The following is a 72,089-nucleotide window of genomic DNA, read 5'->3' as shown; positions in this document are numbered from 1 at the left end:
CGTGTGCAGCAGCGAGAACTGCTTTGCTCCGCCCACTTGCCTCCTCCCGTTCTCTACCGTTACGTGCATCTTTGCTCCACAGATTCCCGAAGCGGAGTGTAACTGCAGACATGGGCGTAACTTGGGACTAACTTTGGTGGGAGGGGGCTTGTATCGAACTTGGGGCTTACCTTTGGAGGGGGAATCAATTTTGCTCAATAACTTACATTGGTGAAATCATAAAAATTACTTAGCCTTCTTTGCTCCTCAAGAGGGTAAGAAAGTACCATCAACTTGTAAATTTTAATAAATCTGAGAATTTGTGCCCCTCTTGCCCCTACCAAATTACGCCTATGGCTGCAGAAATGTGAACATTTGTGGGTAATACGTATGTAAGATTTCAGCAGATATACGAATTTGACAGTGAAATGTACTCGGCATATCAGTTTCTGCTTTCGTGACGTAAGATACGGACTTTTCGCCCCTTTTCTTGAAAGACTCCGCTGCCTGAAGATGTCCCAGCCAGGCGGCTACCTTCTGTTCAGCCGGCTGGAGGAAATAACCGGAAGTCCGATCCCGGCAGCGACCTGAAGACGACAGACGAAGGTCGGAAGCGAGCGAGGAAGGTCTTCAAAGAAAAAGGAAAGATCCATCCAAGAAGGAGGTTAAAGCCCCCCCTTCCCCCCTCCCATTATTTTGCAAAAGATAGGAAGATCATATTCAGGGAGGGCACCATGTCAGCGAAACCTGGGAATGGAGGAGAGGCGGTAAGTGGAACCTCTCTCAATTTTCAAATTCTGTTCCCTTTATGATGGATGGGGTTTCCATATTCAGGAAGGAGCTTCAGTAGTCCTTGGGAATCTCTGCATAGGTCTAATTATGATCAGCACAAGGAGTATGCTGAGGGTCAAGGGGATCCGGGCCCCCAGAAAGAGTAGTCAAGTTCAAAAATTAAGTATGCAAAATGCTTGATGTATAATGCTTACTTCCACCATATGTATCTCCATTTGAAGATATGGATTCAATTAGAGTGAATCAGTTTTCTTCGGCCAATGTTTGAAAAAATTAATGATTAAAGATAATAATATAATGTGCATGAAATAAAAATTAGGAACTTCGTTTTACACCAAACTGGTACAAACTTTGCTGCCAGCTGATACGTGCAACAGCCTTAACACGTGAACCTTTCTTGCGACTAGCGGAATATACAAAGAACAGTTGTCCGAATTATTTAGTCTTTCCTGCACTAAATCGCGCTAAGCAATTGGAATGGGTAAAAGCAGTGTTCGACAGATACCTATTAAGATTTTACTGCAAGCGATTCGAGTGGCCGAAAGCAGTGCTCGACAGAAGTCTACTTATTAAGTGTTCGACAGATGTCTACTTGTTAAGTCTTTCATGCAAGCAATTTGAATGAACAAAAAAGCAGTGTTCGACAGATGTCTATTTATTAAGTCTTTCCTGCAAGCAATTTGAATGAGCAAAAAAGCAGTGTTCGACAGATGTCTACTTATTAAGTCTTTCCTGCAAGCAATTTGAATGAGCAAAAAAGCAGTGTTCGACAGATGTCTACTTATTAAGTCTTTCCTGCAAGCAATTTGAATGAGCAAAAAAGCAGTGTTCGACAGATGTCTACTTATTAAGTCTTTCCTGCAAGCAATTTGAATGAGCAAAAAAGCAGTGTTCGACAGATGTCTACTTAAGTCTTTCCTGCAAGCAATTTGAATGAGCAAAAAAGCAGTGTTCGACAGATGTCTACTTATTAAGTCTTTCATGCAAGCAATTTGAATGAGCAAAAAGTAGTGTTCGACAGATGTCTACTTATTAAGTCTTTCCTGCAAGCAATTTGAATGAGCAAAAAAGCAGTGTTCGACAGATGTCTACTTAAGTCTTTCCTGCAAGCAATTTGAATGAGCAAAAAAGCAGTGTTCGACAGATGTCTACTTATTAAGTATTTCCTGCAAGCAATTTGAATGAGCAAAAAAGCAGTGTTCGACAGATGTCTACTTATTAAGTCTTTCATGCAAGCAATTTGAATGAGCAAAAAGTAGTGTTCGACAGATGTCTACTTAAGTCTTTCCTGCAAGCAATTTGAATGAGCAAAAAAGCAGTGTTCGACAGATGTCTACTTATTAAGTCTTTCATGCAAGCAATTTGAATGAGCAAAAAAGCAGTGTTCGACAGATGTCTACTTATTAAGTCTTTCCTGCAAGCAATTTGAATGAGCAAAAAAGCAGTGTTCGACAGATGTCTACTTATTAAGTCTTTCCTGCAAGCAATTTGAATGAGCAAAAAAGCAGTGTTCGACAGATGTCTACTTAAGTCTTTCCTGCAAGCAATTTGAATGAGCAAAAAAGCAGTGTTCGACAGATGTCTACTTATTAAGTCTTTCCTGCAAGCAATTTGAATGAGCAAAAAAGCAGTGTTCGACAGATGTCTACTTATTAAGTATTTCCTGCAAGCAATTTGAATGAGCAAAAAAGCAGTGTTCGACAGATGTCTACTTATTAAGTCTTTCATGCAAGCAATTTGAATGAGCAAAAAGTAGTGTTCGACAGATGTCTACTTAAGTCTTTCCTGCAAGCAATTTGAATGAGCAAAAAAGCAGTGTTCGACAGATGTCTACTTATTAAGTCTTTCATGCAAGCAATTTGAATGAGCAAAAAAGCAGTGTTCGACAGATGTCTACTTATTAAGTCTTTCCTGCAAGCAATTTGAATGAGCAAAAAAGCAGTGTTCGACAGATGTCTACTTATTAAGTCTTTCCTGCAAGCAATTTGAATGAGGAAAAAAGCAGTGTTCGACAGATGTCTACTTATTAAGTATTTCCTGCAAGCAATTTGAATGAGCAAAAAAGCAGTGTTCGACAGATGTCTACTTATTAAGTCTTTCATGCAAGCAATTTGAATGAGCAAAAAGTAGTGTTCGACAGATGTCTACTTAAGTCTTTCCTGCAAGCAATTTGAATGAGCAAAAAAGCAGTGTTCGACAGATGTCTACTTATTAAGTCTTTCATGCAAGCAATTTGAATGAGCAAAAAAGCAGTGTTCGACAGATGTCTACTTATTAAGTCTTTCCTGCAAGCAATTTGAATGAGCAAAAAAGCAGTGTTCGACAGATGTCTACTTATTAAGTCTTTCCTGCAAGCAATTTGAATGAGCAAAAAAGCAGTGTTCGACAGATGTCTACTTAAGTCTTTCCTGCAAGCAATTTGAATGAGCAAAAAAGCAGTGTTCGACAGATGTCTACTTATTAAGTCTTTCCTGCAAGCAATTTGAATGAGCAAAAAAGCAGTGTTCGACAGATGTCTACTTAAGTCTTTCCTGCAAGCAATTTGAATGAGCAAAAAAGCAGTGTTCGACAGATGTCTACTTATTAAGTATTTCCTGCAAGCAATTTGAATGAGCAAAAAATCAGTGTTCGACAGATGTCTACTTATTAAGTCTTTCATGCAAGCAATTTGAATGAGCAAAAAGTAGTGTTCGACAGATGTCTACTTATTAAGTCTTTCCTGCAAGCAATTTGAATGAGCAAAAAAGCAGTGTTCGACAGATGTCTACTTAAGTCTTTCCTGCAAGCAATTTGAATGAGCAAAAAAGCAGTGTTCGACAGATGTCTACTTATTAAGTATTTCCTGCAAGCAATTTGAATGGGCAAAAGCAGTATCCGACACAACATAAAGCACCAAAGTGAGAAATGTATGCATAGTTATCAGACAAGCGGGACGATGAAAGAGTTAAACCGCCCGAAGATCCTCGCGACTTCAGAACGAAAGGAATGTCAAAGTACAAGAAAACAAACAAGAAAGAGAAAGGAAATAATCACATATACAACCCAATTTCAGCTCCAAATGGGTCTCTTTTTCTGTATCTGGCTTCCCGACAGAGGGAAGGAGCGGAGTTCCTTTTTTGCCGACAGAGAGAGACAATTCGCCAAATTGACTTTACACAGTGCGGGGTCGGCCAGACTCCCTTTTTTCTGCATCTTCTCCTCCCCCTTGTCTCCGCTTTGGAGATAGTGGACAGGAAGGGAGAGAGTGAAGGATATTTGGACAGAGAGGAAGAGTCGAGACTGAGAGGAGATTTGTGAGAGAAAGGAAGGACGTTGAAAGAAGAGAAAGGAATGAATTAAAACCCAAGGATGGAAACGGTTTTCTCTATCGTGCAATACATAAATCTCACAGCTACTGCATACATTATACGTACTTGCATTCCCAAAACAATTTAATAATAAATTATGGATGTAGTACAATACTAACAAATCAAAATGGTATTAAAGAAGACTTAATTCAGAAAATGCTGTTACTTTTCTATTCATAAACTTTTATCGTATCGTACAATATCTAATAAATTACAAGTTAAAATATACAAAACAGTAATTTTGCCTGTAGTATTATATGGATGTAAAACTTAGCTCATTACAGGAACATAAATTGAGAGTATTTGAAAATAAAATCCTGAGAGAAACATTTTGATCTAAAAGGGATGAGGAGACAGGTGAGTGAAGAAGGTTACATAATTTAGAACTACATAATTTGTATTCATATCAAGACATTATTAGAATAATTATATCAAGAAGACTTAGATGGGTAAGCCATGTGGCACGAATGGGAGAGGAAAGAAGAGTTTACAGGATTCTTGTCGGGAAACCTGATGGTAACATACCTGTAGGAAGGCCAAGACAAAGATGGCGGGATAACATTGAGACGGACCTAAAGCAAATCGGTAAGGATGGAAAAGATTGGAAAGTAAACTGTCCTTGCCCCCCCCCCCCCAGTTTTGGAACCCAATCGCCGTCACTGAACATAAGATTGATTTGCATCAGACTTTCGTCGCTCTGCGCGCTGGTATGAAGAAGCCGATGGCCAAACATAAATATTTATGACAAAACAGTTTCTATATTAAAATATGTACGTTCTGTCGTCCCGTTTTGTAATTTTTTCTTCATGAAAATATTAATAACGTCCTATTTTGTTGTTTTAACAATCTGGTCAATGCTAAATACTGATTCTGCTCTATAACAGGGGATTTGAGGTGAAGCGAGAACCATTGAAAGCATATGTGGCAATCCATACTGGACATACTTAATCAACCGACAACATTACTACACTGGTGTACAGAAGGAGATACCAGGACTTCACACAGAAAACGCAAGATGTCACCGCCAACTCACCTTAGACATGTATGCAGAATAGCCGCAGGGTAGTGTACAATGCATGGTTCCTTGCTTGAGTTTTATGTTGCATAATTGTTGTTGGATACTGTATTTATGTATTTTGTTAGTTCACCAGATCATTGTCGTCTTTGATGATCTGTGGATGTGCACTGCGCCAGGTAAGTTGTCGCCAAACCGACAATATCAATTAGTTCGCGCAGTTCCGTACAGCCAGGAATGGGTAACCTTCGATGCCTGGTCTGGTTTACCTAATGGTCAGGCAGGGTTGCCAGCGCAGGGACTGAGGAGCCGGCCTTAATGTAGTCGACAAGGGTGGAATGGATTGTGGTGCTTAGAAGGACCAGTGACTTTAGTGGCAGTGCCCGGACATTAGTGGTAATATCGATGCAGACAAGGACATACCAGAGACATTCATGAAGATGTTATGACTTCATCGTTCATCAACATGGATCCAGGAAGCTTGTAAGGACCTCAGTTTCTTTAGAATTAAAACTTGTATCTAACGGAAATATATTTTCTTCCATGACGCCCTTCTACCCGCTAACAAATTTGCTAGATAGTTAAGATAGTTGAGTGGAGGAACACCCTTCTTCCCACAGAAATATTCACATTTCTGCAGCTAGCATTATTGACAGATGTTGGCTGACAAGACCGCCTCCTAGTCTTGTTCGTGTTTCCTATAGTGACAAATTAGTTTGCTCTCCCTTGTGACCGTCAGTAGCTCAATTCGCTGTACTTGTTTCTTAATCTTCATTTTGGAGTCAAACAGCCTCGTTGAACTCTTTTGAGTCAGTACTTTGGATTTGGCAAACCTAAGTACAGACCAACTGGCTACAATCATGATTTGAAATACTTGATGCATAAGTATAATTGGAGCTAGAGTTCAAGTATTTCTAAACCAGAAGGTTTATTGCTGCAGGACAATAAGCCTTCCATCAACCAGAATGTTCTCTTACCCATTAAATGGACATTGGATTTGGACTCTGCTATGACAAGGTGGTGACCCTTGCATTAATACCAGGAAAATAAGCCAGCAAAGATAATGGTAGGCAAACTGATCTTCGCCATTTTCATTATTTTGCAATTCTACATCTTGTGTGTAGTGTTAAGGAATGGAACTTTGCTGATGCGAATCAGATGTTGTACTCTGCTGACTTGTGTTTATATTTTTATTTCAAATCACGATCATCTTGTGGAAAAAAGATTTAAAATAGTGATGTACCATAATCTGTTCAATGGACCATCCAATCTCTTATTTTCATCACAACAAAGCGGTTTTCTTATTGATGATTCTTCTACAGTCCTCAAACCTACATTCTTCATATTAGGTTACAGTGCAAATGCAAAATCTTCACACTGATACTGAATCTTTAATATTTTGTGGGAAGTATTGGTGGAAAGACATAATTGTGAAAGTCTCGAGCAGCATAAGCCGATTTTCAGCAACTATTACAAATTACGAGGAAAGGCGAGTTTACCAATCAAATAGTTATTTGAGCAATACAGTAAGGTGTATTTGATTTCAAAAAAATTAGTGTATTAACTTGTAAATTATGAGTGCCACTGTAAGAATTGGGTATCAAAGGACACCGTATTTGATGTTAGACTCCTCAAGTCTTGATGTAACAGAACATCTCTTACAACGGGATTGGTGTTGTGCAACACTATCTTTGGTGTCTTGGACACAATTGCTTTTCGAGCAACATCAAGGCATATTCCACTGGAATTAGGTGTTGTGGTAGACCACACGTGGTGACGACATGGTTGCAATTTTTTCAGCATGCGCCCACGCGTTAATCTAGCAACGGACAGTGGCGCCAACTAATATGGGTTCGTGGTGCCTGAGCCCACCCAATAATTTATCGTATTATTATTATTATATTGTTATCGTTGTTGGTGGTAGATTACTTATTGAAATAAGTAAATAACAGATTAAAAAAATAAGTAAGGGTGCATTGTTGATGTGCATGAATATCATGATATATGGATAGATGTTTCTTTTGGTAAATTTCTAACTCAAGTGATAGAGCCTATCAGTTTCTATGAGTTGGAACCACTGGAAACGGATATCATCCACCTAAAGCAAATGAAAGAAGTTTACTACACTGTTTAATATATGTATTCAGGGGAGGACACTGATGCTTTCAGACTCCTTTCAAACAGAAATATGCAATTTAAACGGATCGTAAGAAATAGTAGTCAGTTTACAGGAATCGGGTGGGTGTTCAAGGATGATTGCTCTTGTTCTTCATTAAATTAAGCAAGGTCCATTGTCTAATGAAGCCGTTGTCACGCAGGCAATTTCTGGGCGCAAAAATCGGGAAATGAAGGAGAAAAAAATAGGGAGCAGAGACCCCCTGGACTCGGTCCTGATCGGATGATTTCGGTCAACCTCGCACCCAATCAAACCCTCGCTTGGTCAATAATCTGGTTCTCATCGATCCAATGGGGTCCGGCCGCGGGTGAGAGTCTACCTCATGGGGGGGTTGTCCGCATTCCTAATTCCTATTGGCCATCCTGGCGGCCACTGTAAGCCTTGTCCCTTCCGTCCACTGGCACGAGCCTCGACATGAATTATGCATGGGCTCCCTTCCCCCCTTCCCCCTCTGACCGTGCCCCTGGAAACCATCGCCACGAGAGAAAAGAGAGAGAAAGAAAATAATCGATGTCCGCTCGGAAGGGTCCGTGGAGGGAATTCTTATGAGTGCTATCGAAAAACGGATATATGTGAATTGGAAGTCGATGCGTTTGGTAGGTGGAGGTTGGGCGGGAGGGGGGTGGTGGTGGAAGGCATGGGCAATATGGTCTTTGGAATTTATGGAAAACGAAGATGGGACTGGAATTCAGATGCGGCTCCAGAGGTTGAGGGGGGGCTGAAGAAGCTTGACGGTCCAGGGCGATATAGGAGGAGAAATCTCTGCGGAGAACAATCCATGCGTTATGTCCCGGCTTATTTATCCTCCAGCAGTTGGGAATCAAACTGACATCAAGAACAAAAAGCCCATAAAACGGGAAATCATGCTGGGCGGGAGATTTTAAGGGGGGGGGATGAGGGGATAAGTCTTGTGAGTCCTCCCTGGTTCCGTCGAGTATCGATCTTTGAATAAAAATGCAGATCTTCGTCGAGGTGTACGCTCCTGGTCAGCTGACGTGCAGGGCCCAGTTGCTGCGGTTGGTATTGGGCGCGTGCTAGGTTTGTAAGACCTCCAGAAAGGGGGAAGCTTCTGAGGGGAGAGGGACGGAGTGGACATCTGCTGCCCTTAGGAGACTGCCGCAGTGGGACAGTAACTTCAAGTTAGAGCGCCATACGTTTCGCAGGAAACTTTATGGTGTTATGCATACGTCGATATGTAAACGAGGGGACCACATTTGCATGTGGTATTGCCCGGAGACCACTGTTTCGGAATCGAGATCCAAATGATACGAGAATGAAACCGAGACCCGTCTCGTTTGAGGCTTTAATAAATTAGAGGTTACCTTTATCAACAGATTTTACATAAGAACGAGTGTGAGAAGCATGTGCATATACACTGAATCCTTGTGTATATGAGCAGCACTTTTATCCTAAATTGGCCGAGAAATATGGGATGCCGGTTGTGTTCGAATCTACTTAAAGTTTTGTTTATTTTAAAACATTGTCATACTTACATCATTAACGCTACATAACTTGTAAAAACTGTGTAAGAACAAGGCAGCCTGCCTTATATTCGAGCCGATATTATAGGCTGAGATATAGCATATGTAAAGGGTGTTTTTTTTAGAGTGATAGAACTTTCGATAGGGATAGCTGTCATTTGTTTTGTTTTGATGACATGTTGTTTTGTCATTTCATATCAGTGAGCATTGGCAAATGATCATGGAAAGACTGACGCCGCAACAACGTTTACAAATTGTGGAAATATATTTCCAAAATCAATGTTCTGTTCGCCAAACGTATAGACCACTTCGGAAATATCGGTGCTGTCAGTGAATTGGCCTCACAAGATCATGGGACCTAACGCCACTGGATTATTTTCTTTGGGATATCTAAAGTCTCTGGTTTATGCTGATAAACTAGCAACAATTGACGCTTTGGAAGCCAACGTAACTCGTGTTATTAACGACATACGTCCCCAATTACTTGAAAAAGTGGATCAAAATTGGACTGATCGAATCCGGTTCATCACAGCTAGTCGTGGTGGACATATGCCGGAAATTATTTTCAAAAAGTAAATGTCAGAAAGTTATCTTTCAAATGAAAACACAATTGGCTTCAAACTTATTTTTTTATGTGTTTTATTTCAATCCAAAGTTCTATCACTCTAAAAAGAACACCCTATATATACACCTTATTTAAGCGTATAAGCCGAGCGTTTACCCTAAATTGTCCGAAGAAAATGTGGTGCGGCTTACATTCGAATTTACTAAAAACCATATTTATTTTTAGAACATTATCATATTTAACGCATTAACACTATATAACTCGTAAAAACTACATAGATACCTGCATAATCAATGTCTTTATTTGTATACTAACACCACTTACTCTTCACCACTTGTTACGTCGCTATCCTTGTGATTTTCGATCGAGTATTCGCTGCTAGATCAAGCACATGTTGCACTCAACAGTCAACGGAAGTAATAATGAAAGAAATATTAACAATTGCAGTGCTTTAAAGCTCCTTATAAGACAAAATTTTTTTTTGTCATTTCAAAGTTTTCTCTAAACTCTAAGGAATCCACACAATTTAAAAGATGAAAATGTATTTTGATATTAACCATCACATGTTGAGGAATCTTTACATTAAAAGCTTCTGAAATTCTCTTTTTCCTTAATTTGGACCTGAAAGTGATATTGTGTACTATAAAAACTTATTAAATGGAGAAATCCTCTTTCAGCACTGTATTTTTTTAAAAAATTGAGTGGAAAATTTACGGTTTAGTGACAAATTTGCATTGAGGAAAGTTTTGTCTTGAGAAGAGCCTTAAAACATAGAAAGAAAAACTAAAATCGGATTGTTCATTCAAAAGTTACAGGCTAAAAATGGTTTGGGACAGCCAATTTTCAATATGGCGGCTCGAAGTGCATTTTGCTGATGCCTCGCTATTAATCAGTAACAAACTACAAATAACACATACACACACGTACAACCAAGTTTCATGCTTCAAATATGAAATGTACAATTTTTGTTAAAATTTAGACTTTATCCTCCGTATTATAAGATAACGGCTCTTGTTTCAAGACCTTGATTAATATACCGTGATTTCAAGACTGAGATGGCTATTCTCGTTAGGAGTATACTTTCATCACTCATGTTCAGATAACTACCCTTGCTTCAAAATACAGACAACAATTCTTTCAAGATTCTGATACCTACATTTCAAGACTCGATGATTTTGGTTTGACAATCTGATTTCAATTCCTTCATTTCAAGATTCAGATAACCAAACTTGTTTCGAGATTCTGATTCTGATACCTGCATTTTAAAGACTCTACTAGCAATTTTGATTTGACAATCTGATTTTGATACCTTTATTCTAAGACTCTGTAACCAATCTTGTTTCGAGATTCCGATTCTGCATGTCACGATTCGAATGGCGATTGTGGTTTTGACAATCTGACTGATACCATCATTTCAAGACTCGAATAACGGATTTTGTTTGCAGATTCTGTTAACCTGCATTCCAACGAAAGGCAAAATAAAGTTTTGTGATTTTAGTTGCAACTTTTTTCGAGATTTGTCGCGCACACACACACAATGATACAGAGGCATTTATGGGCTACTACATAACTATTAAGTGAAGAACCGGAAGAAACAGAATTTCAATAAGGGCTCAAGTGTGAAGCCTGGGAGGAAGCACTAACACAGTTCCACACACACACACACATCCTTTAGACTCGCACGACAATACCTCCGACTGTAATGGCTTACAAGTTCCTAGATTCTGTTTGTCGCGCGTCTCTATTTGCCACCGAAGTTTTACAACGCGGATTCTTTTTCTTCACGAGTCGGCATTGAAACCGTCACTGTTACCCCTCCCGTGCAGCCTCCCCGGTGACTCAACAAAACAAAGGTTGGGGAGGAAGCAGCGTCTTGAACCGCTGATTAAAACTGGAGTCTAATTTCTCCTGTGTCCTCCGTGTCGCCGGGAGCCATTCAGCGAGACAGAAGGGGGAACCGTCTCCACGGAGGGAAGATGCGGTCAGATGGAAAAGCATAAAGGCTGGATCCTCGGACGACGCACAATATACTATCTGCCAGGATCTTGTTTGTTCTCTCCTGCAGACAAAAGCCGCCGCCACAATGCAGAGACCATGGCTCAGCTTCGTCCTAAGGACGTTCGCACCTTCACAAATCCTCCTTGCTTGCGAGTTCTCGTGCCCTGTGAAGCATTGCATAATAACACTCTTTAGTTCTAATCTCATAGGTTTTCTTATGCTAGTTTCTTTGAATTGTTGTTTTATGTCCACTTTAAGCACATATAGGCTAATCGGGACCGGATTCAAACCACTGCACAACGTGCCTCCATCGGGTACCGAACCTCTAACCCCTTGATTAATAGACAACGACGCTATCAGGGGGAGGAGTGCTGTTTCGCTCTTTCTATCTATTCATTTAGTTTATAGTTTAAAATGTAGGTATCAGAATCAGAATGTCGAATCAAGAATGGTTATCTATCCGTGTCTTGAAATGGAGCTTTCATATTCGGATTATAGATACCAAAATCGTTATTCGAATCTTGAAATGCAGGTTTCAGATTAGGTTATAGTCTTGAAATACACGTATCATAATCATAATTTTGAAACAATTATGGTTATCCGAGTCGTAAACTTAAGCTATCAAAATCAGATTGTTATTCGGTCTTGAAATGCATGTATCAGAATCAGAATCTCGAAACAAGAATGGTTATTCGAGTCTTGTAATTAAACTATCAATATCAGATTGTTATATACACAGCGTATTTATAGGTTAGTTGGTTTTACGTTATATATTAGGTGATTTCATTTCGCTTTTCTAACCCTTGAGTTAATCGCAACGATGAATAGAGATGATACCTAGATCGACAAAGGAAAAATCGAACCGAGGACGAGATAAGTCTCTTACAATTGGTTCGAACCTGTGACTTTTAGTTTCGTAGCGCGCTACAACTACCCAGTCAAGGGGACTCATTTTGTAATGTTATGATACTCTAGTGTCAGTACTAAGGATTTCCATAGTTTGTATAGACACAAGGCTTGCCCTTGTAAAAATGTGACGAGTGCAAAAGTGGTGACGTACAAATATTTTGAATTTCAATCAATCCGTAGCAAATTTCCTAATGAATTGTCAGTGGATTTCTTTTCTTTTTTTTCTTTTTCGAAAATGTCTGCAATACTAAAAAAACATAAAAAAACACTTTGTATTTGATGTAGGATGATATTGAAACAGTTCCCATTACGTAAACACCTTAAAACAAAGCCAGCATTAAATATTTCCCACGACAACCCGATAAAGTTGCCGTAAGGTGTTAGGGGTGGGATAGGGCGTTCCTGAGGGGAGGAGAGGGAGGCTTCCGGCCCCCTGTCGAGACCCTCTGCCGGAGGACTTCCCACCGCAGACCCATCAGCTTCTCGGAATAATCCCGCCGCGATCCAACAGCTCCACTCGAAGTCAGGTATTGTGCAAAGAAACATCCGCATCATGTGCCCTGCGGGAAGGGAAGGAAATCCCACACTGTTTTTTAAATCTTCTCGTAGGCTTTTTTTTTTCATCCGCAGACCCTGCCGTGTGGGTCTCTTTTTTTTCCGGGTCAATTCAGGTGAACGCGTTGAATAGAGCCTGGGTTCAACCCTTTCTTCTTTTTTCAACCCCCGTACCTTTCCGTTACAGGGATGGAACTTGTCAACGTGACGAACGTTGGGAAACTGCTAGTCGATGTGAATATGCCAACAGGAGATTTTTGCATGCAACATAAAAAAAAAAAGTATGCCTCCAAAAATGTGCCAGCCATTACATGACAGAGCACCACCACTGGTACCAAATTGGTCTCCAAACTAGTTTATCACCACGGTGATAATATACAGGGTGACAATTAATGAACTATATGAAATAAAATGGAAATTAGTGACAAACCACGTAGTGAACAAATTGTATTGCACATGTAAACGTCACTACACACATTCGGATTTATGTTATGACATGTTCGATATGTCTGCCATCTCTGGCGATGACGTGGGGCAGACGAACAGCAAAATTCTGCATGACCCGCTGAAGTGTCGAATCATCGATGCTGTCGATGACCTCCTGAATGGCAGTTTTCAGCTCGGCAATGGTTTTGGGGTTATTTCTGTACACCTTGTCCTTAACATAGCCCCCTTCCAGTGGTCTCTGGGTACCCCAGAGCCAGAATGCGGTCCCCAAAATACTCCTCCAGGACATTTTCACTTGCAAATGGCCGACATCAACACGTTGCGTGCGCATACGCATACGAATTCCCATCATGCCCTGTGGCCAGACACGCAGTTTGGACGTCATCACGCGAACCGTTCAGAAATTATGACGGTTTTATTTCATATAGTTCATTAATTGTCACCCTGTAAGTACTATACTGTGTCCCGGTTTTCTCTGGAGCAAGCGAACGAAAACAAGTCTTTCCGCAAGTAGTGACGCGAGACTGTTCCACCAATGGACACGTGAGAAGGAACGGATTTGCGTGGACTGTTTCGCTCTGCCCACTCGATTTCCACCCCTTCTCTGCCGTTATGCGCGGCCTTGCTTCGCAGATTCCGGGGACAGAGTATAGTACCAGCCTTATACAGGGTGTTTAATAAATAATTGATGGGTTACAAGAAATTATTGCAAGTAAACTAATGAACTTACGTTAATGAAACCAGACCAGAACGAACGAAGGAATCAAACAGTTTTTCTTTATTTAAACCCATAAATGTTTAATGTGTGACACGGCACACATCTACATGATAGTCTAGTTCTTCCCACACTCGCATGAACATGGGCCTTTGATAGTGTCTATCGCTATGCTGATACACACAGAAAACGAAATGCATCATACCGATTGATGCAATAAAATGTCTTTTATGACATCTTCAAAGAATCAGATTCACATTTGATGCATTTGGGTTCATTTTTGTATGTCGTGAAAGAAACACTAAAGTGCATAATTTGATTCAACTGAGGATTACTTCCAATCGAGATGCACTTCAATGCATCAGTTGATGTTCCTTGATGCACCTTACTGCATCTTTTTGGATGATGCACTTAAACGTTTGTTCTGAGCTACAGAGTTTATGTAGCTCAGACGGAACGTTTAAGTGCATCATCAAAAAAGATGCATTCTGGTGCAACAAAATGCATCAAGTTGCATCGAAACGCATCAACTGATGCATTGAAGTGCATCTCGACTGAAAGGAATCCTCACTTTTGGTGTTTCTTTCACGACATACAAAAATGCACCCAAACGCATCAAATGTGAATCTGATTCTTCGAAGAAGCTACAAAACACACTTTAGGGCATCAATCGATATGATGCATTTAGTTCTCTGTGTGTAGACTCTATACCAAGTTCAGGACGCATTGTACAGGGTGGCCCATAAGTAGTAGACCATACTTTGAAGCGCCGTAACTTCTAGCAGAGTCGGCATGAAAAGAAAAGAAATGGCTTATTTTGTAACACAAACACTCTTTAATATCGGTTTTTCATTGTGTGATCAACTTGCATGCCATCAGCGTCAATACAGGCCTGTAATCGCAAAGACACATTTTCACACGCTCTTGCACACAGTTCATGAGGAACAGCAGTAAATTCCTCAGTAATCACATCCTTCAGGTCCTGTAGGGTGTTGATGTTGCGGGAATAAATTTTATCATTTAAATACCCCCACAGGAAAAAGTCTGGTGGGGTGAGGCCAGGAGAACGGGCATTCAATTGACCCGCGACGTCCGATCCAACGTCCGGGAAATGCCTGGTCCAACCAATTCCATACAATTGTGGCATAATGAGGGGGAGTTCCATCCTGCTGCCACCACAACTGATCAAAATTGTGTCTCTGTTGGAGTAAAGGGTAAGTGTCCCTAATGAGCTTCAGGCAATTATCACCATTGACGCCATGTTCAAAGAAGAAAGGGCCAATGACACCTTGGTACGTAACACCCCCCAGACCATGACGCCGAGTCCTTTATCATCGTACTCGACTACCACATTTGGATTCGAATCACGCCAGTAAACACAATTATGTCTGTTTACACTAACGGACAGGTAACATTTGGCTTCATCAGTCCACACCACACTCTGCTCCAACTGTGGGTTCTCTTCCAACTTGGTGAGCCACTCTTCAGCAAACTAGGCGGCAATCAGGATCATCTTTAGAACAATGCAATATGACACTTCTGCTACATGTTACAAGTTAAACCTGTCAGAAAATACGCTTCCGCTAGAAGTTATGGCGATTCAAAGTGTGGCCTACTACTTATGGGCCACCCGGTATATTCAGAGACGTGTCTTCCGAGAACAAAACGAGAACATGATCGGTGTTTATAAGTCAATGCGAGGCCGAAAACGAGACAGGTATTTGTAGCCCGAGACAATACTTCGCCAAGTCTAGTCTCGTGTCTCTAAACGCACTGAAATCACGCAGTCCCGGGTTCGAATCCAGATGGTTAGTTTCCCATTGCTAGGGAGACAAATTTATGGTAAATAAAAACTGAGGAGAGCGGTAAATAAAATGATAGATCAGCGGTATATACCTGCGGTAAAAAAAAAATGGCACACACTTTTTCATCATGAGAGGAAACAACATACAAAAGAGCTATAAATTGATAAACTACTTCATTTTTATATACTGTACACATACACAAGTACTTAGCTGTCCAACCAAAAAGAAAACATCAACACAAAATCACTTCATTTCTAAATTGCATATCTCAAGTGATTTATCATTGTATGTATTTAAAGGATATCCTTGCTGTCCAACAAATAAAATAATCACTACTGCACATACACAAACACATGTTGAAAATCGCATGATGATAAACAAAATTCATTCATGACTGTACACAAATGACACCATTGTTTCCCTTGATGTGCGGGAACAGACTAATCTTATCGCTGCTACAGCTAGCAAGTTCAATGAAACTGGAAGTTGAGTAGACATTCGGGGGAAGAAAGGAATGCAGCTTAACAGGGAGCAAAGTTTTCGAACTGAGATTATGTGCATGGGAAATCCTAATTTGAAGCGTTTCCTGATGTGATCCAAGATAAAACGTTCTTCAGATGCAAGTGATAGGAAACTTTAGGCAAACGTTTCGTTACAAATCGACAGTTTGCGCGCACAACCTCGATTGCCGGTTTTTGCGTGTTTTCTACTTAATTTGATGATATTTCACGGTTATTTCGCGAAAAAGCGTTCATTTCGTGGAAAAGGACACATTTCGCAATGCTTCGCGAATAAAACTTATGCATATTTCATCATTGGGGGTGTAGTTACGTGCAGAATGTTGAAAATTGCATCTTTTTTTTTCACATTTCGCGATTTCGCGCATCGCAAAAATTCAATGTCCCTACCCATTGCCGATTAGTCTTAACTGTGCATAATGTGACCGAAAACAAACTTTCTAGTATTGCAGTTTTTGGCCAAAAAAAAAAAAAAAAAAAAAGACGCCGCGCGAGGCAGTGGAGACCAACCCGGCGAGAAGAGATTTCCAATTAGGAAAGGTGATAAATGCCTAAGAGGAGGAAGCCGCATAAAAATCTCACCCAGGCCATAAAAGGACGCAAGACCCATCCGACCGGGCAATAGATTACAACACTCTAGCCGTTGGCTTACGCAGGTCAGCCAAGGAGCAATCCATCTTAAGGCAGTGTCGTTGATGAATAGTTGGGGTGGCTATCAGGCAACTGCATTACGCATTGCTGACTTCCACTGAAGCGTCGCTTGCAGTAGCCTGTATACACCTTATCACACGCCGCCAGTCGTCTGGCCATTCAGCCCAAAATCCTCCTCTTCCTTCCTCCACCCCCGCCACCTTCTTAGCGCCTTTTTTTCTTGCCCTCGCTAACTCCTGGCCCTGTTCTTGTTGTGCGTTTTCTCTCGGTCCGAACCCTTTTTTTGTGGTTCTTTTTTTTGGACACGCGTGGAATTCGGAACTGATTAATGGCGACGAAATGAACGATAATCTATCAAGCTTGAGCCCCCGAGTCTATCCACACCATTCTCTTTTCTTTCAAGAACTTTTCCACGCTTTATTTTCCCCTCCCACCCTCGAAATCATCCCTCACCCCTTTTCCTTAAACCCCGAAATTATCAACCGCCGCCGAAGACTCATGTATCGACATGCTTCCCCTGTTTCAATCCCCATTTGACGCTCACAAATGGTTCCCGCCACTTTCCGCAAGAGACAAAGAAGCGGGGGAAATAAGGCGCGAAAAGAAAAGAAACGCCTATTTCGCATTACAAGCATTTTGTGCTGGGCACCTGGTTCCACAACCACTGGTGAATTCGAGGGATTAGTTCTTGACGAGCCAAACCAACCACACTCAGTTCCGGTGATCTCTGGAGCAAGCGAACGAAAACAAGTCTGTGCTCAAGTAGAGACTCAAGACGGCACGAACAATGAAAGCGTGAGAGGGAACGTAGGTGCAGTGGCGTATATTGAGTCAAAGTTATGGACTATCTCACTATGTCACAAGGTCCTAGGCTATGAATAGAAATAAGTTCACCAACTCCTACGAAATCAGGTTGCCAACTCATAGGAAATCAGGTTGCCAACTCATAGGAAATCAGGTAGCCAACACATAGGAAATCAGGTTGCCAACTCATAGGAAATCAGGTTGCCTACTCCAGAATCAGCATCATCTCACTGATATGAACAATATTACTGTATTTACAATTTCTGATCGATTTTTCTCCTGTATTTTATTCTCTAGACTTCAGGCTTCGCAGATAGCCTAGCTAGCCTAGAATATAGGCTCCTGGTGCAGGGTGTAACCTTAGCTTCCACTCCATTCTTAATCACGTTTTTGTATTTTTGTTGTTTTACGTCGCTTTCCTGCCACTTTTGGCTTATCGTGACGATGAGGATAAGATAGAATTGATGATGGAACGGTCCAAAGATTATCCATGCCCAGTCCGGGATTCAAACCCGGTGGCGCAATCGAACAATTAACTTTCTCGGTCATCGACTAAGCACTGTATCCTATTCACCAGTGTTTTTCGACCCGCCGGGCTGCGGTTCGTGAGGTTCTATCGAAATTTTATCATGTTTGCGCAGCAGATCGCTAAATAGAAGATTCAGGGTACATATTAATTCATGCATAAAGTTTAAAAAAATATATTAAAAATGCATTAAAATTGTTTTGGATCGAACCGGGTCTCGCCAAGATTAAGGAGCAAGCATTGCTATACACCAATACAAGATATTCCCAAGACAATTCCAGAGTTTCGACAGGTATCGAACCTGGTACGCCTTGCTTGAAAGACGATGACGTTACCACAACACCATTGGGAGGTTTGTAAAGGTAGAACCTCAAAAGAACGTGCTGAATTTGGGTATTGGGGCTGACCAAACCTCGCTACCAGAACCACTAGTAATTATACTATCACCTTGGCGGAAAGCTGGTTTCTCAGACAATACCGGGTGTTTCATAAATAATTGACGTGTTACAAAAAACTCAATTCAATGAAACCAGTCCAGAACGACCGAGGAACGCAACAGTTTGTGCGTGTATGTTTTGTTAAGCTTAGAGTTCATATTCCTACCGCTAGGCGACACTCAAATCCCTCACATCACTCACAGTGTTTTGTGCAATGTTTTGGTCCTCACGATCACCGGATCTTACACCGTGTGACTTCTTTTTGTAGATTTGAGTTGCTGTTTTAAGTCCACTTTATGCACAGTAAGGCTAATTGGGACTGGACCTACAGTTTAAAGTTGGATCCGAACCACATGTGCCTCCACCAGGTATCGAACCCGGGACCCCTTGATTACAAGGCAATGACGCCATGGGGAAGGCCCTTCTTTTTTTAGGGTTTCATGAAAGACAGGGTATTCGTCTCACCGATGCCGCGTATTACCGCAGCCCTTATGCAGCGATGGAGACAACGGGGAAGCGAATGCTCACGAAAAAAAAATAGTTCAAATGTACACCACCAGGTTGAAATATGGCGCTGAAGTAGCAACAATCAATAATTTGACTTTATGTAGATACATTAATGTCAATATGCACCTTGTCAACGTGAATGATTATTTGGAACCGCAAGACAGTGTTATCACTGATTCAGCAGCAGTATATTGTTCACATTATCATAGCGGTTTTTCAAAACGGGATGGTATTTCGAAACCGGCTTCGCTGACGTCAGCCCAAGGTCCAACCGAACCCGCGCATGTGCTGTATAGAGCTGCATGACACGAATCCAACCATGAGTTAAATAGGACAATGTGACCCAAGAAGACGAAGCTTCTTCGCTTGTAGAAGAGGAAGAAGATAGAAGAAAAACAGAAACCAAAGACTTGAGAATCACGAAAGAACTAAATATAATTCCGCCATGAGGGAATATGACTATCATCCAGTACTGCGAAAGTTGTGGGAAGAACATAATAAACCAGATCTATATCGTCCTGCTAAAACTTTCAACTTCACAGTGAGTCAGAGTCTCCAAAGAAGACTGGCACTCATGTATCTGAAAACCCGCTAAGACATCAGATTCTCGTACACTCAGAGAACTAAATGCATCATATCGATTGATGCACCAGAATGCATCGATTCATGCACTAAAGTGTGTTTTATGGCTTGTTCAAAGAATCAAATTCGCATTTGATGCATTTGGGTGCATTTTGTATGTCGTGAAAGAAATACCAAAGTGCATCATTTGATTGATTCAAGTGAGGATTCATTTCAGTCGAGATGCATCAGTTGATGTTCCTTGATGCACCTTCCTGCATCTTTTTGGATGATGCACTTAAACGTTTCGCCTGAGCTACGTACATAAACTCTGTAGCTCAGACCAAACATTTAAGTGCACGATAAAAAAAGATGCAGGAAGGTGCATTAAGGAACATCAACTGATGCATTGAAGTGCATCTCGACTGAAAGTAATCCTCACTTGAATCAATCAAATGATGCACTTTGGTGTTTCTTTCACGACATACAAAATGCACCCAAATGCATCAAATGCGAAGCCATAACACACACTTTAGTGCATCAATCGATGCATTCTGGTGCATCAATCGATATGATGCATTTACCTTTCTGTGTGACGAAACCGTGGAGCAAGAACAAACTTTTTGCAGTGGTAGAGACCATTTGTTCCATTGGGAACCAACAGAATTAAGTAATGCCTGAATCACACGCGACTACATTTCCTGCTGGATTTTCAAGTTGGACTTGGATTAGTTGCGTGTTACTGCTTCCTTTGCTAGTTTTCGTCTCACACCACACTTGTTACGGTACTTGTCGGTGTACTTTTGTTCCCATGAGACATTGCGCAGAGAAGAAGCTAAAAAGAAAAGTATGGACAAGAATTTGGCTCGATAAAAAATATGGAAATGAATCCATACTGAACTCAGGTATGCATATTCCTACACGAGATTCGCAGGATTCATTTATGAAAAAAATATTTTTTCAACTAAATCTGTCAAACATTGTAATAATAAGTTTTTCATTATCGGCTAATCAGAATTGTCGCGTACAAATCTCATCGCTTTGCATAAATACAGGGTGGCTCAATAAGTCACTTAACACCCTCAGTACAAGGCCACTGCAGCGCGCAACATGGAAATGGTGATGACCAATCGTTATCAAGCCAAGGGGGAACCACATTGACGCCACCCACAAGGTCGGCGGCCATCTTGATGTCCGCCATCTTGAATTCAACTTCAGAATTTTAAATGGGAAGGGGGTCGTGCGACATATCAAAATTTGCTAGAATTTCACGAGAAATGCAATGGTGAAGGTTTTTTCGACGTATCTTTAACCAGTAAAAAGTTATGACTGAATTCTTGTACCAATTTGCTCCTTTTCGAGGTGTTAGAAAAATGCCTTAAAATTTGTTTAGCGCATCGGTAATGCATCGAGATCAAAGTGACGTCTATGGAGAGACGTTCGCATGCCATTGCACATTATTTTAATCGGATACATCCATGAAGAGCTGTGCATTATGAATGGTTGTCGCGAACAATTTACAGTGTGACGCTTCCATTGAATTAAAAGTCCTTCACAGTAACAAGGCTAATGTTTATGTTCATAAGGAAGTTCATAAACAGAATATTCGATGATTTTTATCTGATAACCCATTTTCGACAGATCAAAGCTGAATGGTTAGTGTTGGTAAGTTAATGGTGTGGTGTGCTGTGTGGAACACGATTGGTTAGTCAATTTTCCATCAACGGAACCTTAAATGCTTAGGGCTACTTGGATTTGTTAAATTAACATGTTTTTTTCATCCTTGCTTATGGAAAAAGGTACTTTTTACAGAGTTTTTTCAATAGGGATGTTGGAGTTGCGTTGATTCTTGTAAGAAAACACAATCACAAATGCACACGCTGATTCTTTTGAGACATCTATTTTCTACCTGTAATGCACTAACTACCATGAAGTATCACTGAAATTCAATTCTAATCACTTTAGACGACGTATGTGCTTAGTAATGTCCAGCTGTGGTTATCGCGATTCGCGCCATGTTGCTTCTTCTCTCACTAACCGTTTTCTTTGCTTGGCGCCCACGCAAACAGCTGATACATGGACTCCATACGCCATCTCTTGAGAACAAAAGTAATTTAACCCACATCATCAAAACCAAATAATGAAAACAAGAACACATTCCTATACATATTCCCCCCTCTTGATTGGATAAATTCCAATCAACAGATTTGCTAATTCAATTGTCATTAGGTAAGGGAATCAATTTGTTCACTGGTCTTTTAGTAAAACCAGTTGTTGATCTAATTTTTGCCACACGCACTACACCGTCTTTACAAGGAAACGTCTCTTCCACTACTGCTATTTTCCATGTAAGTGGAGGTGCGTTGTCTTCTTTGACCAGAACCACCATGCCTGGTTGAAGATTTTCTGTTGAAGCCGTCCATTTACGACGCTGTTATAGTTCGTGGAGATAATCCTTCGACCATCTCTTCCAAAAATGTTGTTGTAATTGCTGAATGTGTTGCCATCTAGAAAGACTGTTTTGGGGCAAGTTAGTTAAATCAGGCTCAGGTATGGACATGAGAGGTGACCCTATAAGAAAGTGACCAGGTGTTAAGTAAAAGGTGTCACTGGGATTATCAGATATTGAGGTCAGGGGTCGGGAATTGAGGCATGCTTCAATTTGCGTTAACAATGTTGCAAGCTCTTCGTATGTCAAAGTAGCATTTCCCACTATCCTCTTAAAGTGATATTTCATAGACTTTACAGCGGCTTCGCACAATCCTGCAAAGTGGGGCGCGTTAGCTGGAATGAAGTGCCAGTTGATTCCATCTTTTATTGCAAAATCTTCAATTCCACCTTTTAGCTGTTCTGCTTTGAAGAGTTGACTGAGTTCTCTCAGTTCTCTATTAGCTCCAACAAAATTAGTCCCGTTGTCACTGTATATGTTTTGACATTTTCCTCTTCTAGAAACAAATCTGCGTAGAGCAGCGATAAATGCGTCTGACGTTAAGGAAATAACTGCTTCAATATGCACTGCTTTAGTAGCCATGTACACAAATATAGCTACATATCCCTTGGTAGTGATTCTGCTTCTTCTGTTTGTTCTTATGATGCAAGGACCAGCATAATCTACTGCTGTATTTAAAAATGGACGTGATGGTGTGACTCTTGGGCTTGGTAATTGTCCCATGAGTTGATGTGACGCCTTGGCTTGCAACTTAAAACATATTAAGCATTTATGCAAGACAGATCTTACTGTTTGTCTGATATGTGGAATCCAGTATTCCTGTCTTAAGAGCTTATCAACAATTGAGGCCCTGCATGTAATAAACGACGATGTTCTGATTCAATTATGAGTTGCGTCAGATGATGTTTGGTAGGCAAAATTAATTGATATTTGCTCTCATATGGCAATTCTGAATTTTCGAGTCTTCGACCAACTCGTAACAGCTGTCTGTCATCAATAAATGGATGAAGATCCTTGATAGGACTATTTTTTGATACTTGTTGTCCTTCTTCTAAGTCATGAATTTCTTGTGGAAATGAAATGCGTTGCACAATTAAGATACATTTCATCAGTACTGCACGTAATTCAACATAAGAAAAGTTTCCTGTTCTCTTCGAAACAGGATTCTTAACATTGTAAATGAATCTGTAGCATGTTGCTACTACACGAAGCAATCTCTGTAATGTGGAAAATCTCAGCATGAAATCTGCTTCTGTTCCATGTATCTTGCTAAACATTGATGTAACTATCTTCCTTTGTTCTGTTATGCATTCTTCAAGTTCGCTATTTTCCATAACATGTAATGGCCATGTATCTTCTTTTAACCACGTAGGTCCATTCCACCAAATTTCCGAATCCTTGAGGGCTCTTGGTTCTACTCCCCTTGTTATCAAATCTGCTGGATTACACTTAGATGTGACATGATGCCATTGGTTAATAACAGAAAGTTCCTGGATCTGTGCAACACGGTTTCCTACGAAGGTTTTCCATCGAGTGGGGGACGCTGCTAGCCACCCAAGTACGATTTTTGAATCTGTCCAAAAATATGTACTGTCAATTGGAATTCTCAAAATTGGTGTTGTTTTCTTAACTAGTTTAGCTAATAGAAGAGCACCGCACAATTCTAGTCGTGGCAAAGTAACTTTTTTTATTGGCGCTACTCTTGACTTTGCGCACAGTAATTTAACATTGATTCTTCCTAACTCATCTCTTGATCTAATATAAATGCAACAACCATAAGCTCCTTCTGCTGCGTCGCAGAATCCATGTATCTGAATGTCATTTGTCTTTTCTGTTGTCAGTACAAATCTCTCTATTTGTATGTGAACTATATCTGGTAGTTGTTGATACAAATTCGTCCATTGGTTTCTTAAATCTGAATCTAATTGTTCATCCCACTCCAATTTACAACTCCAAAGTTTCTGCAAAAACATCTTGTATAAAATGACAGTTGGACTGATAAGTCCCAGTGGATCAAATATGGAGCTAACAATTGACACAACTTGTCGTTTGGTTATGTTCGTTAATGGTGAACAAAAGTCTCCATCTTTCGCTACTTTGCACGAAATTAAAAATGTGTCTGTTGATGGTTGCCAGATGAGGCCTAATGTGTTTATTTCTGCTTCATTATTGAACTGAAATGGTAAATGAACTTCTCTGTGTTCTTCTGGTACTGCTTGCACCAATTCCTCACAATTGGAGCACCATTTGCGTAAAATAAATCCACCTCGTTTCAAGAGTTCATTCAGTTCAGACTGTAATTTGAGCATAGTTTCAATGTTATCACCTCCTGATGCTACATTGTCACAATAAAAATCCCTTAATAATATGCTGGATGCATTGGGAAAGTTTTCGTTTTCCTGTCTTGCAAGCATTTGTAATGCTGCAACAGCTTGGTACGGCGATGAGGTTAAGCCATAAGTTACAGTTAATAATTCATAAGTTTGTATTTCTTCGTTTGGTGATTTTCTCCACAATATTCTTTGATATTTAGTGTCATAAGGATGGACTCTAATGTTGCGAAACATCTGGGCTATATCTGCTGTAAAAACTATCTTGTGCGTTCTGAACCTCAGTACAATAGAGTATAGATCTTCTTGGACTGTAGGCCCTGTCATTAGAACATTGTTAAGGGATAGTCCACTGTCTGTTTTCGATGATCCATCAAATACAACTCTCACAGGTGTTGTAGTACTTTCTCTAATAATAGCATGATGCGGTAGGTAATATGACTCCTTGTTCTCTTCATCAGTAGTTTTAATTTGCTTCATGTGGCCTAATGATTCATAATTGTCCATGAATTCACAATAGTTCTGCCTGAGTGTTGGCTGTGTTGTTAATCTTCTTTCCAACTGATGAAATCTTTTGTCTGCTTGTTGAAACGAATTCCCTAATTCAGTATGATTTGGTTTGAATGGTAGCCTAACCATAAATCTACCATCCTTCTGCCTGATGGTTGTTTCTTGAAAATGCCTTTCACAATCCATTTCTTCTTTGCTCTTGGTCTTTGTGAATACTTCCTCTAACTCAAAAAACCTCTGTAATTGTAATTGAAGGCTATCTTCAGTACGTACAAAACATGAAGTAACTGTTGTAGGTGCTTCACATTGTTGAGGCCTAGCTCCTGCTAAAATGTATCCTAACTCTGTATCTTGAAGTACAGGATAATTTCCTATTCTTGTTCTTCTGTCTGAACGTAGTAGCAAGAAAAATAGTTCAGATCCAATCAACAAATCTATGCTGCCTGGCTGATGAAATGAAGGATCAGCAAACTGAATATCCTTTGGGAGATTCCAAGTACTGCAATCGATTACCTGTGTGGGCAAGTCGCCTGTGATTTTTGGTAACACAAGACACTTCACTGTTGTTGTATAATTAGATGTTCTAGACTGGATTACAACATCTACACAATGTTTAGTTTCAAGACACGAATTGTTTATTCCCTGGACTGGAACAACATAGTTTTCTTTCGTCAGTCGTAGTTTTTGCACTAATGATGTGGTTACAAAATTAGACTGACTCCCACTGTCTAAGAGAACTCTGCAATAATGAAATTGTCCATTGTTGCTCTTTACCTTCACTAAGGCAGTTGACAATAAAACTTGTGAAGTGTGTCTTTCTTTGACTGTACAATATGAAGATTGGGGTGTTTCATCTCTTGCCACATTGTTGCTTTCTTGAGGAGACACCCTGGAATTCAATAGTTGTCTATTGCTTGTATTGTTACTGACACTCGCCGATCTTGGTCTTTCAGGTGTATCCCTGTGCAAGAGAGTATTATGTTTCAAATTACAAATTTTACAATTTCCAGATTTACAAAATTTCACTGAATGTTTTGAAGATAAACAATTAAAACAAAGACCTTTCTTCTTCACAAATTCTTGTTTCTGTTTATAACTTGCCTGTAAGAAAGTCTCACATTGGTACAAAGTATGATTTGCGGAACAGTACATGCACTGAATGTTAGTGGATGTTGCTAAATACGTGTTGCTTTGTTTCATGAATTTACCTTGTTTATCATGTGATTGATACTGCTTAGCATTGGTGTCACTATGTGTCGGTTTCATGTTTTCTAAAGCTTGACACCTGCGCTCTACAAATGCAAATAATTCTGACAAGGTAGGAAAGTAATCATGCTCTTGTGATAATTCAAATTCCTTACGAGTATTGTGATCCAAATGAGATACAAAATGTTGTGATAAAATGACTTCATCCAAAGGCACCTCAAGTTTAAGAGCCTTTAAAGCATTCAGATTTGAGGTTGCTGTATTTACAAACTGTCTCAATTCATTTGCATCTTCTTTACGCACCGACTTTATGTGTAATAGTTCACTAACGTAATGTGATGCAATAAGCCTGCTATTATCATATCTTTCAGTGAGCAAGTTCCATGCTACTGTATAATTTGCCTCACTGACTTGCAAGTTTGAAATGAGCTTACTGGCTTGTCCCTTTAAAGAGGACCGCAAATAATGAAATTTTTGTATTGCTGGTAATGTATTGTTATCATGGACCAACACTTTAAAATTGTCCTTGAATGGAAGCCAGTTTTCATAATTTCCATCAAAAGAGGGTATGGAAATCTTTGGAAGTCTAAGTTGAGACTGAACTGACGTAACAGAACTAGTACTAACACTGGGCTGATGCATTTGATCATGCCGCATCACTATTGTCTCCATTTGAGACCTAATGCTGTAGTACTTTTCTTCAAATTCTATTCTGTGAACTTCCTCTTCGGATGCTTCCGATTGAAGTTCCAAACTGGTTTGAACGTCATTGAATTTGTCCCACATCTCAGTCAAATGACTTAATCTCAGTTTAATTTCCTGAACACTCTGTATATTAATGTCAAATGCATCGACGAATGCTTTCATACGGGTCAATTGCCCTTTGTAGCTTCCTCGCACAACTTTTAAACGTTTAATCTCTGCCTCTGTCATGGTGAAAGGATAACTGATAAGGTGTCACAATAATGCAATTAATGAACGTAATGTAATGTAAAGAAAGGAAAAGGAAATGGTACTAAAATGAGCCTGATTACCTGCAAACTTCAGCGCTGCCGATGTTGGACACACAATCGTCTCGCCGGTTGGAAACACTGCTGCACTGCTCGCACGAAGAATCAGCTGATTTCCTTCCCCGCCTTCTGAATATGCTTGCTACGCAATAAATTTAGTATCGAGATTCCGGAATGTCCCTTCTGCCACCCGCACGAAACGTTCAGTTCTTGAGACACGAATCCACACAACTGGACCACGCTATGTCAATGCAAAACTAGAACACACCGTTCACCACAAAGTTTACAGTTCACAAAGTCAGGTAGATGTAAGACATCCAAGGCTTGGAGGACCATATAAATGTTGGAGTTGCGTTGATTCTTGTAAGAAAACACAATCACAAATGCACACGCTGATTCTTTTGAGACATCTATTTTCTACCTGTAATGCACTAACTACCATGAAGTATCACTGAAATTCAATTTTAATCACTTTAGACGACGTATGTGCTTAGTAATGTCCAGCTGTGGTTATCGCGATTCGCGCCATGTTGCTTCTTCTCTCACTAACCGTTTTCTTTGCTTGGCGCCCACGCAAACAGCTGATACATGGACTCCATACGCCATCTCTTGAGAACAAAAGTAATTTAACCCACATCATCAAAACCAAATAATGAAAACAAGAACACATTCCTATACAGGGAAGAACACCAGAACACTTATGGGAACGTTATGAACCTGTTTTTGTCCAAATTCAGTCATAACTTTTTACTGGTTAAAGATACGTCGAAGAAACCTTCACCATTGCATTTCTCGTGAAATTCTAGCTCATTTTGATATGTCGCACGACCCCCTTCCCATTTAAAATTCTGAAGTTGAATTCAAGATGGCGGACATCAAGATGGCCGCCGACCGTGTGGGTGGCGTCAATGTGGTTCCCCCTTGGCCAGGCAATGATTGGTCATCGCCAATTTCAAATTCCATGCCGCAGTGGCCTTGTACTGAGGGTGTTAAGTGACTTATTGAGCCACCCTGTACTTAATATTAACTGAACATGAATATACAGGGTGACCGAAAAGTCAGTTTCCCTAGGAGAGAACAAAATTATGATACTTGTAGTAAGGAAATGTGTACTTATTGCTGGAGAAACGTAAGAGAACACAATTTACCATACATGCTCAACGGTGTTAAGCATTAGCGTTATCTTTGTGTGGCCAATGAGTAAGTTTCCTTGTTGTGAAGCATTTGCTGTGAAGGAAAGTTTTGGTAAAGTTTCTCTCAGGGGAACTGACTTTTGGGCCACCCTGTACATCCACTCTGTAACCTTTTTTTATCGAGAAGCGAACAGAAACAACCAACACTCGGAAACCACTCTGCCAAACTCACAGATTATCTTCACATGGCCGAACTCCGCTCCGATTGGCTGTTCCACAGAATCCAGCAGAGACGGTCAGTTGTAATTTGAACATGACCTAGTCGTCAAAACCAGTTCGGCGGCCAGGTAGCCAGTTCAGTGCCAACTAGGGCATTCCTACTGGAAATCCAGTTCCGTGTGATACGGTCTTAACTAAGTATTCTCCCACGACACCAGCCAGAATGCATTTTCACAGAAGTGCTCCCGAATACACCAATATTTCAAGCGGTCTTCAATGACAAGAACCTTTAAGCAACACCGTATGGGAACGGCACAAAGACGCTTCTTCCTCTGAGTACTCCAGAGGCCCCAGCGTCGCCCTCATTGTCTCCATCGCGTTCGCCGCCCCGTGTTGATACAGCTTCACCGAAGATGAACCATGGGGAGCGGAAGGAAGGGAAAAACCAATACAAAAGTAGGGACCGAATCCTTTGCACCCTTCCCTCCATAACGTGAAATATGAGACTCGTAGCAGTCCTATTTTCTTCCGCGATTTGCTCGATAAATTTCTGATCTTTGATTTATGGCTCCATACGGCCTGCGAGAGAAAGGAGGCCGGGAGAGCCGTTTTTGACCTGCTAAACGCCGGGAGAGTTGAAAAAAGGAATTGTTACTGATGGTTGTGTCAGGAGAGGGAAAAAAGAAACTTTGTTCTTGAGATCGAATCCGGGCTGCAAGTTGCTCCGTGATTGTTAAGCTGAAGTGTTAGAATCTGGGGGGTTGTTTGCAGAAACTCTCGGTTCTGTTTAGCTAAATTTGGGTAGTTGTTTCGCCATTATGCTGTTCATCTGGAATTTGAACAAATATTGTTCTGCTATTCTTCCTTGGTAATCTAGAAATGGGCAATTTTCCTTAACCCTCCCGTTGCCTAACTTTTCGACACTTTTTTTTTATTTTTTGACTACCTCAATACAATTTTGCGATTTAGTGTAATATTTTTTTTTAGATTCTGTTATTTTCAATAAATAGCTTTATTTAGTATTGAAATACAGTTTTTCAAATTATTAAAAGTATTTAAACTGAACATAAACACCGTATGGTGACACTAGTGCAGCGTTGCCATGTATGCGCGCTCTAATTCAACTCAACAATAGTAACCTGAAACAATAGAGAACAATATATGTTATTTGAGCTAAACAATGGATGTATGGTAAAACTCAACAATGGAAAAGTTAAATAACGAAGATAAATGAGAGTCATATTTCGTAAATTTCATTTTTGACAAATAAGAAGATAAGACATTTCATACCAAGAGGGTTAGTCTCACAACCCCACCAATATATCCCGTCAATGATAACTATAAAAACAAAAAAATTGGGTCAGTCAGGAGTGTAAATACAATTTCCATCATTTTAGGACAAAGTCATGAAACCACAAGTATGTAGCTCTTCAGATAAAATTATTATAGGGAAAAAACAACCTGGGGTAGTCAGAATACCCCGCTTGGTAATGCGAGGGTTAACGGTTGACCCTGTACGTATTGTCTTTCTTCTTGTCCAACTTACCTGTCTGAAGGTCTTTGCGATGGCGCAGTCGTAACGTTGTCGCATTGTAATCAAGGGATCCCGGGTTCGTCACTCAATGGAGGCACATATTAGTTCGAATTGAACTTTAAACTGTAGGTCTACACTCTGTGCATAAAGTGGATTGGAAAACAAAATTAATGAGTTGCATTGTTGTAAGTAGGGAAGTTGAGGAAAAATCCTTTCTTTTTCCTAGTGTCCGAAGACGAGGCCCAACATGTTCATTTTGGGTCATTGTAGGCCAGAAAAGGATGGGTTTTATTTGTCCTTTTTTGCCTTTTTCGGCGTTATTTTGGCTTATGGGTCCTTTTTTAGCCTTTTTTAGATCTTAACGGCGTTTTTTTTGCAACTTCACCTTCTTTCGACTACGTTTTTACTGCCCATTCTCAATTCGAATCATCATCAGTTCATCACCTCTTAAACATCCTTTCTGTAGTAAACAAATGAATAAATAAATAAATATATTTTTTGGACGACTGAAGCAGGTACGGTACAAGGTCCTTTAACCGTAACTTGTCTGGAAGATCGCGCTGTAAGTGGCAACTTTCTCCTGTTTTGAAGCTTTCAGTTTTTTCGCACTGTGTGTTCCATACCACCAGAATTTTTTATTTTTTAATTCAATAAATATGTAATTAAAACTGAAGTTATTAATTAATTTGGATCACATTTATGTTGAAACCAACAAAGGAATTTCAAAGAAACAGTACATCATCATCCAAATTGCCTTCTCTTACATGTTATTCTTCCTAACGGGCCTTTCAAGTTCACAAAGGCGACCCTTCAAATGTACAACGCTAAGTACAATGTTCATCAATCTTTACGTCTCCATTCCTAAGAACTTTGCAAGTTGGTTCGAATACCAGCTTAACCATGGGTGTTCTTAGTCAGTGTTACATCAATTTTATCATAGCATCACTCATCCTCATTGTCGCGATTAGCCAAAGTAGAAGAAAAGCGAAGTAAGATAACTTAATCCAATCAATCGTTGTTCGTGTGACAACTTCAATTGTTGATATTCCGTCCATCCCTTGATTTACTGAACGTAAATTCCAGCAGTTGTCCCGCATCGTTGCACCATCAGGCTTTTGGGTCGGGCTACGGGACGCGCGCTGGTTCGAGTCTCCTTGGAGAAACGTAACAACTTTTCTCTTGATATTTCGGCCTGTGTATGGGACCTGTGGCCATCCACCATTGTCAGGAAATTGGGGAGCCACGAATAAGTAGCGTAACCCGGTCGTGGAAAATCTTCAACAACCACTGGGGGTTCGTCATTCTGACGGCACCTCTGCTGAGGCATGTGCACACAGAACTCAAAATGCATCAAATCAAGGTTGATGCACTTTCAATGCATCAATTGACACTGTTAAGTGAATAATATTTTTGTTTTCTTTGAAATGATCTTGTCTGATCTTTCCAATTGATGCATGTTTAGTGCATCACACGAAATATCAGCTGATAAAAGTACCCTTTTATGCATTTCTGTGTGTATTTTGACACCAAAAAGTGTATCATTTGCAGTTTACTCACTTTAATGTGTCACTCCAGTCAACATATATGTGTCAATTGACACGTTTTGGGCTCTGTGTGAGGCCAGCAGCCGGTAGGTAGGCGTTATTAATTGCCGTAGTTATGGCTCAACTCCAAGCACAAAATTCATTGAGAAACCCCCACCCGTAGGTTTCGAAGTAGGGACTCCACGAAAACAAATTTTGGACACTGCATTTGAAGCCAGTTCAACCAACTACCTAGGCGCCGACTCCATGGCTCTAGGCTCGAGGCCCCCCCCCCCAATGTTAACGATGTGGGGGAAGAGGCCTCCAAATAATTTTGCTTAAGAGGATCTAATGTATTATTTTGCTTCTCTTGTAAAGTTTACTCTGAATTGTGCCACATGAACTTAACTTTAAATACACATTTGAAATGTTCTAGACCATCAACTTTGGGGGGCTGAGACCGCTAAACCATCAACTTTGGGGGGCTATGACCAGAGACAGCAAAATAAATGACTTATTACTATATACTAAGTATGTAATTATGAGTATTGTTAACATTTTTACTAAAATGAGTTTCAACAGAAGATGTGCATGAACTAGGAGAGTGGATGGGACGTTCGGGCTACAAATGGCTCTCACATGACATTCAGAACAAGATCGTTGATATATTAGGGAGATCTGTTTTGCGCTCCGTGGTAGCAGATATTAAAAGTTGGGAATATTTTGCTATTGTGGTTGACGAAACTTGTGACATATCTATTCATGGACAATTAATATTCTGCATTCGAACTGTGAATAAAAAAATGATATTTTGGAGGAATTCATGAGCTTTTATGAGCACTGAGGCCAAAACTTAAAAAAGGGAGAGAGCGAGTCAATCATTAATTTATTTCAGTGATCAGAGTCCCCCCAATAATTTTGACAAGTCGGCGCCCCTGCCAACTATCATAGACGTGCAATGAATTAGGCCCCAGCAAAGATAGTACATGATATGATAACACTTAGAAGTACAGAGAGAAGCATTGTGGTCGTTGAAGATCTAACAACAACCACGGTGGAAGGCAGAGGACGTTACACTTGGTTTAACGCGAACGATTTCTCTCCTAGCTTCATCTTCATAACAATCCCGAAGCCTCCAGAAGACCCAACCATTCTTCTTCCACCTGCCTGGAGAAGAGAAACCTATGGGAAACGGTTGCATCTCAAAGAAAAGGGTAGAGATGAGTAAAGAACCGAAAGGGGTGAAGTGGAAGAATTGAAAGCAAAATAGAAGCAAAAGGGTGCGCTGGAGAATTTCCCAAGCCCTTCACCTGACCAAGAAGCAGTAACTTAACCTGTTGGTGGAAAGATTCCATCGACATATATATATGTTCCGTTTCTTTCTCTTCTTTTTTTAGGGCACAGGGGGAGGGTTTGGGGAGACAGGATTTCCACCTTTTCTGAAGGTTTGCTCAGGCGTACCCCGTGGTCCTTCACTCTGAGAGGATTATGGCTTGATCGGAGGAACAGGTAGTCGCTGACGCTTTCATTCACGAGAGCTATTACAAGGTATTGAAGACTATCGGCTGTCACGACAGTTGGTAACGGAGGATTTCCAACCGGGAGGGAAAATCCCCTTTTGGGGATCATTGTCTCATTGTCTACCTCGCGACCCATTTACACTGGAATCATTGCATGAGATGCGAACGACACTTCTGTGTGCCCACAGCACTAAGCTCTTACAGGGCATACCTTGTCGTGTTGTACGAAATGCTTTTTTAGTGTTGTATGGAAAGCTGATCGGGTTTTAGATGTAAGTCACCTCTAACTTCTGAAGTATTGTTTCGCGTAAGTTCCATATCTGTTTCAGTTTTATCGACAATTGAAAGAGCTTTCTTGTATTCTAGAATAAGTACTTAATCTTGTGTGGTAGTTCATTATGCCGATTATAATGAAGGCTGTTAGGAATAATCATCAACAAATATGTCCAGACTCTCATAACATAGCCCGTGGCTCTACAGCCCTGGAACGGCCTTGGTCTATCTCCCGACTGCCAGTCTCCCTCCCACAATCCGACCTAGAGGTGTGGAGATCTTCAACCGGTAATGGGGTGACGTGGGCTCAGCACGTCGAACCCTCAGTCGTTGTAGAAGATTTCCCAGACCGGGTTACGCTACTCACTCGTAGCTCCCTAACTTTCTCACGATGTTTGGTTGCCACCGGTTCTATACACAGGCCGAGAACCTGGAGACTGAACCCAGGCGGACTCGAACCCATGCCGTCTCGCAGTCGGAGTCCAAAGCACAGCGCCTTAGACCGCACCGCCACGGAGGAGGGCCATGTATACTCTGTCCCAAGTATCTCTGGAGCAGGAGAAAGAGAACAAGTACACATAGAAAACTGAATGCATCATATCGATTGATGAACTAGAATGCATCGATTGATGCACTAAAGTGTGTTTTAAGGTTTCTTCAAAGAATCAGATTCACATTTGATGTATGTCGTGAAAGAAACACCAAAGGGCATCATTTGATTCAAGTGAGGATTTATTTCAGTCGAGATGCACTTCAATGCATCAGTTGATGTCCCTTAGTGCACCTTCCTGAATTTTTTGGGATGATGCACTTAAACGTTTGGTCTGAGCTACAGAGTTTATGTAGCTCAGGCGAAACGTTTAATTGCATTATCAAAAAAAGATGCATTCTGGTGCATCAAAATTCATCAAGGTGCATCAAAACGCATCAACTGATGCATTGAAGTACACCTCGACTGAAATAAATCCACACTTGAATCAAATGATGCCCTTTGGTGTTTCTTTCACGACATACAAAAATGCACCCAAATGCATCAAATGTGAATCTGATTCTTTGAAGAAGCCATAAAACACACTTTAGGGCATCAATCTATGCATTCTGGTGCATCAATCGATATGATGCATTTAGTTCTCTGAGTGTACTGTCTGCGAGTTCAGACGCCAGAGCCTTGCTAGTCTGCAAAATGCAGTCCTGGGTGTACTACGTTGAAGGGAGGTTGACATTCCGGTATCTTCAGAAATGGTCAACCCTTACACCTTGTATTTGTTATGCAGAATTCAAACAAACCTCCATTTTAGCTTACGTTTTCAATAATCAAATCATTGTTCAGGATTTTTATTCCGACATAATATTAATTATTATTATTTTTCTTTCCGTTCATGTATTTTGTGCACCTTATTTAAGAAATAGCTTCGTAGAATACATTAAAAATAATCCTTCCAAGGGACCATGTATAATCTCGTTTCCGTCCAACACCAGCTGATTGCACATATCTCCCTCTCGTAAAGGAATGCTATAATATGGATGAGAGAATAATCACAAGTAATCACTTATTCGGGACTCGAACCCAGCACCCCTAATTTTGCAGCATGTTTTGATAAACTCTAGGCAAGGCAGTGTAATAGGCAGACTGAACGGACACAAACAACATTTTATTTTTAACTCGTGATGGACCCACTTGGTTAAAGATGGCGGGCGAGTGGCAGTAACTTGCGAGCTATTTAGCTGAAATGTTCATTGCTTCTAGAAACCTTTAAGAACTGGTGCAGTGTTGCATTGCATGCATTAATCAGCATGTTTCAAGATGGCGGACATTATACCAGAGCTGTTATGCATAGATGTTATTTATTTACTTAAAATACTTAGTACTGAGCGACCATTTTAACACAAGAACTTGAATTGTTCTTTCAGGTCCACTTTATGCACAGAAAGGCTAATCAGGACTGGACCTACAGTTCAATGTAGAATCCGAACCACTATGCAATGTGACTCCATTGGTAATCAAACCTGGGACCGTTTGATTACAAGCCGACGACGTGACCACTACACCATCGGGGAAGCTACAGACTCCAAAACTATTATTATTAGCTCAAACCCTTCAAACTTTGTGAAAATCGCCGACTGAATGCTTTTTGTCGTATCTCCACTTTTAGTCGGAAGTGAGTTGATGACATCATCGTGTTTTCCGCATCACGTTCCGAAGCGACGCATCTGGATGTCACGGTATGAATTAGCAACAATAATGAAATGTTTGCGCAAATCTTGTGTGTTCAAAATCAACATACGTCAAACTTCAATCAGCTCTTCTGGAAAGTTAGTACAGATGGACATACGACAAAATAGTATTCAGTCGGCGAAAATATAACTTAAAAACAGGAGAACGTCACGAGAAATATTGTAATCATCTTGATCTCATGTTCGGTGTCCACAAAAGCGGTGCCATGTTTTCGTTACTGGAGCAGTTCCTTCGTATTGGTCCCCCAACAGCAGATCCGACGCTGTTTCTGGCGCAAAACTATGAAAAAGTGTCCCAGCGCGGTTGCAGAAAAATGACCGTTTTTCCTCCCCTTCTATTCCCCCGTCTTCCAGAAGACACGCATGCAGCGGATCGAATTGGAGGCGAGCGATATCTCAATATTCTCGCCACGTCTCCCATCAAGAGACCGCGGCCAGTCGATTCGGCGGGGGTTGGTGTATTACGCCAGAAGGTGGCCGATGATTGGAAAGCCAAGTTCTCTGAACGGAAAGTCAGAGCGATTTGGAAGCACTGGAAGGTTAGAAGGCTTAAAGAAGATACAGGACGAAAAGAAATTAAAGTTGCTACTACTCAAGAGTTTACCTTGCATGCAATTCTTATCCTGCATCTTAGTTGCAACCTTGTCTGAGTGTTTGTTAGCCTCCACTCCACCGTACCTCTTCTCTTACTGTTCTCCAATCCACTTCTTTCATCTCAATATCTTCCTGTTCTCATCATCCTCCCTTATCTGTGGCAAATTCCACTTTTCGCTTTGTTCTTCATTTGTTCAACTGTTCTTGATAGTCTTTCTTTGTATGTGTTCAAACAACTTCTTCTCTACACTTTTTCATAATTTCCCACGACGTTCTTCTATTGTTCACATCTCCATTCTTTCTCTTCCAACACCTCTCCCATTTCTACCAATACCTTCTTCATCCATTGTCTCTTCATTTCTTCTTGATTTATTTGGCCGATTTTGTCTCTTGATTCTGTGTGCCTACCAAACTTATTTCTTCTTGGTTCTTCACTAATTTATTTATATGTCGTCATCTTCACCACCCCTTCTCCGCACCCTTAATATTTTTCAATTCATTTCCCTTTAATGTTTTTCTTTTTCATTCTGCCATGTCACATGTAGTATCTTTTCTTTGTTGTTCTTTTGCTTCGCATTAGTATGCAACATTAATTGGACATCATCCATTTTCTTATTCTAACACTATGCTTCGAGACAACAAGTCTTCTCTCATCTTCAGGTGAACAAATTTATTTTTGTCTTTGTTGGGGATCGAATCTATGAGAGACGCGGGATTTTACTACAATACAATGTGCTAACGAACTACTTCACGATAATTTTCCTACATGGGCCTTGTCCGTTTCGTTCTATTTTTTGACCATTTCGTCTTCTTTCTTTAGTGGTTTTACTTTTACTTCTTCTTTTTTTCTATCTCCACCATTGCTCGCCATTTTTTCTTTCCAATCCACAGTTTCTATACACACCGTGTGACATAAAAATGGGTTTATTCGTTTTCGTTTGGATAGTTTCTGTAATTGTTTTGGCAACACTTATTGATTGTCATTTGCATCACCAATGTACGCCATTTACAAACATGAATCCCTGGAGCGAAGCTCAACGTGCTGTAGCTGTGAGGGAGTTGTATAAAAATGGTGACTCTGTTTCCGCTGCGAGATGAGAATATCGACAATTTTTTAATCTCGCCAAACATGATGTTTTTCAATGAGCCAACGAAATCATGACGTTGGTGAAGAACCGTGAAGCTATAGGAAGTGCACTGAAGCAGAAGCATTCCTATTTACATGTTGGAATGTGTCATGCAATGGACGATCGCAGATGGTCACCTGCAGGACGTCATTTTTAGCATATGATTAGTGTTGCCCACGAGACGAGACTTTGGCCTGTCTCGTCTCGTGGAAGTCTCGTGGAAATGCCGTCTCGTCTCGAAAATATTCGTTTGTCTCATGACACATGGTCAATCTCGTCTCGTCTCGAATTTTTAAAAGCCTGTCCCGTCTCGTCCCGTGGACAACTCTACATATGATCGTGACTGTGACTGTGTATATTTTGCAAATAGCAATGTGAAATAGTGTAGTTGATGTGTGTGTATTTTTGTCTAATAAAACCTGGTTTCGTTGCATTTTAAAAAGCCCATGTTTATGCCACACTCTGCATATTCAATCCTACATTTCTGCATGATATTCAAATTTAAATTTAAAGAACTGTTGTAAATTTTAACGGTAGAATATTATACATTTTACGGTAACTTGAGTATGCATAATGCGACCTTATAAAGGTCATATTCGAGTAGTACTCGTATGCACAAAGTACCTTTTAGTTGCTCTGCCAAGAGAAACGTTAGAACAGAATACGAGAGGTTTTAAATCACAATGGAAAAGTGAATGACGTATTCAAGGATTGCCACGAAGACAAATGCTTCCGTTGATTGATTATTCGATCCTGACTGGAGACGGCTTTGACTTTTGATTTCCCCGACAATCAATTCATCCAGAGGATGCCAAAGCAAGGAATCGGTGCCATTTCTTTTACGAAGACAAATAGGGAAATGAAAAACACATGAGGGGGAAATGGAGATAGCGAAAATAGAAGAGGGGGAGTTGTGAGTAATGTTGCATGATAATTTTAAGTGGCAATGTTAGTTGTTGTATTCATATGTTGAGAATGACCATTACATCCTTGATGGCCGTAGCATAACAGTTGAATGTCGATTCCTAATTTCATATATGGCGGAACCAACTGGGATGCCTTGGCTGTAGCCCCGTTTGTATTTTGAGAAGCAATAGAAAAGGTATTCATTCCAAATACAACATGATGGATGTAATGGGGTGACCTTTTGAGAACAAAGTTGCAGACTAACGAGAGACTGGCGCCTGAACTCACAGCCAGTATAATACTTTGTTAGGCTTGTATTGTGTCATGCACACAGTCACTTCATCCCCATCGTCGCGATTAGCCAAAAAGTGGTAGAAATGCAAAGTAAAATTAACTTTAAAAAGGGCAATAGCTAAAAATATATTAATGTACTAATCAATAACTTTAATGCTAGAACAACTACTTTAATTTTATCTTCCACATGATTGTGCAGAATAGTTTAGTTACTAGTAAAGCGATCAAAGGAAGCTTTATTTTTTTGGCTCCGAATAAATTGTTTTTCTTTCAAATTTATACAGTCAGGGTACACCTGCTAATACACGTACATCTTTGCTTTCTTCCTTGATATATTGTTGTTGAGACGACACATACCGAGTCGTGGTGCATCTCTCAAACTCTTCCTTAACATCGTGTAAGTGCGGTTGGAATAAAATGCATACGGATGATTCTGACAGAAACTAATCGAGGACCCTGTTCTGTCCCGTAGAGGCAAGGGCTTAGCCATTTTTTTCCCGCTGCTAAATGCTTGTCAATTCCCTCCCTCACCGACCTCCCTTGCCGTTTTAAACGAAATTCTCCAAATTACAGCGATTCTTCTTGGCGTCTGCACGCAAAGTGGACTCATGCTTCAATCCCGAAGAGAAAGCAGTTACTTCATCCCGTCCCTGCTACAAGCTGTCCCCCTTCGAAACACCCTCATCCCGTCTTGCAGCATCTTCCAGAAATCACATCTGAACAAATCGTCCATTTTTACGCTTCCCTCCCCCCCATCTACCGCATTCCTCCCCCCCGCCATCCTTATTCATACCGTTATCTCAAGGCAGTATCGTTCCGAAAAATCAGAGCTAAAAATCCCATACAACCCTCAGCTACCCTCTCAGGATTGGGCATTAAAATTTCAAAATATTTCATTGTTCATCTGTGGGGATAAGGAAGGATATTGCACGGACTGAGGGGCAGTTTTGGATGAGATGGCCTTCCGCCATGCTGCCTAGTCAACCATGAATAGGACCTTGAAGAGTTTTGTCAGTTCTACGATTCTTTAATGCCGTCTGCTACATATGCAGCTCGGGTCTGTCACTTATGGCAATGACAGCCATTCCCCCTCTTCTCCCCACCCCCTTCCGGTGGTCCTGCACTCGCATTAAAACCCGTCTCCTGATCCTTGGGTTCAATTTTAAATTTATACATCGATCCTTGCTCCATCCCCCTACAACTTAAAAAAAAGGGAGGGAGTTGGGGGGAGAAAAAAGCAGGCACCCTCTAGTTTAGGGGTTGCTTGACGGTTGATGCGATGGTGGACGGTTTGGGACAAAGAGCGGACGAAATCCGATATCGCCTCTCTGTCACGTCGTTCGATTGTCCACCCCGTGGATGCAAAACTTCAGCCAATCATCCCAGATCCTCACATCATGTTTCAGTCCTTCCTCCTCTCTGATTTCCGCTTTGCATGTCTACGAGGATAACCTGTGAGGTTTGTCAGGCCAAAATCTATTACTCTGTAACGATGGCTGTTGCACTGTTGTTCAAAGGCTGGGCAAAGCAATATCTTAACAATAACTCGATAATCTAGTTAAGAAATTATGCAAGTGCTTATTTCAATTTTTTATACGTGTTCCTTTTCAAAGTTAGTCCGTTTCGGGGCTACTCCTTTCGCGTTTGATCTTGATCTTTCGTTCTTAGTCCATTTCCCAGCCGTTTTTCGTCTTTAGTCCATTTCCCAGCTTCGTATGTTGTTTTCAGTCCATTTCCCAGCTGCTTATTTCCTTTTTACGCCTACTCCATTTCCCTGCTGTTTCTTTCGTTCTTAGTCCGTTTTCTAGCTATTTCTTTTGTTCTTAGTTATGCTTCACACTATTCCTTTCATTCTTAGTCGATTTCCCGACTGTTTCCGTCATTCTTTGTCGATTTCCCGGCTGTTTCTATTGTTCTTAGTCGACATCCCTACTGTTTGTTTTGTTCTTAGTCTGTTTTCCAGCTGTTTATTTCGTTCTTAGTAGATTTCTCGACTGTTTATTTACTTCTCAGTCGATTTTCTGATTGTTTATTTCGTTCTTAGTCGATCTTCCGACCGTTTCTTTCGTTCTAAGTCGATTTCCCAACTGTTTCTGTCGTTGTTAGTCGATTTCCCGACTGTTTCCGTCATTCTTAGTCAATGTTTCCCAATGTTTCTTTCGTTCTTAGTCGATTTCCTATCTTAGTCGAGTTCCCGACTGTTTCCGTCATTCTTACAAGTTAGTCGATTTCTCGGCTGTTTATTTTGTTCTTAATCGATTTCCCGTTTGTTTGTTTTGTTCTTAGTATGTTTCCCAGCTGTTTATTTCGTTCTTAGTCAATTTCCTGACTGTTTCTCTTGTTCTAGTCGATTTCCAGACTGTTTTCGTCATTCTTAGTCGATGTCTCTTACTATTTCTTTCGTTCTTAGTCGATTTAACGATTGTTTATTTAGTTTTTAATCGATTTTCAGACTGTTTATTTTGTTCTAAGTCTGTTTCTCAACTGTTTCTGTCGTTCTTAGTCGATGTTTCTCAATGTTTCTTTCATTCTTAGTCGAGTTCCCGACTGTTTCCGTCATTTTTAGTCGATTTCTCTGCTGTTTATTTCGTTCTTAGTCGATTTCCAGACTGTTTCTTTTGTGCTTAGTCTGTTTTCCAGCTTTTTATTTCTTTCTTAGTCCATTTGCTGACTGTTTCTCTCGTTCTTAGTCGATTTTCAGACTGTTTTCGTCATTCTTGGTTTATGTCTCCCACTGTTTAATTCGTTCTTAGTCGATTTAACGACTGTTCATTTCGTTTTTAGTCGATTTCCAGACTGTTTATTTTGTTCTAAGTCTGTTTCGCAACTGTTTCTGTCGTTCTTGATAGATTTCCCGACTATTTATTTCGTTCTTAGTTGATTTTCCGGCTGATTCTGTCGTTCTTAGTCGACTTCCCGGCTGTTTATTTCGTTCTTAGTCTTTTCCTCTCGTGCTTACTTCGGTTCCGGGTTGTCCATTTCACAATTAGATCTTCACAATGGGTAGAATGATAAGAGAACCATATGGCTACACTGGTTCGATACCTGGTGGAGGCACATAGTGGTTTGGATCTCACTTTAAACCACAAACCCAGTCCCGATTAGCATTTTTGTGTATAAAGTCGACTTTGAAACAAATTCAAACAAACAAACGGGGATAACTAAAACATAGAGAGATTCTTCGTGACTGCTTTCAAGAAATTGGTTTTGATTGTTTGCTGAATTAGTTGTTTCAAGAAACACCTGTCGCTTCGGGCTGAAAGCTACATAAGAATTGCTTTATTACAGAGAATTAGTAATATCGATAGGAAATCTGGGGGTGAGAAACGTAGACGTGCCCAAGCACCCCTCGTATCCCACTAAAGCCTCCCTTGGCCAACGCCGAAGTTTTGGCGGTCACAACGGAGATCTAAAGCGGGACCTCTCGAATTCTTGTTTTACATTCACAGAAGGATAAGGGAGACTGGAACTGCCTCCACCGGGTATCGAACCCGGGACCTTCATTACAAGGCAACGACGTTACCACCACGCCATCGGGGAGGGCGAACGAAAGTCGAGAGCGCTAACTATTCAGCTACACGGATCACGTGACAGCAGTCTCCGGGGTAAAAGCTGAGTACATTGGCGAAGGTTAGTTTACCAAGCTTTCCATTCTAGGATACAGGATGGCGACAAGCTTACGTCAGGGCAACACCGGTGCCTCAGCCACCGAGGACGACCGCCACAATCAGACTCCGACAAAACTCCGTCAACCCTTTAGGTGTTGGGGCTGATTTGAATATGAATGAAGGAACCACGGAGGACAGAGATTAACTAAAAAAACCGAGAGGGACACTCTACTGGAGACCCAACCTTCGTGCATGTGTTCCCGCGACCCGGCCATCAATGAAAGACGTCTGCTCGAGTGTGGATGGAGGCAGAGGCGGCCATCTTCTTCCGTAATGCCCTACCACAACGCTAAGCTTGTGACCCATAGTTTAGGCACATACGGCAGTGTAGCCAACGCATTTAGTTTTTTGCAAGGTTTGGTGCTATTAGTAGACAGTATCTGGAACAATTACATTTTCGTGCTTAACTTTTGCACACTTTTTAATGTGCTGAGTGGCACTCCCTGGGAAGACAAGCATTACTGGACCTTGTGCTTGCGGCGGAAAGGTTGTTTTCGATTGATTCATTGATTGTTTGGATTATTTTATTCGCTTTTCTGTTGAAGGGACACTCACAAAGAACACTCATGTCCTGGCCGGGATTCGAACCCCGAACCTGTGGCATCGTAGCGTGTTCTGCTAACCACTCCGCCACGGAGAGAGACAAAGTCGTTTTCGAAAATCTCTCTCCTGAGCATACATTCGCCATTATTGACAATAATGGTGAAATAACACATACACTCTATAGTCAAGAATTAAGATAAACAAGAGTATAAAGCATATCGCCCACTAATTCATTCAATGTATTATATCATTATATAATCTTTATATTATCATTATTGTATTATCATGATCATTGTGTGTTTATTCTCTATGTTTTCATAACAGAACTCAACAGACTCGTTTCCGGAGTCTCAGTGGTCTATAGCCTTTAAGATAACCTGCAGACTTCTGGCATGGAAATTCCCACTTCGATTCCGCGCGTTTCGCTGTAGTGGGCGTCACACCATGTGATTTTAATAGAAGCAGACAACAGAAGTTCTGTTGTGAGAAAATATTTGGTATAGTGGAACCACCAGAAAAAAAACTGCGCAGACATCCGACTCCTGTACTCCCGCGAGGAGGGTACACTCAGAGAACTAAATGCATCATATCGATTGATGCACTAAAGTGTGTTTTATGGCTTCTTCAAAGAATCAGATTCACATTTGATGCATTTGGGTGCATTTTTGTATGTCGTGAAAGAAACACCAAAGTGCATCATGATTCAAGTGAGGACTTATTACAGTCGAAATTCACTTCAATGCATCAGTTGATGCATTTTGATGCACCAGAATGCATCTTTTTTGATGATGCACTTAAACGTTTTGTCTGAGTTACATAAACTCTTTAGATTTTTAAGTGAATCACCCAAAAATATGCAGGAAGGTGCATCGAGGAACATCAACTGATGCATTGAAGTGCATCTCGACTGAGAGAAATCCTCACTTGAATCAAATGATGCACTTTGGTGTTTCTTTCACGACATACAAAAATGCACCCAAATGCATCAAATGTGAATTTGATTATTTGAAGAAGCCATAAAACACACTTTAGTGCATCAATCGATGCATTCTGGTGCATCAATCGATATGATGCCTTTAGCTTTCTGTGTGTAGGGGGAGAGTGGAGCATGCTTCCTTATGACCCGAACTGATCTGTTCTAGGGGAAGGTGCGAGAAGGATTTTAGTCGAGGGTTATTTTGTTTGTGGTGCTATTTAACGCACCAATGGGATCCACGGTTTAGTACGAGGGATGCACGTCAGGAGCGTATATTCTAGGCTATCTGCGAAGCCTGAAGTCTAGAGAACAAAATGCAGGAGGAAAATCGATCAGAAATTGTACATAAAATTATTCATATCCTATGAGTTGGCAACCTGATTTCCTATGAGTTGGCAACCTGATTTCTTATGAGTTGGCAACCTGATTTCTTAGAAGTTGGTCAACTTATTTCTATTCATAGCCTAGGACCACGTGACATAGTGAGATAGCCATATCTTGGACTCAGTATACGCCACTGATGCACGTAGTGGTTCGGATTCCACTTTAAACTGTAGGTCCAGTCCCGATTAACCTTTCTCAAATTCAAACAAGGAAGAATGTGGTGAAAGCATTAACGTGGAATATATGTTAGAAAATTATTGAAAACATGCACATTAAATGACTATGTGAAATATGTGTTAGAAACTAATTTATGTGTAAAATAAAAATTGCATTTTTTTCCAGCTTACATATCACGATTCGCAAACGCAATACAAATGATTTTAGTATAATATTAACATATGTATTTACATACAAATCCATTCCCTGGACATGAACGCCGGTGACTAATTGTGGTAGTTAAATGGAAACACTGTCTGCTAGACAGAGAGGGTGGAATCGATGAAGGGGGACAAGAGAGAGAAACTGTTCAAATATCCCCCCCTCCCCTCCGTTTCTTCCTTTCCGAGGAAGCAAGGGGAACGGGACAAGTATTGAGAAGCGGCAAACATACAGCAGAGGGGCAACAACGTACAAGGAACTTCATTGTGTCGTAGGTCATGAAGCATGCACCTGGCGATTTAGCGTACGTCAGGCCATCTTCCACTTACCCCCACCCCCTGTTTTTTTGTAGGTCTTTTTCAGCTTCTCGTTCGCGGAGGCACGATCAGGAAGTTCTTTGATATGCGTGTGTCCATCATCGCTGTACACGGCCGCGAATTCATGCGTTGGTCAGGTGCTATTTCGTCGTCTCAGTTTTATTGTGGGGTCAGGAATTATGTCTTCATTTGGAGGGCAGAGGCCCCTCGTACAAAGTGGTGAGCGGCAACAAAATTATTGCACTGTTGACACAGTCTAAGATCGTCAATTTTCATTCCCATCAAACAGGAGCGTATATTCCAGATCGCTAGGCTATCTGCGAAGCCTGAAAACTAGAAACTAGAATACAGGAGAAAAATCTATTATAAATTGTGCATAAAATTACTCATTTCATTCTGAAGTTGGCTACCTGATTTCTTAGGAGTTGGCAACCCGATTTCTTATGAGTTGGCAACCTAGCCGCCGTTGGCATGGCAACGACATTTCCTTGAAGACGCCGAGAACAAAAAAAAAAGGTGTGTGTGTATCAGTTTACACACGGTGTTCAGGTGCACCACCTTCCATAGCCATGTGCCATAATGCTATATCTTAAACTTAGCATACGCCACTGTCATCAAACTACCATCATCGTTTTAAAGTAGTGTCGGCTCTTATATATTTAACCGTAATGAATATAATTTCAGTTTTTAATTTTCTACAACTATATTTAAGGTGCACACGACAACAATTTGTCATTATCTAACTTTATGTAAGATAGAAATATTAGTGTCTGTCGATATTTAATATTACAAAGAGGCCCGTACAGTCAACGGCAAAGATAATAGTAGGCAAATTGTCCACCGTTAGTATCATTACTGTTTTATTCTACATTCCGTGTTGTTTTAAGGAATAAAATTCTGTTAATTTGTAGCATGTATTGTCCTCTGTTTATTGACGTGTGCATTTCAATTCACTATCATCCCATTGCGTAAAAACACACCGAATGATGATGGACAATTCACCTACTGTTTCTTTTGCCGTTTGGTGTACCTGGATTCATATAATCCACCTTTATTCACAGATGGGCTAATTAGGACTGGGCGTACAGTTTAAAGTGGGATGCGAACCACTATGGGCCTCGGGTATCGAACCCGCGATCCTTGATTACAAGGCGACGACGTTACCACTGCGCCCTCTAGGAGGACCCGAATGGTGGTCGTGAAACTTTGCTTATTTCACATATTGCAACATATCAAAGTGGCTTTCGAAGCTTAATTTTCCTTTGTGTAAAAGTAAGCTTTGTGATGCTTTTAGGTAATGGTCTTAATGAAGACGTTCGAAGATGTCTGTTTAATGGTTTTGAACTCGCATTGTTCTTAGGTCAATATTGACAGGAAAAGTTTGAGATTTATGACTTCAAAGCGTCATTACGAACTTCAACGAACTCAAAAGTTATTAAGTAATGTGAATTTTATTTTGGAGGCAACGATACCTTTTTCTCCCTGCAAGCTCGTTGACCGAAATTCTTAATATTGAAGTAACTGCTTCAAATATTTTTTGTAATGAAATTGTTCACCCAATTCTTGAACTGAACTTCACAGTGTACAGTCACGGACGCTTCTGGGTTGTAACAACACCATTACCTTTAAATTGAATGATTAGAACACAGATGTGTCCGCGACTGTACACCCAACGGCGAAAGAAACAGTCCATCACCATTTTAATTCGGTCTGTATTACACATTGTGATGACTTGAAATAATGACGTCAATGCCTGCTTCGAACCAATATAGTTTCATTCCTCAAAACAACACAGGATGTAGAATTAAAAGTTATTAAAATAGCAGTGGACAATTTGCGTACCATTATCTTTGCCGTTGACTGTACAAGTAAACGATCATGTAATTTAGTTCTGTAAAAGTCTTGTGGCAAGTTTTCTTCGGGGTTCCTTCTAAATGTATTTATCTTCCGTTACTTCCTCCATTCTTTCTGCCTAAGTACAAGGAGAAGTCGTTGGTTGGCTGTTGGGTCTGAGGCAGAACTCCACCCGAGGGATTCATATCCACCCCAACGGTTGCTCTAGCAACAAACATCCTCGCTGACAGCCAATTCTCCTGTTTTCTTGGTCCGTCACTCGAAGGGGGAGGGGGGAAAAGACGGAAACTTTGAGGATGATGACTTTTCTGTAAGCCGTCTCCCTTGTGGCCGCCGCAGCCAGAGCGACTCCATAGATTGGGCTAAGTGCTTTGTGTTCCTCCGTCTCCTGCATGGGTCAGCAAGACTCTGAAGAGGGAGCCAAAAGTCGATATTGTCAACAATTTCTCGATCGAAGTGTCGATACGTTCTGGCGTTGACTTCACCCCCCTCGCCCCCTCCTTATCTTCCGCCGCCATTCACCAGCTATTTTTCTACCCTCCTATTCTTTGCCTTTGGGTTGCCACTATTTCAATATTACTTCCCTCCCCCCTCCCCTCCTACTTATACACACGCAACCAATATTCTAATTTTGTCTTCTTGGGTCTCAAAGAACCGTTTCGTTTGTGCCCGGCGCCTTTTCAATGTGAATCTTGTCTCCTGTGCGTTTTTTTGTGGCTGGCTGCACCGATTATGGAACAAGTCTGCATGTCTTCTCTTACTATGAGTCAACAATTTGAATTGATACCATACATAGCACAACTAAAATGGACTTTCGATTATCTTGGCGTAAATAATTTCATTTCACAAGAAATTAAACAGCATTCGGCTAATAGTTGAGTGATAACCACATATTTTTACAGACGGCGATGTAGTCCATAGTTGTGTCCGAAGACAGCTTTTGAGCACTTTTCAACAGTGGCGCTACGACGGCAGGAATCCCAAGTTCGAATTCAGTCCTGTGCATGGTGCTTCGTGTTCATCAATTTCATCATATCATCTTTGCGATTAACCAAAAGTGGCAGAAAAACGAAGTGAAAACTAAACCAAATCAATCAATGTTTATTAATCGACCTCAAAATGCCACTAAACTTTAGAGCAAACTCCACAGTAAGAAACAAAACATATATTCCTACAAAGAGTCTTCCATATTCCAAGGTAGTATATACCGTGCAGCCCATTTGCATTGACTGAACAACAGCAGTGCCACATATGGCATTTATGTGACATATGAAACTTCTGCTCCTTGCAAAGCACTTTGTATGTAATATTTCTGCTCGTCCCCTGATATATTCTTTGTGTTATTTCTTGGCAGAATCTACATTTAACCATCAGATCTCAGTCAAAAAAATTTCAATGCCAACTTTTCTTGTTCATTCATACCTTCATACCCATAATGTGACTTTGTTGTGATCAACTTGTGCTTCTTGCAAAGCACTTTGTATACACCTTGTTCATAAATTAGTGGTCGATTTCATGAAACCTTAATATGACTTGGAAATGTCCCAAGGATCTTGAAATTCCTGTCGATTACACACTGTGAATGTACATTTGTAGTAACTCGACTTCTATACTGCCATCTTGCGGAAGAAAGCGTACATCGGTGTCGGAGAAAATGAACGTACGTTGTTGGTGTGTCCTGGATGCATGATATAACAGTGCTGTGGCGGTTGGAAGAGCGTTCAAACGACAATTTGGACGTCATGGTCCTCCCACGTCAGTACGGTACGAACAATTTCGTAACAGAGCATGCGTCTGTCATCAAGGTAAAGGGCGCGTGGTGAGACCAAGTGTTATGGAAGAAACCTGGAAAACGGAATTGTGAATTCCCAAGAGTTCGGAGAGCAGAAGGATTTAGGGAAAATGCACACAAATTTTCATCCCTGTATGGTATGCACAGCTGCAAAGGCTCATACTTGAAAATAAATTATATTCTGTTCTACTGAAGAAACAGTCGATAGAGTGCGTTAAAGTTTTGTTCGGAGCCATATGAAATCTCTGTAAGAGCCGGTCAAGAATTGCAGATATCAACGTCCACAGTTGGGACAATTCTACGTAAACGATTTCATTTGTACCCGTACAAGAACTCCAGCCTGATGATCTATCCAAGATGACGAAGTTTTGTGAGAACTTCTTGGCCATAATGGAAATGGATGAGGGTTTGTCGGAACGCATCATTTTTAGTGAGGAAGCGACACCGTATATTGAATGCATTTAAGGTCTGTGTGAAACTTCAAATATTCCTCATTCAAGTGGTGCTAATAGCATGCATTACTGTTCATTATTGGTGAAAATATAGTCTTGCAAAATCGGACAATAATTTTTGAACACCTTATATAATTTCTCTCTATCTGTGGACTAGAATACGTAGAGTATCCATATATGTTCTATGGTTTTTGGCTGGGTACGTCTTTATACATCGAAAGCTTTTTAGAAATCTCACTGAATGGCAAAGAAAAGAGAAATCCAAATTCTTTATGTGACTTTGCTGTTATAGTAAGCTGTCATTGATAAGATTATATTGAATCGCACCTATAGAACGAGCGTATTAATTCACAGAAATGGAGTTTGCAATTATTCCAAGTGGGTGGCTTCGAGAGTGAGAATTGTTCTCCAGCTCCTCCGAAGTGAGTGGCCGGGAAGAAGCACAAGGCATCGATGTCAAAGAGCAAACGTTTGCGTTGGTTGTCATGTCTTGTTGGCTGCGAGGAATTTCCCCCTCGGATGCTCTCGGGGTGTCTGGAGACGCCGGGAAAGAATGCGAGAGGGATGCGCCCCAAATTGAGCTCGGGCTGAATGCGAGGGGGTCCGGAAGAACTTCGCCGGAAAGTTTTCCAGTCCAGAAGCCCGTCCAATGAAGCGGAGACGTGTCTCATTTTGAAATGCCTCGGATTCCATCACAGCTACAGCATCCGGGCCTACCTGGAGTCTACCAGCTGCCAAGAATCAGTTCTTTTACTTGCTGTATCCACACTTCTGCTGTGGAAGAAAGGGCATAGGGTACAGTGAAGGACGTATTTAAGGGGGGTCCAGGGGGTTCGGACCCCCCTAAAGAGTTACTACGGACTTAAATTGAAAATAATGAGATAAAATAACAAAAATTAAATAAAAACATACTTATTGTTTAATCGACGTATTTTATGGAAGGCACGGATTATATTGGGATCATATGACAGTACGAAAGAAGATTTATGCAAACTTTATTACTACTTATAATAATATGTACTATGTATAAAATATTACCAGGGACTTTACTTTTCGTCAACTGGATCTAACATCCTTTTCGGTATTCAATAAATATTCAATTCTTTATCTTTTTGACAGGGTTGTTAAAAGTCAAGGAACCCTTAAATTCTATTGGGTTCTGCTGGAGGACCGGAACCTTTTTACTCGCACAATTTAAATTCGGTCCAAGTTGCGTATTGTTTCGGGAAAAAGGTTCCTTGACCGTATTTAAATTGATGCCGGGAGAAAAGGTTCCTGGACCGAATTTAAATTCTTCCGAAAAAAAGTTCCTGGACCGAATTTAAATTCTTCCGAAAAAAAAAGTTCCTGGACCGAATTTAAATTCTTCCGAAAAAAAGTTCCTGGACCGAATTTAAATTCTTCCGAAAAAAAAAGTTCCTGGACCGAATTTAAATTCTTCCGAAAAAAGAAAGGTTCCTGGACCGAATTTCAATTCTTCCGAAAAAAAAAGGTTCCTGGACCGAATTTAAATTCTTCCGAAAAAAAAAGTTCCTGGACCGAATTTAAATTCTTCCGAAAAAAAGGTTCCTGGACCGAATTTAAATTCTTCCGAAAAAAAAGTTCCTGGACCGAATTTAAATTCTTCCGAAAAAAAAGTTCCTGGACCGAATTTAAATTCTTCCGAAAAAAAAAGTTCCTGGACCGAATTTAAATTCTTCCGAAAAAAAGTTCCTGGACCGTATTTAAATTCTTCCGAAAAAAAAAGTTCCTGGACCGAATTTAAATTCTTCCGAAAAAAAAGGTTCCTGTACCGAATTTAAATTCTTCCGAAAAAAAAGGTTCCTGGACCGAATTTAAATTCTTCCGAAAAAAAGGTTCCTGGACCGAATTTAAATTCTTCCGAAAAAAAAAGTTCCTGGACCGAATTTAAATTCTTCCGAAAAAAAAAGTTCCTGGACCGAATTTAAATTCTTCCGAAAAAAAAAGGTTCCTGGACCGAATTTAAATTCTTCCGAAAAAAAAGGTTCCTGGACCGAATTTAAATTCTTCCGAAAAAAAAAGGTTCCTGGACCGAATTTAAATTCTTCCGAAAAAAAGTTCCTGGACCGAATTTAAATTCTTCCGAAAAAAAGGTTCCTGGACCGAATTTAAATTCTTCCGAAAAAAAAGGTTCCTGGACCGAATTTAAATTCTTCCGAAAAAAAAGTTCCTGGACCGAATTTAAATTCTTCCGAAAAAAAAGGTTCCTGGACCGAATTTAAATTCTTCCGAAAAAAATGGTTCCTGGAGCGAATTTAAATTCTTCCGAAAAAAAAAGTTCCTGGACCGAATTTAAATTCTTCCGAAAAAAGTTCCTGGACCGAATTTAAATTCTTCCGAAAAAAAAAGGTTCCTGGACCGAATTTAAATTCTTCCGAAAAAAGTTCCTGGACCGAATTTAAATTCTTCCGAAAAAAAAAGTTCCTGGACCGAATTTAAATTCTTCCGAAAAAAAAGGTTCCTGGACCGAATTTAAATTCTTCCGAAAAAAAGGTTCCTGGACCGAATTTAAATTCTTCCGAAAAAAAAGGTTCCTGGACCGTATTTAAATTGATGCGGGGAAAAAAGGTTCCTGGACCGAATTTAAATTCCGAAAAAAAAGGTTCCTGGACCGTAGTTAAATTGATCCGGAAAAAAGGTTCCTGGACCGAATTGAAATGCTTTAAATATAACTCATTACGTTTGCTGATTTTCTCTTCCAGTCAGGGATTGAAATTATTTACAATTCGTAGACCAGGATTGACCGATTAAAAGTTGCCTTCTAAACATGTCCGCGAGTACGTTTTACACTGGAATGTCACACTGCAGTTGTAGAAACCGTATCGCAGGAAATAAATCATAACGCTGTTGTTTTATCATGGGTCACGTTCAAAAACTCCCTTGTCGAAGAGTTACTGTACATTGTACATAACGCGATTGACTATATTAGTGTGGTGTCTCATAAATTACTTTCCAGCAAATGTTGAAACCGCCCAAGTTACTCTTTTCGCTGATGATACTACGGCTTTAGTAGATTCTGTTAACGATGTAACTTTAATTCAAAAAACGGAAAAAGCTCTTACTGAACTACAAAACTGGTTTTCAGCAACAAAATTTCTATGAACAACGAAAAAACTAATATAATAAAATTTGGTGTATCTAGAGCCTAAAACTCTTCTATTAAGCAAGATAATTTCACAGTAGGGCATGCCGTTATAACAGCATACTTACAATACAAAATTTCTTGGAATATTTATAGACGAGTGTCTAAACTGGAAAGTTCACATAGATCATTTATGCAAGAGGCTGAACACCGTATGTTACCAATTAAGAACTCTAAAAAATAGTTTCAATACAGTGTGTATGCTAAATGTCTATTTCTCAAACTTCGAAAATATTTTGAGGTATGGTATCCAATTTTGGGGGAACTCGGCACAATCGCAGAGGATTTTTAAAATTCAAAAAAGAGCATTCCGTATTTTGGCAAATGCACATACAACTGACACATGTAAACCTTTTTTTTAAAAAAAATCCGTATATTAACACTTCCAACTTTGTACATACTTGAAACACTTACTTTCATACACGAAACAAAATCGAACTATTCAAAGAACATAGACACTCACAATTACAATACCAGCAAAAAAGATAACTTCCACATTCCCAAAGTGCGGCTAACTGCATACCAAACAGGACCTTTTTACTCAGGCATCCAGTTATACAATATGTTACCAAAAAGTTACAAAAATTTTGAAAGAACCACAATCTTTAAAAGTAAAGTGAAAAAATTGTTATTGGAATATACATTATATTCAGTTCAAGAATTTCAGGAATTAAATAACTTTATAAAATACATTTAGATTGTATACACTATACTACACTATACAATCGGTGCATTGCATTCACTCTGTCGGCTCAAAAACTTCCTTCCTGAACGCATAAAAATTAAACTGGTCCAGTCTCTTGTATTTCCCATTGTTGACTATTGCGACATTGCTTTCTTGGATGTCAATCACGAGCAAGCTAAACGACTGCAGCGAATTCAAAATGCCTGCATTCGTTTCGTTTTCGATCTAAAATATTACCTCAGCAGGCCTTTGGAACAAGTTGCCACCTGAAATGCATGTCTCTTCCTCAATTGTGACGTTCAAAAAATTGTTAAAGTTACACATATTATATAATGAAAATTAAATGTTTGATTTCCCTAATAATATGGCGGGTGCAGAGAATGATAGAAGGACGTAAGGCACAAGAAATATCTAGCGTAATAGTTAAGATGAATTATCGTCAAAGTATATCGTTTTGGACTGTGTTTTAAGTATGTGTAATATTGGACTGTGCTTAAGTAAGTGTAGTGTTATGTATTTGCTTGTACGTGCGTAAGGGCAAAATAAGTATGTGTGTGTGTGGAGTGTGTGTGCCCGTATCACACTCAATTGAGTTCAAACAAACCCGTCACGTGTTGCTCTGGCATCCGATCCAGGAACCGCAGCCAATAGGAGCCGTCGATGAGATAACGTGAGGCTGCTGTGTTCCCAGCAGATATCACAACAGGGAAGTCAGTGTTGCTACAACCAAGTGAAGCGAGAGAATGGGGCTACATGGAAAGGGGCAACGTGACTGCAGCGTTTTCGTTTCGCCCATTTCTACCTTGTACCTTAGATTCTCGAGACAGCCAGCACCTGGATTAGTCTTTCATGCTCACAAGTGGATAATTGTTTATCGTCAGGTCCGTAATCGATCCAAGTTGCGTACTGTTTCATTTCAATACGGAACTTGGACCCTATTTAAACTGATTCGGAAAAAAAAGTTTCCAGGGCCGTATTTAAATTGATCGGGAAAAAAAGGTTTCTGAACCGAATTGAAATTTCTTAAAGATAAAATGGTTCTTTACGGTCCAGAATCCATTTACGCTTGCTGGTTTTCTCTCCTGGACCGGAATTGAATTTATTTAAAATTCCTGGCCCTCTTTAACAACCCTGCTTTTGACACCATAATTTGCCAGGGTATATTTTTTTGTTACAAATTTTTGCGGACCTTAACTACATGTAAGCTAGATAATGAATACGTGCTGTTATATCAAACGTCATTTTATGTATTGATGTTTATTTATTTATTTATTTTCACCTATAACAGAGCTTTCGCTCCAATTACAATAGGCTTACATATATTATAAACAATTAAAAATTACAATTTCAATAATACAAGACAAAAGAAGAAGAATGAGAGCAAAACTACACTAATCATTGATTAAAGAATACTAGCATAAATTTGTAATAATATAAAATTTATTAATTTAATTATTTTAATTGAGACTATTTTAATTGATTTAATTAATGTAATTATAATTATTTTAATTTAAACATTATTATTATTATTTTTATTATTATGAATTAATATTAGACACTTGGCTCGGACCCCCCCGCCCCTCCGATATATATATCTAGATACGTTCCTGGGAGTGGGTACAGTTTTCTGGAATATGCATTTCTCCTCACATGGCTCTTTACGTCGATTGACTATTAAACACACCATCAACAAATGTGTGCAGGCACTCACGTATTTTTTATGAAAACAATTCCTTCTAACTTAATGTTTTCGCTAATCAGAATATTATTTTGCCATCTTTGATCCGACATATTATTTTCGGTAAAACGATCATATGCGGGAAATCGCTCTAACTCGTTTATTCTCTACTTTTTCACATTCGTACTTACCTATTCTGCATTGCGAAACATTGTTTAACAAGGGATTTCCCTTTTTTAAAACGAAATTAGTATCTATTGTCGACATATCGAGTAATTATTGTTCGTTCTTTTCTCGCTTCCTGAACACGCAAAATGGCGGGCAAATCTTGACTAGCGTTGTGTTTCAAACGGCAAAGCAGTGTTTCAACCTTCTTAACAGAAAAATTCCCGCATAGCCCCAAAAACTATTCACGATAGCCCCATGCACCATCACGGTAAGGTTAGGTTGCTTTAGGTTATGCAATATAGTGAAAAAAACCGTGCGTTTGGAAACACTTGCCGGGGATTACGTCATCAGATGCTCGCAACATCCGGTTCAAGTACATGGATGGAAATGCAAGCAACAGCTTTGGTGCATCGGACGGACATTATGATAGAAAAATACATGATTTAGCGGCCAAATACATTGAAAAATGCGAGAAAACACTTCTACGACCTTCCGAAATTACACAAAAACTCATTTCCGTAAGTATTTTCTCTTGTAAATTTGAAGAAATCCATTTCCCGGTTATGACATTTTTACCTTATTTTCAATTTTTTCCCTTTCTTTACTTGCGCTTTGTGCAGATATATGAAGTAACATGTTTCTTGTACACATATAAGCGCCCATTAAAATTCTAGCTTTCATTCGCGACTTCAGGGCATGGAAATGTTGCTTGCGTTTGGCTCCTTGCATTTCGTGAAGCAAATTGAACCAATTATTATTAAAATTTGGCTGGAAATTTTTTTTTTTCAATTAGTGTTACTTCTCCTAAGATCGAGGTGAGCAGTGGCGTATCCTGAGTCCAAAATCTGGGCTATCTCACTATGTCACGTGGTCCTAGGCTATGAATAGAAATAAATTTGCCAACTCCTAAGAAATCAGGTTGCCAACTCATAGGATATCAGGGAGCCAACTCATAGGAAATCAGGTTGCCAACTCATAGGAAATCAGGTTGCCAACTCAAAGGAAATCAGGTTGCCAACTCATAGGATACCAGGGAGCCAACTCATAGGATATCAGGTAGCCAACTCATAGGAAATCAGGTTGCCAACTCATAGGAAATCAGGTTGCCAACTCATAAGAAATTAGGTTGCCAACTCCAGAATCAGCATCATCATCTGATATGAATAATAATATTTACAATTTCTGATCGATTTTTCTCCTGAATTTTATTCAATAGACTTCAGGAGTAGTGCATATTAGGGGTTTCAAAGTAGTACTTAGTAGGTATGGTCTTTTTTTACCAATTGAATATCACTTTTTGACATACTTTGACAATTTTTTGTCGATGTTTTAGCGTTTAGCGATGTTTTAGTACAAATTTTCACTATACTCATTTTTCCCCCACTCGTACTTGGTAGGTATATCATGATGTTACGTGATACAACTTAACCTATCTTTTTTTTACGATTATTTAATTTTTTTTACGATCCTAAGTGATATAACTTAACCTATCATTTTTTTTATTTATGCACTGTTTGAACGTTATTATTTGAGGATCATATTTTGTAGGTATTTTTTTTTATCAATCGAATATAAGTTTTTGACATATTTTTGACAATTTTTTGTCGATGTTATAGCGTTTAGCGATGTTTTAGTACAAATTTTCACTGCACTCATTTTTTCTATTTATACTTGGTAGGTATATCACGATGTTACGTGATATAACTTAACCTATCTTTTTTTTTACGATTTTTTTAATTTTCTTACGATCCTAAGTGATATAACTTAACCTATCATTTTTTTTATTTACGCACCGAACTAACCTACAAGGGGGAGTCCGTTTGTTTTAATATTTCAGTATTATAAGGTTTTCACAAATTTTATATAACCTAAAATGTGTTGGATGTTGATGTTAGTATGTGGCAATTTTTTATGAATTTTAAAACTGTTCTGTCACTCTCTCGTTCTTCACGTCGTAGGCGAAGGACTTCTCTGCAATTAGGATGACACTGCATAGGGTATCCTCGGGCAAGGCATCGTGGAACTCGCAAACACCTACTCTACAAAAATTCTACTATATGATCTTTCACTGGCTAAGCTAACCTACAAATAGGAATTGGCAGCACTGACTTATAAACCCCCTGGGTCTTCTTGGCATGTTTTTTCATGATGTGTTGCCAGGCTATTGCGCATCTTGGCGTATACAATGTATATATTTTGAGAGGGGGGTTATAGCTTTTTATGCTGTACGAATACTAAAAACTTGACAGTGACAACTAACAGAGTAAATAAACCTACATGCAGAAACTAACAACACTAGTTTCTGACAGTGAATTTGAAATAAAATATTAAACAAAATACATGAGTAAGCACTGTGATTACAAATAATACCAGTGTTATTACACATTCATTCTTATTTTTCGAAGTTGAATGGAAGCACGTGTTTTTTACGCTCTCGTAATACTGACCTTGCCCCAGTGATTTTAAATTGCTTCCATCCGGTTTTTTTTTCCATGTTATTTCCGCATGCACGCAACATTCGCTTTCAATAGTTTAATGAAACACAGAAGGAGTGTTAGTTTAGCAGGTTTTGAGTTTACAATGTATTAAATTAAACAATAATTTATGTAAGAATATACTTGTACTTACCGAACACAAAATAATAAAAGCACATGTGAATCTTTGCGTGTGTTCATGTTATATGACGACTGAGTAAAAAAATAATGTTGACTCCCCGAAAGATAAAAGTTCCTGGTTCGACATCAGATGCATGCAAATTTTATGTTTTGCTCTCCAAAATCTTGATTTTTATGTTTGCGCTATTTGTCATACAGCAGAGGAGAAGAGGGGAGAGGGGAGGGGAGGAGGTACTATTAGCGCCATCTATTAGCAAACAATAGAAATAAAAAGTAGGGGGTCAAACTTTTTCAACACCCAAAAATTTTAAACGTCCTCGTTTAGTAATACGATCAGCAGAAGACGTTTAAAAGAGTACTCTTAGTCGAGAAAGCTAATTGCTAGGGCCCATATATTGCTAAAATGTTCTTTGATTTACATATTTCTCATACCGCCATATGTTGTTCTAGTTGACTTCTTCCAAAAAAATGCTAATTAGCGAGAGTTAATTAAGCAAGGCAAGTAAAAGAAGCAAATAGGACAATATGTGGTGGCGTGGAAATATGTAAAAATTCGACTCGATTCGAATTAAAATTGAAGGATATTTTGAATTTTTTTCCTATAATGTACAAAACATTTACCGTACATAATCTTTTCCATTTACAACAGTATAAAATAAGAGGAACGTGTGACAATATCCATATTAATTAGGAAGGTATGTTGTATGCTAGGTTAGCTAATTGTGTCACTGTATAGAGGAAAGATGGAAAAAGAGAGCTCTACAAAAACTAACGCTCTTAACAATATTTTTTTTGTATTTTCTAGCATACTGATCTATTGCATGCTAACCAAACCTCTTGGGAGGTGGGCCACGGGTCCTCCACATGTATGTATGTATGAAATGCGATTTGGGGGAGGCCAAATTTTAAATTTACAGCTTAATTAATCTGCATGCATGCTTAATGTTTGATTTTTTTTGTTTCTAGTTCGACATGAGATACATACACAATTTTATTTTTTGAAGTACAGTTAATATTACCTAGGTTAATCTGTGACATACAACTAGCGATCGACACGACCACCTGACACACAGACACAGAGAGAGTGAGCAAATTTAAAATGTGATCTATCGTGAATTAAACTAAGCTCCCTCACCCACCCACATATAGCCTTACAGGTGACTCAAAAGTAGAAATTGGTCATAGCGTGACAGGTCGATCTATCGTGAACTAAACTAACCTCCCCCACTCATACATACACACTATGTCTTACAATAAGTAAGGCTGCTATATCACATGTAAGGGCTGACGGTTGCCAACACACACAAGATTTATTGCAAATTTTATTAACCTACGACATAAGCCATGGACACACACACACCAAGCCTTCCAGATAGGCTATAAGCAACTCACCTCTTGCAATTGTATAACGGGGAAAATTAACCTACAGCTAGCAACACTGTTTGAGCTGCTTTCGACGAGTAGTGTTACCAAACTTATTTTTTTGCAAATAGGCTCTACAGCTAGAGGCTTGAAACATATACCCTACCAGAGTATGCCAACTTACCTCATGTAAAAATATTACCTAGTACGGGTTAAGCTGTGACATACAACTAGCGAACGACACGACCACCTGACACACAGACAGAGAGAGTGTGATACAGCTTATACGCAGTTTTTCCTACACACGTACTGGGTTTAAAAGATAACTTGCAACAACTATTTCACTTACCTCCTATCATATAATAAAATTACCACAGGTTTTTGATACTTGCTGCCAGAACATGGTGGTTTTAGACTGGAAATTCAGCCCGATTATTCTATTTGTGCAAGAGAAAAATGATGATGCCTGCATTTGGAATATATAATTCTTCTTACGGTATTTTGCGTGCCCCCAGTAACCTTGCTTTCGATTCACGGAAGCTATGACGTGTATTTCCTGTTTTGCGAACATACGAGAACCTTTCACAATGTCGCATCAGATAATATATTGCAAGAGCGAGTTGGTTGTGTATATAAATCTAGTCTTGGGGAATGGACATGAATATAATGTCAAAATTATTGCATAACTTAAAAAGAACATTTATTGCACTGTGCTTTCTAGCAAAGGTAAATGTGGAATGCCCCGGCCCCTCAGAGATTCGAATACTGTTAGTTAAACAGCAAGTATTGTCATATGGACTGACGATTATTATTTTTTTAAAAAAACAGACCTCGTAGTAAGTTATAACCTGAGCTGTCTTGCAAGTCTCTCGAGTTTGATATCTGGTGCCACTATAAACTGTACACAAGATATACCCAGTCCCTGGCATGAGATGGACGAGGACCTATACAGTTGTACAATGGTTGTTCTTTTTATTAAAGCATAGCGCTTATTTCTATTTCAATATTTTTGCTAGTCATGCTATCTAGACGAACACTGGAAGATGGGCAAAAGCGAGGGAAAGAGAGAAATGTTACTTTTTGCCTCTCTGCCTGTGTGTGATATACTAGTTTTACATGCATACGGCTGTATCGTGAAGCGAGGCCGAAAATAATTTTTGAAAGCAGTCTCGAGCATCTTCGCGTTCAGCCAACAAGAGAAATAAAATATTACACATGGGTGTGGGTTCTCAACAGCCACAGTACGGTAATGTGCATGGATGTTAAAACTTATTAACTACTTCACATCTGTACCCGTACAACTCATCGACAACAAATCAACAATGTTAGGAAATGTGTGCATGGCCCCGAGAATACAATTTAAAATCACTGATGTGATATGAACCCTCTTCACTTGTGTGTATTTGAATATGCGAACATGTGGCATTTTGAATAATCGAGGCGGACAATCACAAAAACAGCTTGCAACAGTATGGAGAGTTCAAACTTCAGACGATTTTTGTTAATCTACGAAAAGCCAAGGGGCGAACGGAGATTACTACGAAAATTGTAATGCGAGGCTATTTTGGCTAATGGCAACGATGAGGATGAATAATAGTTGTTTTGATGAAATTGAAAAAGTGGGGCACGTCTGCTTCGAAGTGCATTACACCAACAACTACAATTGTCCCTCTTCCCCACACGAGGCGATTAACAGAGGTGTATTTTTGCCGGTCTACGACTCTGAGGGCTCAAGTTACAATGTTTACCTATAGCTGTACATATTTAAAAATGACCTGAGCAATTAAATGTTACAATACCGATCCTGATTTTTGTCGGATGACGTAGGTTGCAATCCCACCCCCGATGGCGTATAGACTTAAATGTTTCCATAACATGAAATACTGTTAATGGAAATCTGTCGTTTCTAATGTAAAAATCATATAACAAGAAAAAGAAGAAAATAAATGTTGCGAGCAAATACGGAGCCTCAACCCAAACACATAAATAATCAGACAAGATGTCAACGGTGCGTTCATAACTAACAAGTGATTATTCAAAAATTGAAATGGTGCAGGGGAAACAACCAACTAACTAACTAGGCTTCTTAAACCCGAGGACAGCAAATACAAGCCTATTCTGATCTGAGAAAGATTTCTATCCACTTTTTTTCCATCCCAACCGATTTTTTAGGTCTATTCAACCCCTCATGGTACACGAGCTCCCACTGCCCTGATGGTGGAGGAAGCGAATCTATTTGGACATGAAAGAGCATTATGTGTGGGAGACTATAATTTATACATGTGGTTGCTTGGATGCTTACAGAGGATGCCATAGCTCGTGCGATTGAGGCATTTTATTAAGCACATATTTTGATGAGTGTAAAGAATTAAATAAGTCACAAGGGGCTGAGGCATGGTTCGAATTTCTCGATCTAGGTATGGATGCAGACAGACACGAAGTTTTGTGTGTGGACACAAATGATAATGGAAAAATGCCGTTCACCCCGATAGCATAGTGGTAATGTTGTTCTTGCCTCGTTTCCATCGACAACATAGTGGTTACACTGTCCAATATTAAGAAGTTCTCAAAATTATTCAATCATTTTCTCTCTTCTTCTTCTATCATCTCGGTAACCAAAAAAAAGGTTTTCTCAAACGTTTAGACGACTACGAAAACGTTGAAATGTAAAATATTGTTGCATTGTAATCAAAAAAGAATTCGTTGAATATGCCTAACCTAAAATAAAATTCAAGAATTAATAGAGTTAAATATTTGCCACTCTGAAATGGCGACGGCTATCATAATATTATTTTCAGCAGGATAATAATGACAATATTATATATATTAAGGATTAGGCCCGAGGGATTCTTATTCACTACACTCGTTTCTAACCTGTCCACACTGGAAACCGAAAACACAAGTACGAGACACTAACTTGGGAGAGGACATGCAAAAACTCTGCGGGGGCTCATCTTAAAAACTTCAGTAGATGTTTGTCATGGAACTCCCTCCTTAAATTCGATTCGAAAGGCACAAATATTCCGGTTCTTGAATAAGAAGCGCGTATGCCTTCGGAAAGAGAGAAGAAGAAATAAATAAATCAACTCATGCATATTCTTCATGTACGTATGCTTGGTGACAAGAAACAATATTTTTTTTCTCTTCAAGAAATTGTTTTCAACTTTTTGCTAGGTGACCCAACAGGAGTGGACGAAATAGCTTATTCATTCAAACTGGAAGCTTGCTTTTTTTTCAACAATGGAAAATACATTATTTCCAGTGAAATATCGACTCAACTACCTAGAATGGCTACCACGGGCTTGGTGACTGAATACTAAAAAACTATCGAGCGACTTACTTCACAGCAGTGTCACTTAGTTTCAACAAGAACAGTTCAAGGCTTCCCGGGTGTCCTGCAAGGTTCGGTATTTATTTTTTTAATAGCAAGCAGATGAACTGGCCTTACAATATGAAGACCCCTTTCACTGTGTCGGTTGTAGTTATTTTCTGGTAATTATGTCTTGCCGATGGCGTTGTCGCTTTGTAATCATACTTAGGAGTTATTTTTTTATTTTGCCTTTCGCGACATGTTCGACTAATCGTGACAATACGTTTCAACTTTTCTGCATAAACGTTGATCATCGTTTATCTTGTCCGCATCGATTAATCTTCTTATGTTTTTTTTGTTTTTTCGTCGCGTCCATCTCTTCTGTTATCACAATCGAGACTTCTAGATTATTATTTTTTCTGCCTGCAATTTTAGAAATGTAATTTTTCATGATCATCCAGCGAACGCCTGAGACATTTCAGCAAAATGTCGATTATTCAATGGATGTTGTAAGGTTCCATGTTTTTTTTTCACTATCTCTTGTTTGGTCGATTTTGAATTTGGGAGTTATTTTTTTTATTTTGCCTTTCGCGACATGTTCGACTAATCGTGACAATACGTTTCAACCTTTCTACATAAACGTTGAAACGTTTCAACAAACGTTTGTTCGTTGAAACGTTTCAACGTTTATGTAGAAAGGTTGAAACGTATTGTCACGATTAGTCGAACATGTCGCGAAAGGCAAAATAAAAAAAATAACTCCCAAATTCAAAATCGACCAAACAAGAGATAGTGAAAAAAAAACATGGAACCTTACAACATCCATTGAATAATCGACATTTTGCTGAAATGTCTCAGGCGTTCGCTGGATGATCATGAAAAATTACATTTCTAAAATTGCAGGCAGAAAAAATAATAATCTAGAAGTCTCGATTGTGATAACAGAAGAGATGGACGCGACGAAAAAACAAAAAAAACATAAGAAGATTAATCGATGCGGACAAGATAAACGATGATCAACGTTTATGCAGAAAAGTTGAAACGTATTGTCACGATTAGTCGAACATGTCGCGAAAGGCAAAATAAAAAAATAACTCCTAAGTATGATTACAAAGCGACAACGCCATCGGCAAGACATAATTACCAGAAAATAACTACAACCGACACAGTGAAAGGGGTCTTCATATTGTAAGGCCAGTTCATCTGCTTGCTATTAAAAAAATAAATACCGAACCTTGCAGGACACCCGGGAAGCCTTGAACTGTTCTTGTTGAAACTAAGTGACACTGCTGTGAAGTAAGTCGCTCGATAGTTTTTTAGTATTCAGTCACCAAGCCCGTGGTAGCCATTCTAGGTAGTTGAGTCGATATTTCACTGGAAATAATGTATTTTCCATTGTTGAAAAAAAAGCAAGCTTCCAGTTTGAATGAATAAGCTATTTCGTCCACTCCTGTTGGGTCACCTAGCAAAAAGTTGAAAACAATTTCTTGAAGAGAAAAAAAATATTGTTTCTTGTCACCAAGCATACGTACATGAAGAATATGCATGAGTTGATTTATTTATTTCTTCTTCTCTCTTTCCGAAGGCATACGCGCTTCTTATTCAAGAACCGGAATATTTGTGCCTTTCGAATCGAATTTAAGGAGGGAGTTCCATGACAAACATCTACTGAAGTTTTTAAGATGAGCCCCCGCAGAGTTTTTGCATGTCCTCTCCCAAGTTAGTGTCTCGTACTTGTGTTTTCGGTTTCCAGTGTGGACAGGTTAGAAACGAGTGTAGTGAATAAGAATCCCTCGGGCCTAATCCTTAATATATATAATATTGTCATTATTATCCTGCTGAAAATAATATTATGATAGCCGTCGCCATTTCAGAGTGGCAAATATTTAACTCTATTAATTCTTGAATTTTATTTTAGGTTAGGCATATTCAACGAATTCTTTTTTGATTACAATGCAACAATATTTTACATTTCAACGTTTTCGTAGTCGTCTAAACGTTTGAGAAAACCTTTTTTTTGGTTACCGAGATGATAGAAGAAGAAGAGAGAAAATGATTGAATAATTTTGAGAACTTCTTAATATTGGACAGTGTAACCACTATGTTGTCGATGGAAACGAGGCAAGAACAACATTACCACTATGCTATCGGGGTGAACGGCATTTTTCCATTATCATTTGTGTCCACACACAAAACTTCGTGTCTGTCTGCATCCATACCTAGATCGAGAAATTCGAACCATGCCTCAGCCCCTTGTGACTTATTTAATTCTTTACACTCATCAAAATATGTGCTTAATAAAATGCCTCAATCGCACGAGCTATGGCATCCTCTGTAAGCATCCAAGCAACCACATGTATAAATTATAGTCTCCCACACATAATGCTCTTTCATGTCCAAATAGATTCGCTTCCTCCACCATCAGGGCAGTGGGAGCTCGTGTACCATGAGGGGTTGAATAGACCTAAAAAATCGGTTGGGATGGAAAAAAAGTGGATAGAAATCTTTCTCAGATCAGAATAGGCTTGTATTTGCTGTCCTCGGGTTTAAGAAGCCTAGTTAGTTAGTTGGTTGTTTCCCCTGCACCATTTCAATTTTTGAATAATCACTTGTTAGTTATGAACGCACCGTTGACATCTTGTCTGATTATTTATGTGTTTGGGTTGAGGCTCCGTATTTGCTCGCAACATTTATTTTCTTCTTTTTCTTGTTATATGATTTTTACATTAGAAACGACAGATTTCCATTAACAGTATTTCATGTTATGGAAACATTTAAGTCTATACGCCATCGGGGGTGGGATTGCAACCTACGTCATCCGACAAAAATCAGGATCGGTATTGTAACATTTAATTGCTCAGGTCATTTTTAAATATGTACAGCTATAGGTAAACATTGTAACTTGAGCCCTCAGAGTCGTAGACCGGCAAAAATACACCTCTGTTAATCGCCTCGTGTGGGGAAGAGGGACAATTGTAGTTGTTGGTGTAATGCACTTCGAAGCAGACGTGCCCCACTTTTTCAATTTCATCAAAACAACTATTATTCATCCTCATCGTTGCCATTAGCCAAAATAGCCTCGCATTACAATTTTCGTAGTAATCTCCGTTCGCCCCTTGGCTTTTCGTAGATTAACAAAAATCGTCTGAAGTTTGAACTCTCCATACTGTTGCAAGCTGTTTTTGTGATTGTCCGCCTCGATTATTCAAAATGCCACATGTTCGCATATTCAAATACACACAAGTGAAGAGGGTTCATATCACATCAGTGATTTTAAATTGTATTCTCGGGGCCATGCACACATTTCCTAACATTGTTGATTTGTTGTCGATGAGTTGTACGGGTACAGATGTGAAGTAGTTAATAAGTTTTAACATCCATGCACATTACCGTACTGTGGCTGTTGAGAACCCACACCCATGTGTAATATTTTATTTCTCTTGTTGGCTGAACGCGAAGATGCTCGAGACTGCTTTCAAAAATTATTTTCGGCCTCGCTTCACGATACAGCCGTATGCATGTAAAACTAGTATATCACACACAGGCAGAGAGGCAAAAAGTAACATTTCTCTCTTTCCCTCGCTTTTGCCCATCTTCCAGTGTTCGTCTAGATAGCATGACTAGCAAAAATATTGAAATAGAAATAAGCGCTATGCTTTAATAAAAAGAACAACCATTGTACAACTGTATAGGTCCTCGTCCATCTCATGCCAGGGACTGGGTATATCTTGTGTACAGTTTATAGTGGCACCAGATATCAAACTCGAGAGACTTGCAAGACAGCTCAGGTTATAACTTACTACGAGGTCTGTTTTTTTAAAAAAATAATAATCGTCAGTCCATATGACAATACTTGCTGTTTAACTAACAGTATTCGAATCTCTGAGGGGCCGGGGCATTCCACATTTACCTTTGCTAGAAAGCACAGTGCAATAAATGTTCTTTTTAAGTTATGCAATAATTTTGACATTATATTCATGTCCATTCCCCAAGACTAGATTTATATACACAACCAACTCGCTCTTGCAATATATTATCTGATGCGACATTGTGAAAGGTTCTCGTATGTTCGCAAAACAGGAAATACACGTCATAGCTTCCGTGAATCGAAAGCAAGGTTACTGGGGGCACGCAAAATACCGTAAGAAGAATTATATATTCCAAATGCAGGCATCATCATTTTTCTCTTGCACAAATAGAATAATCGGGCTGAATTTCCAGTCTAAAACCACCATGTTCTGGCAGCAAGTATCAAAAACCTGTGGTAATTTTATTATATGATAGGAGGTAAGTGAAATAGTTGTTGCAAGTTATCTTTTAAACCCAGTACGTGTGTAGGAAAAACTGCGTATAAGCTGTATCACACTCTCTCTGTCTGTGTGTCAGGTGGTCGTGTCGTTCGCTAGTTGTATGTCACAGCTTAACCCGTACTAGGTAATATTTTTACATGAGGTAAGTTGGCATACTCTGGTAGGGTATATGTTTCAAGCCTCTAGCTGTAGAGCCTATTTGCAAAAAAATAAGTTTGGTAACACTACTCGTCGAAAGCAGCTCAAACAGTGTTGCTAGCTGTAGGTTAATTTTCCCCGTTATACAATTGCAAGAGGTGAGTTGCTTATAGCCTATCTGGAAGGCTTGGTGTGTGTGTGTCCATGGCTTATGTCGTAGGTTAATAAAATTTGCAATAAATCTTGTGTGTGTTGGCAACCGTCAGCCCTTACATGTGATATAGCAGCCTTACTTATTGTAAGACATAGTGTGTATGTATGAGTGGGGGAGGTTAGTTTAGTTCACGATAGATCGACCTGTCACGCTATGACCAATTTCTACTTTTGAGTCACCTGTAAGGCTATATGTGGGTGGGTGAGGGAGCTTAGTTTAATTCACGATAGATCACATTTTAAATTTGCTCACTCTCTCTGTGTCTGTGTGTCAGGTGGTCGTGTCGATCGCTAGTTGTATGTCACAGATTAACCTAGGTAATATTAACTGTACTTCAAAAAATAAAATTGTGTATGTATCTCATGTCGAACTAGAAACAAAAAAAATCAAACATTAAGCATGCATGCAGATTAATTAAGCTGTAAATTTAAAATTTGGCCTCCCCCAAATCGCATTTCATACATACATACATGTGGAGGACCCGTGGCCCACCTCCCAAGAGGTTTGGTTAGCATGCAATAGATCAGTATGCTAGAAAATACAAAAAAAATATTGTTAAGAGCGTTAGTTTTTGTAGAGCTCTCTTTTTCCATCTTTCCTCTATACAGTGACACAATTAGCTAACCTAGCATACAACATACCTTCCTAATTAATATGGATATTGTCACACGTTCCTCTTATTTTATACTGTTGTAAATGGAAAAGATTATGTACGGTAAATGTTTTGTACATTATAGGAAAAAAATTCAAAATATCCTTCAATTTTAATTCGAATCGAGTCGAATTTTTACATATTTCCACGCCACCACATATTGTCCTATTTGCTTCTTTTACTTGCCTTGCTTAATTAACTCTCGCTAATTAGCATTTTTTTGGAAGAAGTCAACTAGAACAACATATGGCGGTATGAGAAATATGTAAATCAAAGAACATTTTAGCAATATATGGGCCCTAGCAATTAGCTTTCTCGACTAAGAGTACTCTTTTAAACGTCTTCTGCTGATCGTATTACTAAACGAGGACGTTTAAAATTTTTGGGTGTTGAAAAAGTTTGACCCCCTACTTTTTATTTCTATTGTTTGCTAATAGATGGCGCTAATAGTACCTCCTCCCCTCCCCTCTCCCCTCTTCTCCTCTGCTGTATGACAAATAGCGCAAACATAAAAATCAAGATTTTGGAGAGCAAAACATAAAATTTGCATGCATCTGATGTCGAACCAGGAACTTTTATCTTTCGGGGAGTCAACATTATTTTTTTACTCAGTCGTCATATAACATGAACACACGCAAAGATTCACATGTGCTTTTATTATTTTGTGTTCGGTAAGTACAAGTATATTCTTACATAAATTATTGTTTAATTTAATACATTGTAAACTCAAAACCTGCTAAACTAACACTCCTTCTGTGTTTCATTAAACTATTGAAAGCGAATGTTGCGTGCATGCGGAAATAACATGGAAAAAAAAACCGGATGGAAGCAATTTAAAATCACTGGGGCAAGGTCAGTATTACGAGAGCGTAAAAAACACGTGCTTCCATTCAACTTCGAAAAATAAGAATGAATGTGTAATAACACTGGTATTATTTGTAATCACAGTGCTTACTCATGTATTTTGTTTAATATTTTATTTCAAATTCACTGTCAGAAACTAGTGTTGTTAGTTTCTGCATGTAGGTTTATTTACTCTGTTAGTTGTCACTGTCAAGTTTTTAGTATTCGTACAGCATAAAAAGCTATAACCCCCCTCTCAAAATATATACATTGTATACGCCAAGATGCGCAATAGCCTGGCAACACATCATGAAAAAACATGCCAAGAAGACCCAGGGGGTTTATAAGTCAGTGCTGCCAATTCCTATTTGTAGGTTAGCTTAGCCAGTGAAAGATCATATAGTAGAATTTTTGTAGAGTAGGTGTTTGCGAGTTCCACGATGCCTTGCCCGAGGATACCCTATGCAGTGTCATCCTAATTGCAGAGAAGTCCTTCGCCTACGACGTGAAGAACGAGAGAGTGACAGAACAGTTTTAAAATTCATAAAAAATTGCCACATACTAACATCAACATCCAACACATTTTAGGTTATATAAAATTTGTGAAAACCTTATAATACTGAAATATTAAAACAAACGGACTCCCCCTTGTAGGTTAGTTCGGTGCGTAAATAAAAAAAATGATAGGTTAAGTTATATCACTTAGGATCGTAAGAAAATTAAAAAAATCGTAAAAAAAAAGATAGGTTAAGTTATATCACGTAACATCGTGATATACCTACCAAGTATAAATAGAAAAAATGAGTGCAGTGAAAATTTGTACTAAAACATCGCTAAACGCTATAACATCGACAAAAAATTGTCAAAAATATGTCAAAAACTTATATTCGATTGATAAAAAAAAATACCTACAAAATATGATCCTCAAATAATAACGTTCAAACAGTGCATAAATAAAAAAAATGATAGGTTAAGTTATATCACTTAGGATCGTAAAAAAAATTAAATAATCGTAAAAAAAAGATAGGTTAAGTTGTATCACGTAACATCATGATATACCTACCAAGTACGAGTGGGGGAAAAATGAGTATAGTGAAAATTTGTACTAAAACATCGCTAAACGCTAAAACATCGACAAAAAATTGTCAAAGTATGTCAAAAAGTGATATTCAATTGGTAAAAAAAGACCATACCTACTAAGTACTACTTTGAAACCCCTAATATGCACTACTTTCAGGCCTCGCAGATAGCATAGCTAGCGTAGAATATACGCTCCTGCTATCTACACCCTGTCTATTTATGCATGATAAAATATGTTGTGACCTGTTTTTATAACTAAATTAACGTGCAAATTGATAAGTTTTAACGGTAAAATATTGTAAAATTTACGGTGACGTCTGACAGTGGACCTCACCAGCAAGTCGGACCGTTTCGCCTTGTCTCTGAGGGAACCGCATTGTCATTCTGTTTGCTTAATTTCTTGTGCTCCGGGCTAGAAGAGACTCTTGGCCCAGTTCCTCCTCTTCCTTCTTCCCGGACCCAGACAGCTTCCGGGTATTTTTCTCCAAGTTTGTTGTTTCCTGTAGGTTTTTCTGATGGGGGAGGGTGGAGCATGGTCAGCTGCTCCCGTTGGCATCCACTGATGAGGTTCTTTCTCTCCCCCCCACAAGATCCCTCGTCTCTGTGTGTGTGTTCTGGAAGAAGCCAATTTGGGAAGTGACCCCTCCTTCCAGAAATTGTAGGAGGAACTTTGGAAATTGCATGACCTCGGGGGAACACGGGGGTAGGTGGAGAGGGGGGTGGGGGGCAAACTCTTGCCAAGAAACTCTCCGGACGCGGACTCCACTGGAATTAAAACTGGAAGATTGTTTCTGGTTTACACTGGAAACTGCTGGAAGCGGACGGTGCTGAGTCGTTTGCTATTCGATGAACCTTTTGCGTTTCTTAGACAAATATACAATTGACGTCACAAAGTACTTATATTCAAGCATTGTGAATAGCCTCGCACCAAGTAACACTATATTCTTTTCCGGGATTCTGTGGAGCAAATGAACGAAAACTAGTCCTTTACGCAAGTAGTGTCTCGAGAGGGATCAGCCAATGAACGTGTGAGAGGGGAAGCGAGTGCATGGAGGGGAAAACTCGGCTTCAGCTACCAGCAGTGAGCGCTGCTTTGCTCCGATTTCTCCCCTTCTCTACCGTTATACATGGCCTTCCTCCACATATTCCCGAGACAGAATTCAATGAGTACGGGGTACAGAGAACAGTACATAAGGCCAACATTTATTTCAGTTGTCGAAATATGCTCGAATATTGGAAATAACCTTCATTGTATACTGCAGTATATGCTTTGATTTCATTTTAATTTATTTTCCGTTATTTACCCTATACTGTGTCCCGGGAAACTCTGGAGCGAGCGAACGAAAGCAAGTCTCTGCGCAAGTAGTGATTCGAGAGGGCTCGACCAATGAGCACGTGCAAGGGAGGAGGAAGGAAAACGACTGCAGTTATCAGCCTTTGTACTGCTGCGCTCCGCCACCTCACTTTCTCCCCTCTTTGCCGTTATGCGCGCCGCATAGAGTATGCTTTTTCTGCCACTTTTGGCTAATCGCGGCGATGAGGATGAAATTAATGAAGGGACCCTCACAAAGAACACCATGCGCAGGCCGGGATTCGAACCCGTGATCCCTGGCGTCATAGCGCTCTGTGCTAACTTCTTCGCCTTTTTATTTTAAGAAGACATATGCTTAAACTTCGGCGAAGGAATCCATTTTTTAGTAGTGTATATCTCATATTAATAATGTTAAACACAACTTTAAATTTCACTGATATGCTTCAAATTAAGTATAGTCTCCACTAACTTCGATACATGAGTAAAGTTAAGTGTATTTATTTCCTTTATTATTTGAATTACGTTCAACCTTTTTGTCCTCATTTCTTTCAGATGAGGGTATTTTCATAAGCACTGTATTTCCAGTTCCAAGTTTCTTATTTTATTTCCTAATAACCAATTTCATACTGTCACAACGTTCAAGATTAGAGCGCTGGGAATATTTAAATTCCAATTTCTGTATATAGGAGACATCTGTTTTTGTCACACATTAATTACAAACGAGAAATCAAGACTATTTTTCCTCATTGATTTCAAATCACGAACAAGGATTATTGGCCCTTTTAGTTTGTTGGTATTATCATGCATTTTCACTCATTATCAAACTTTCTAAATTAATGCATTGAACGATACGAACCCTCGAGTATTACATATTTGACAACAGGTGGCTGTTTGGAAACGTTGGCATTAAAATATATTCTTCGGCATCTTTCATTCTCAATATGGATTTCGCTGTATATACACAAAAGAGAAAACTATATTTTTCTCCCGAAAATTGTTATGAATAGAGTACAGAGATGATAATAAATAGTAAGATCAAATTATGCAAAAAAGAAGTACAAATACAAAATAAAGAAATATTTATTTATTTTCTGCAAGTGTACTATGTAGAACATATAATATATAATAAATCCGATTGGTTTGCAAAGTTGTAACCTTGAGATTAAATATTGTTTGTATATCCATGCATTGTATTGTTTGATTACAACATATGAATATTATTTCATTTGTGTTAATGTCAATAACAACTCTCTGCCTATTTTAATAATTACAATAATTTTACGATGAAGCAGGGATATTGCAGGTTCGAATATATAAATATTATTTAATATGAACACAATGCTATTTTCATGCTATAAAATTTCTCTTTGCGTATTTCTGTCACATTGAAAATTGCATTTTCGATTATTTTTACAATGTATGGAAACTGCTATTTAAGAGAAGGGAATAACATACATGCAATTTAAAATCGTGGCAAGGAAACAGAGCTTTAAAAAGACCTTTCTTGGTTTTTCCGTAGATGTAGGGAAACAACATAATCCATT

Source organism: Lepisma saccharinum, chromosome 28, assembly GCF_977018435.1.
Source record: "Lepisma saccharinum chromosome 28, izLepSacc3.1, whole genome shotgun sequence".
Classification (NCBI taxonomy): Eukaryota; Metazoa; Arthropoda; class Insecta; order Zygentoma; family Lepismatidae; genus Lepisma; species Lepisma saccharinum.
Note: the sequence above shows the minus strand (reverse complement) of the source record.